This window comes from Homalodisca vitripennis, unplaced genomic scaffold (genome assembly GCF_021130785.1).
Source record: "Homalodisca vitripennis isolate AUS2020 unplaced genomic scaffold, UT_GWSS_2.1 ScUCBcl_313;HRSCAF=2038, whole genome shotgun sequence".
Classification (NCBI taxonomy): Eukaryota; Metazoa; Arthropoda; class Insecta; order Hemiptera; family Cicadellidae; genus Homalodisca; species Homalodisca vitripennis.
Genome location: NW_025776583.1, coordinates 789,400 through 861,488, shown reverse-complemented (window position 1 = coordinate 861,488; position 72,089 = coordinate 789,400).

Below are 72,089 nucleotides of genomic sequence, written 5' to 3'. Positions count from 1 at the left end.
TTTCTGGGAACCTTTCTGCAGAGCCTCACCACTGTATTTCCCGTCTCTCCCAAATCTGACTCACTGGCAAGTCTAGACTGAGTTTCGCATGAATAAATCTCAAATTGGTAGGAGAAACCTTGGTCATCACAAAGAACGTACAGCTTATATCCCCACTTATGTGGTTTGCGAGGGTTATACTGCCTCATGTAGTGGTGGGTTTTTGTTGCACATAATATCTGCTCATCCACAGACAAAGAAGGTCTCATTGGGACTGAAGAAATCTTTTCATTTAGATGTACAATTATGGGTCTCACTTTGAATAGTCGGTCTCGATCGGGGTCATCAAGGGGCCTCATATTTGCATTGTCATTGAAATGCAAAATGGGCCTCATCGACTCAAAATCATTTAGACTCATGCTATTTTTGACAATATCATTCCCGATAAGTAAACTCCACATGTCCCTTACGCTAGTGTAGTTCGCAACTGAGGACATTATAATTATGCCTAAAACTCTTTCTAACTCTGTGGTGGTTAAACTTCTAGTTTTTTCCGGATCTTTCTGCGAAGAGTAAAGTGAAACTTCAAAAGAATTTTTTTCAAGAATACATTCATTAAAGAAATATTAAAAATATTGATAAGGACTCTCTAAGTCTAAAACTCTGTCTGGCATGACTAAGTTTTCGATTTTGAACACTTTTTCATCACTGTCTAGTTGTAAATTCTCATTTTTCCATACATGTTTTTAATTTTTGCTCATGTGGTTATTTTAGCGTTTTTTCTGTGGTTTTTTTTATTGTGCGTTTTTGTAATTTTTTTCTTGAAACTTAGACTTATTTGAAGTTTAAATCTCCACAGTTGAGCATGTCTGTACTATTTCAATTGAGACCTCTTCATCCTGAGGCAATATTACGCTAGTCTCACCTCTTGATATTTTTGCTGAAGTTCATTACAGTCCTCGAGAATCTCATCCAATTGAGCGAAGATCTGGTCATCTGTAAAATTGTTTTCATCAATTACCTCATCACACTCATCATCCTGGGAATGTCGAGAAGGTGAACAATTTTATTATTTCTCAGTGAGGTCGATGGTTGTCGATCTGGATCCTCTTTTATTGTTTCTAAAATAATACCGCGAATATTAAGTTTTTGTTAGGATTTGTTATATTAATTTATAAGATATGATTAACCTTACAAAAAGATATGATTACCTTTTATCTTTATCGTCTTGTCTATATTAGAGTGTATCCTAATTTTAGCTTGCATATTAGCCTATTACACTTTGTGTAAAATGTGACATAACCTCTAAATGCATAATATTGCTTACAAGCAACATGAATAAAACTATCTATATTAGAGTTATTACAAGAAATAGTCCTCGAGAATCTCATCCAATTGAGCGAAGATCTGGTCATCTGTAAAATTGTTTTCATCAATTACCTCATCACACTCATCATCCTGGGAATGTCGAGAAGGTGAACAATTTTATTATTTCTCAGTGAGGTCGATGGTTGTCGATCTGGATCCTCTTTTATTGTTTCTAAAATAATACCGCGAATATTAAGTTTTTGTTAGGATTTGTTATATTAATTTATAAGATATGATTAACCTTACAAAAAGATATGATTACCTTTTATCTTTATCGTCTTGTCTATATTAGAGTGTATCCTAATTTTAGCTTGCATATTAGCCTATTACACTATGTGTAAAATGGGACCAAGCCTTCCTATGATCCACTAAAACTGTACCCACAGGCATTGGGTAAAGCGTAAATTTCACGATTTACAGCAAGAATTCCCAAAACAAGTTGCCTTGCTGTAACACTTTGAGCTATTATATGCCTTGGTGTGGCATTCGTCATTGTGAGATTTCTTGCATTGGATCTGTGCCACCTAATACCCCTACACAAACGTTAGGGTAAATTCGTTCCCAGTTCACAAAAATTGTACCTCCTGGCAAATGTAATTCATTGTAAAAACGTGTCATTACACGATTTACCGCAAGAATGCTCAAAGCAAAGTTCCTTGTTGTAAGACATTGGGCTATGTTACGCCTTGCTGCGGTATTCGTCGATGTAAAATTCCTCGTTATCAGACCAAACCATTTACTACCTCGGCATAAGCGTAAGGTAAAATTCGTCCCCGGTCCACAAAAATTGTACCCCATACTAAAAGAAATTTATTGGTTAACCCATATATGCCCAGAACTTTTTTTTCCTCAGAAATGTACCAATTTAAGATATTATAATATATATATATATATATATATATATATATATATATATATATATACACACACACACACACACACCAATATAAACTATTTTTTAATTTTTTTTTTAACTCCTTACTTGTATTTTTTTGCGTTGGTCGTTTTTGACCCGATGGGCACTTGGGATGTCAAATAAGGAAAAAACAATGTATTTGAATATTTTTTAATGTGACAATGCCATAGTTTTTAAAAACTACCACATAGTTCTTACATTTAAAATACACCTCCTGCTTCTTTAAAAAAACACTATCATACTTCAATAAGTATTTTTGAATACAATTTATTCATTACTATATAGGACTTTTGACACTTTTCTTGTTTTCCTTAGAAGTGAAACTCTTGAAAGCACTTGTCGTGAAGTGGAACTCCACATTTTTTGCAAGCTTTTGTTGTCTTATTCTTGCACACATGGCACTTTCTGCGGCTCTAATGAGTAAGGTTTATGTGCTCATTGTTTTTCAGACGTAAAAAGTCTGGCACGTTTCTTGGCACTACGAATCTTCTGGGGCCAGGAGTGTTTCGCTTCCCCGTATTGCATCAGTAAAGTTGAGGAGGTAAGTTTCATAACCCCACATGTCCATGTTCACTGATTTTTCAGGAAAGCCAAAAAAACTGCCTAACTTATATTTTCTAGACAGAACCTCAACAACAACAATATTTTAAATCTGTGTAGCTTTATTGGCAAAAAATGACTAAAAGTTGTAGAGAAAATAAAATTATATTAATCCCTTCAAATTTAGAAAAGTATTTGTCACAAGTGGGGTTATGCTCGAAACACCCTTCACATGTGGGGTTTTGAAAACAACATACTTGTATATGTGGGGTTTTGTTTCAACCAATTTAACTAATATTAGGTTGGAAACGTTTTGATTAATGCATTATGCTTTTGGGTACTAAACAATAAGATTTAAAAAATAAAAATGTATAAACAAGTGAGAAATTTACACAGTTATATTAATTCTCTTTTTATTACAAGTTTTAGTTAAAAAACTAATGATTGATAAAAATATTTGTTATATCGAAAAAGGTATTAAATTCAGTATGTCTTATTACTAAAATGTTATTTACAAGTGGTCCGCGCATTTTCTTCCAAGCAGTCGCACTCGACTTCTTCATTCTCTGGGCCTGACGGGGAACCAACAATAATATTTTTATACCATATGAGACTTGGATTATCTTTTCAATATTGTTCGAAAAGAATGGTCAAAAGATCACTGATGTCCTTCTTTTTTGCGACACTGATTGGTTGCTGTAGTGGGACCTCTTCAAGAGGACTTTCAAGTATTTTTGTCCAGTTCATGTATTTTTTCAACAGACTATATTTTACAAGATCAGATTGGAAACGGTAAAACTCATTGCCTGTTACCCAGATCTTTATTAATTTATTCTTCTTTACGAGTTTATGGATTACAATATTTTTCATATCGCTGATTGTAGGTAAGTGCTTCAATGCATTATCAAGGGACTTAACATCTTTAAGAGACCAATCACGGCCAAATACCTTTACATTTCCTACGTTTTCATATTCCTCGATGTATTATTCTTTATTAACGAGTGTTGGCTTTTTACGTAAGAGTTATTTGGCTCTTCCAAAAACCCTATCAGCAGGTAAAAATGAATGGCCTCTCACGGGAAATGTAATGGATATTTTCTTCAAGCAACCATTATGTGATGCTAAAAAGTACATGAGGGTATGAAGCATGTGATTGTTTTTATTTTGCCCAGTGCAACCATCACTGAACAATAGCAAATGAGCAACACTTGATAGGTCTACGTTTTTGAGATAGGCTAACAAAGCAGTTGCGACTTCGGTTGACCCACGACCTGCTTGCTCTTCTGTCTAAATACATAAATTTGGTCTCTTGCTCCCTGCAATATCTGTTACACAAACATTATACAGTCCCAGCTGTCTAGCATAAAATGCTTGTTGAATGGGAGTATGTGGTAGAGGTTGAACCTTCTGCATATCGAAACATATCGTTTTTTCTTCTTCGCGAACTTCTTTCATTAGGTCATAAAAGCATTTCGCCCTTTTCTTGTGTATTCTTTTTTCCGCAAAAAGGACCTGTTTCTGTGCAGTTGCAGCGTTTTTTATTTTACTGTCCAGCATCGCACAGTACCCTCAAATATCAGAAGCTGGAGATCTGAAACCTACATTAAATTCCGTACAAAATATTTTCCGGAACATTAAAACATTCACCCTGAGTTGCATATTTTGTTGGGTAGCATTATAAATGCTATGAAGCTTTTTAATTGATAAATCACTATTCAAATATACTCGTTTGGATTTTCTGCGATTATAGTGGCTTTCAGTGCCTTTTAAGTTGCCAATAAACTTACGAACAGCTTCTTTTTTACCTAAATACCTTTGACTGACTCTGTCACCACCTCTGTTGTCTTTTAATCCTTTGTTATTTTTTAGTTTTGAAATGATACTTCGTACGCTTTCAGTTTTAAATTGAAGGGGTCGGACTAACAAAGTGCCAACCATCATTTTGTTAGTTTTTGAGTTATTTCATTTTGAAAGTTTTGGTCAATTCTACAAATCATAATTTTTAAAACTATTTTGAGAAAAATATTATTAAATATAAGCTTATGTAGTTATAAATCATTTTAATAAGAAATATTTTAATTTCTTTTGGTCCAAGTATCAGAAAAAAAATAAAACAAATACAAAAACATGAAAAATGATGGTTGGCACTTTATTGCACCTTAGTAATTACTGAAAAATCTTAATTATTTACAGGATTAATAAAGTGCCAACCACACATTCCACGTTATGTATTAGGCCAAAAAAACGTGTTACGAGGTAAGAAAAAACTAATGTGACACAGGTAGTTGGAATTAAAAACAAAAAATCATTAAAAAATTAAAATACATTGTTTTATTGTTTCTGGTTTTACAATGTGTAACACGATTTATTACAACGAGGTAGAAGGTTTACACACGTGGGATAAGATTATTATAATATTCGTGGAAAATTGGAGGAACAAACTTTAGCAATTGTTTCACGTCATCTAGTTTTTTTCTTCTCAATTTTTATTTGCTTCACTGTACTTCAACTGCAGAACAGGATTTCCTTCTCGTCCTTTTTTTCTTAAGGCTTACAGTATTGAAGGCGGCATTCACCCTATGTTTAATCTTCATTTGAAGATGTCCTCAACCTCAAACTTAAAGCATAGAACCTTAGAAAACAAAACTTTAGACTTATCATTGCAACACACGATCGCTTTGTGTATATTTTCAGAATATTTTTGTTACAATTCAAGATGTCATTCTGTGTCATTGTTGTAACCAAACTCCACCACTATTAACGAAAACATTCCTTCCACTCATCAGGCCACTCAATATATACATTTTGATATTTCCTGGCAATGCTTCTCGATCTTCCGAAGTCAACGGTCAGATGGTAGGTATGTGTGTCCAGGAATGAAAAACCAGTGTTCAAATTTTCTGAAAAAAAAAAATTGTTTTTTACCAAAATAAGACCACAATCCCATATGTTCCAATTCTTATTTTGGCCTCCACAATTAACCAGTGAAAATTAAACTTCTTTGCCTTGACATTAGCTGATGTTACATATTTAAAGGATAACAGCTACCAATTTCATCGATAGCTCCTCTTTTTGCAATGGATTCATCCCACATAAACATAAATCCCTTCCCTGTACCCACAGTTTGTGGATTCCCAACATTGTAAGTCCACAATTTTCTTTATAAAATGCCGGTCCACTCGACAACTTTGGCGTAGGAAGTGTTTGCTGTAAATCAACAGTTATTACGTGGACATCATCAGGTGAATCCTTAGCTTTGGTTGTATAATCTTTCAAAACTTCTCTTACACTTTCGGCATAACGTAAATGAAGTTCGTTTTTAGTTGAAGCAGTTTTTTTTTTCTCTTCTTTCACTAGCATCAGATTGTTGATGATAATTTGGAAACTATCACAAAGTAGCACATGTATCAGACTTTGGAAACTTAAATCCAATGTTGTACTCTTCACAAAATATACGGCGGTATTTGTCCATTGCTTGCTGGTGTTTAAATTTTCTTTCTTTACAATACTCTAACATAAAGTTTGTACAAAATTGAAATATTCAAATCAACTGCCAAGGTACACTTTGTTTGGATTTTGATGTCTACTACAGTGGGATTTTGTATTTAGGAATGGCATCGATATGGTCATGGACACTTTTTTTAAAATATCATCAGGGATGCTGCGTGGCCTATTTGTTGTGTCTTCCACGTTTGTCAGATGGTGGGGGTACTAACGTTGGACTTAATGGCCTTTTAGAACATTATTTATTCTACCCCTTGAATTTTGGAGACCATGCACACTCATGAAAGATTTTTTTGCATAGCCTTACAGAATCTCCGTTGATCTTCACTTTGAACAGGAAACTAATTCTGCTTATAGGATTCATCTGGATTGTTGCTGTATCTTCGTTTAATTGCTATTTTTTTCTATACAACCAAATAGGTATGAATTTTGAATATTAAAATCACCCATGTCCCAAAAATTTCATTAAACAACTTGCTTTTTTGAAAATCATTAACTTTTTCTTCACATTTGAGAGGACACTTACACATTGGTCCTATAGTCCTTGATTCTACAGTTTTTTTTACTTTTTGTAATGTATTCCCCGGCCCTCATTTCGTCTTTTTTTGTTTCTTTCTATCTAAGTAGCATGAGACTTACGTTTGCGTTTCCTTGGGCTTGTAGCAGGAAGACAGAAAGGGTACACGTGAAGAGTCCAGAACTGAGCCTCCTTCCTCTGTATTTTCTTCCATCTCTAAAAGTAGGATCATCTACATCTTCACTTTCGTCCGTTGATAGGAGAATGTTTCTTGGATTGGCTTGTTTATTTCCCATTTGCCCAATCTGGAACCAAAATACATATTTTTAATAATAATGCTTCACAGACCTAAACTAAATAAATATCCACAGTAGCCTATCGAAAATAAAACTAAAGTTGGCTGAAAGAAGAATATTTTGCTGTCGGAACAGCATCTAAAATACCACGTTGATTGTTTAGTTTATTTTTGGTTATCATCCTTTTCAACATAAAAAATTCAAAAGTTTTTCAGTTTTTAACGTCAGTGGTGTTTTTCTAATTTTTTATGGCCTAAGTTAGACAGCCACCATATACTAGAGAAAAAATATGATTTTTTGTAGTAAAGGAAAATAATAATTTACCGTAATAATAATTTAAATGTAGGCCTACCGGTATGTTATTAGTTTTTCACTCATTCAAAACTAATTGGTTTTCTACAAATTAATTAATTTAGGTATAAGAAAGTGCCATCCAGCAAGAAGTAAAAACTAGGCCTAAAACAGTGCCAAGCAACAAAACACTATGTCATAACTTTTACTTCTTATTAAAGTTTTTTGGGTAAATAAACCACAAACAAGTTTAACTAAAGCTTCCTCTGGTAATAAAAATGCATTAAAACTAATTTAAATGAACTAATTATACACTAACACTAAAAGTACATAAATGCTAAACCAACAAGGACATTTCTTTGAGGTTAGGATTAATAAAGTGTCAAGCAACACTTACCTTAAAACTGAAATTTGTCCCTTTTTTTCCGGTGTCCCAGGGATGAAATCTGGATCCAAATCACTATCATCATTAAATAAGGGTGAGTCTGAATCGGAGTCGTCACTAAAATATAACTTTTTACGTATTTTTAGGTATCTTCTCCACCATTTCTATGCCTTCTCCTAAATGCTGTTTTTGGCACTATATTCATCAAAACAATTGTGAATGAACAGCTGAGCTAATAAGAAGCAAACCTGTTTCTAGAGACATCTAGCGGGAATTTAAGAAAACAGATCAGCACTTATTAAAGCTTACTGCAAATGCCCACAGATCGTGCTCATAGTTTTCCATTTGGCTAAAAATGATGGTTGGCACTTTGTTAGGCCGACCCCTTCAATTGCGTAAGGCGCAAAAAAACTGTTTGCATACATTGACACTTCCTTCAGATACAAGAGGAAAGCGGTAGGTTACCAATGTAGAGTTAGGTTTTGATTTAGCTTGAGGTAGGCCTAGGCCTAAGCAAGCCTCTCGAGATCTCCGGCGTTGTACATTTTTAGTTATTATGAACCTACCAATATATTGATCTTGATATAGTTTTTCAGGTTTTGAGTACAACATTTTTCTGAATGTCAAAGCATCTCTAGGACGTACCTCAGAACACTTAAACACGTTACCGTTGTGATTGCAGCCTATGAAAACACAACCACCAGAAGGAGCAGCATATCTCTTTTATTTGAGTAGTTGTCGCTTTGGTGTTTTCTTTTGTCTTTTCTTGAACCAACACTCGAGTCTCTAATAAACACATTATTTTCAATTGAATTCATTCTTGCAAAATTGCAATATTGTGCAACACAGTAACACGATATCTACTTAACCTCAAACAAACATAACATCACAATAAATTCAGTCATCTGAGAGCTGGAAGCAGACACAGGTCATGTGACTCCAATTCCTGCTTCTCATTGGACAAACTGCTGATGTGGGGTTTTGCTATTTCCAGGACAGATTATTTGTGGGGTTATGCTTTTGACAGCAATTTCTTCAGTTGTTTTTAAAATGGATGTATGGGGTTTTGCTAGCTTCAGCACATTAAAATATGTGTAGTTTCTAATTGTAAACAAAGATCAAATACAAACACGAAAAAAAATTGGACTTGTGGGGTTATGAAAATTGCCTCCTCAGTTGTGGCCACAGAGCGTCGAAAATGCAACAAGTCAATATTGGTACATACTATAAAAATACATGCCATAACCAGTAAATTCTGACAGTAATAAAAATTACTCAACATTGTGAATTAAATTCATAATAATGAGGTGATAAACATAAGGTGAAAATAGATTCAAATTCTGAGCCACAAACTCTACGGATCCAACAAGGTCTGTTCTTTGTAAGCCGAAGATGATACTAATGGTCTATTTGTAATAATTTTATATTGAAGAAATTCATGGGGCCTCAAAAATTTCCTTGGGTATCTTGGGGGTCCCTGGTAATATGTTAACAGCCTATTTTGACATTTTTTGTAATCCATGTCACACTCAGACCATTTACTGATTTACCAAGACTGAGGCAGAGATAGTAGCAATTCATGGTCAGAGTGGCAAAATACATGTTTTGCGTTATAAACCTATTGCTATCATCCATCTGTACAAAACCCAATAAAAGGTTTCAAAGGATGGAAATAGCAAATAATGAAATTATGTAACATAAAAAGTGGTAGTAATTTTTTTTGCACAGTGGAATTTCCTTATTCTACATATGTGCTTGGTGTCATGTGGTCTTGTGAAATAAACTGTCCCCTAAGACGCAATAAGCAAAAGAAAGATGTGCCTTGGTGGACAAGATTAGAAACACTTAAAAACAAAACTTCTCAAATGCGCAAGAAGGGCAGATGAATGGTTCCTATATCAAAGGCCCTATATCAGTATAAGAGATTAGAAAAAAAACATATGAAAAACCTTGAAAAAACGTCTTTAAAAACTTTACCTGTTTACCAGAGGCTGCCAGGCTTCAAAAAATTCTCAAAGAATTACCACCCAACCCCTCTGGGCTTAGGCTAATGGCAGCCTACTGGGTATATAAAATATCAATAATGCTGGCATAAAGGAAGTATGAACCAAATAATTTATGTTTTTGTTATTTAGACTTTCTGAGAATAAAAGTTCATATCTGCCTGATACAAGTGCCTTCAGCCATCAGCGTGGACTATATCAGGTAGAGGAAATACCACCCACTAACGAAAAAACATCCCTAGAGGTAGTACCTATCGTTAAAAGATAGATTCTAAAGGGTCATCAGATAAGGAAGGGCAAGTCATCATTGAGGGATTCTTTATAGAATAACTTAAAAGGTTGTTCCTTGACATACCTTAGCCACTGTACATTAAACCAAGAAACTTTATCATTCTGTTCATTCGTATTTCTTATCTATATAGTTATAGATTTTTCCAATGAACTTTTAGAAAACATCTCTGTCTGGTCCATAAAGTTTACCACGTACGGTTTCTTTCTCTTTGATTTTAGAATGGCATTATACCAATCCTCAGGAACATAGATTGTTTTCCCTTTTACAAAACGCTCTACAACACCAAAGTCTGCATCATTTGGGAGGAACGAGTGGCCGCTGACCATATATCTGTGGTTGCAGTCTTTATTGTGCTTTCCGAACTTTGTATGTGTGAACTTTTGTATGTATTGGACGCATTACTGCAAGCGACCTTTTGATGTTGCGATTCTGACTACAACTATCACTAAACATTACAACGTGTTCTATGTGGTTGGCTGACGATCTGTTTCTCAAATGCTCAATGACACATGAAGCAATTTCTTGGGAGCCTCTTGAAGCTGTGACTTCATTCCAAACGTACATGTATCCAGAATTTGTGGATAGATCATGGCAACCTAGATTATAGACATACATATTCCTTTTATAGTATGCTGTTGAACAACTTAGAATCGGAAACGGCAGAGCTTTTTGCAGATCAAAGGAGAATGCCTACATTGTAGGATTTGTCTTGCACTCCTCCTTAGCATCTTTTAATTTTTGCCTTGCAAGATCTGCCTTACGAAGATGCAATTATTCATGTATGGTTTCAAGAGTTTTTTTCTTCTGCGTTCACGCACACTTCTGTTTTCATCTTGTACATATCACACTTTACACAATTATCTTTCCTTGGGTAATGAAAACTTAAATTAAATTCGAAATTGAACACTCGACGGTAAATGGCTTCACTTACTGGTTTAGCATTTATGTTTGAGCAGTGCTCCTTGTACAAAGTATACATTATTTGGGTAATGTTCAGACCTTCTGAAAGGTGTTTCTTGTTGGTATTGTGCGCTCTTGTATAATGAGACTCATTAGAAGGAAAAGAGTCAATATATTTGCAAACAATATCTAATCGAGATTTTTATTTTATTTATTTTTATTATTTCAACAGCATAACCATTTTAACAAGTAAGTTTCAATTTAATCTAGATGCATAATAATTGACCAAAGAAACTAATTAGTAGACAAAAACAAAAACAATAGAATATGCAAACAGTAAACAAAACAATAGATACATAATGAAACAAATAAATATGAATTGTAAGATGCATAACAAGAAAGTATAAATAGATAACAAGTAATGTGTAACAATAAATAGATAATATTATAACAATAACAAAGAAAGATGCTTAACAAGAACGATGCAAAACAAGAAATGAACTATTACGTAGGTAACAGTTTTGAAAAACAATAATAAAATAAAAGACTGAGACACAACACAGGCAGGGTAGGTGTAGAGACGAGCCAATAATAATAACAGCTACAGTGATGCAAGCCGGCTTTTTATTGCAGATTTGGATGCGTTAAAGATGTCGAGGGTGGATGGAATGTTGTTCACTAGCCGCTGAATCCTCAGCATTGGGCCATTTGCTGCATAAGCGGAGGAAGCTGCGACCTTGGTGAAAGAATTCATGGCTCTGGTTCCAAACGATGCCTTGAAGTTGATCTTTTCTAGAAGGTCAGGGCAGTCCAACTCAGCGTTGATCAAACGGTAGAGAAACATCACATCCTGAATACAGCGTCTAGAACTGAGTGATGGTATGTTCAGGAAAGTAGCAATATCTTGTATGGGGACCTCTGTGTATCTATAACCAAGATGAACCCCAACAAGTCGCAAGAAACGTCTCTGTATCTTCTCAATATCATCCACAAGGTAGTGCTGGTGCGGTGACCAAACGACGCTGCAGTACTCGAGATGGGGTCTGACATGTGCATAGTACAAAATCTTCAATGAGTGAATGTCGTTAAAGGACTTGGTGAGTCTCAGTATCAAGCCCAAGTTGCGAGCAGCCTTATTGCATATATTCCTGATGTGAAGTTCCCAAGATAGATTAGATGATAAAGTCACACCAAGATCCTTGACAGATAAGCTTCTATGAAGTGCATGACCTCTGATTGAGTAGGTGTGTAAAACTGGAGACTTATTGCGGTTGAAAGTGATGCAGCTGGACTTGTCAAGGTTGAGATTCTTCAATTTGTTTTTGGAAGGTTGTTTACCTCTTAGATCACTACCTGGATCTTTCCCATCTCGAACTTTTTTTTGAGCTCTAAAAATCCTGCCATCTGAAACTATGAAAGTTTGTTTAAAATACTCTTTGCAGACATTGATGTTTTTTTCTGACAACTGCAGATAATACTTAACAGTCGTACTTTTTATCCCTCGACTGCCGTCTCTAGGTCTATGTGCTTTTGGAGTAGATCGCTGACATAGACCAGTAAAGTAAGCATTTTGAGCTTAAAAAATTTCCCATCGCATAAAACCTTTCGAACATACCTTGTCTTTGCTCTTCAGTAATTGTATCACTACATTTTAATTTACATGTGCAAGGTATGTTTGAAAATGTCTTCTTTTCTACTTTTTTACCTGTAGAAGTAAAATATTCCTTACCTGAGTTTCGTTTCAATTTACGAAGTGTTTTCGTATTTACATTTCTCTTACGTTTACGAGATTTATTTTGATTGGCATACAAAGGTTCTGGTTCTTCATCCGAGGTCCCATCAGTACTGTGGTTTCTCTGTACCTCATCAACTGCATTACCAGGATCTGGATCTGAAACAATAACAAACAAATTATATAGGCTAAATAGTAAAACTCTCTCAACAAAATTGTAGGTCTAGAAGTAAAATTTGGACTCAGTATAATAAGCATAGCCTACTATAAAACTGTAGCAATTTATTGTAGTAGAACTGGTTGTTAGTAGGTCTAATTACAATCCTCAGTAAATACCGTTAGGCATACTCAAATTTAACTTGAATGTAAAAGTAAAGTCACTGTAGTCATAGGCTATCCATTTTGATACACAGTAGGTTGTTGAAATACTCTTCCAAAATTATTAGACGTAGATTTTTTTCACTTTACATCTAAAAACCCCTTATCTTATGTTAATAATGTTAATTGGTCTGTTTAGTATTCAACTTTTTACAATAATACAGTATGTAGAATAGGGTATTATGAGATAATTATTGAAGGTTATGATTTCAACACTTACCTTGATATTCCTCTTCTGAAGGCACATATTCAGAGTCTCTTAACAATGATGGTACGCTGTCAGAATCACTTATTTCTTCCATTTAAATAAAATAAACCTCTGCATATACAAATAAAACTTTAAAAAGTATCAAAACATAACATTCACTTGTTCAACACAACTACCAAATTTTTCAGTAGTGCAAGGAAAAGTGAAGTAAGTCAGACTTAAGCCATTACTGCCTGAGAGGAATCAGCTGATTCATTTCTTACTTTTTTTTCACTGCCATCTGTATTAAGAATAGTCAGTGGTTTGACTTGCTTCGTTTTTCCTTGAAAGAGAATGAATGTTAAGGAATCTAAAACAGTGATTAGTTCAAAATTGAAAAAAATGACTTAAGCCACTTTTCCTTTCAGACTTTCATATGGAAGAGCTTTCTCTATATCAATCATTTTGTTTAGTTTTAATGGTGCTCCCAACTCCGAATACAGCAAACTTGTTGGTTTAATTCTTTCGTGAAGTCGCTAGGACGAACTTGTTCAGGTCCAACTATGGTATACTCTAATTCTGCACTTTCAAATCGTTGAGAATGTTCGTAATCCTTTATCGAATGTGTAAAATACTGGTCAAATACAACATCAACTCTTGACGCTTATCCATGATGACAGTTTCGTTGTGGAGGTTTGTTGGTTTGCAGTGCAGAATTGTGTCTTGTGCGGTACGAGGCAGACAGCGCAGGTATCCACTTGACGCACAGCTCGGAGCGAGGCACCTTTGAGCACTGCTCTAAAACCGACAAGTACACACCTCGCCTCACATTGTGCGACGCGAACGCGTCATAGCGAGCAACCCTGGTATCCACAGTCCGAGGCAAAGCCGAGCATTCGCCACGAGGCATTCCAAGCGAGCAGCCTCGCACTGTCGATACCGGCCTTTAGACTAGTAAACAAGCATGCTCCTGACACCTAGCGGATTTTTCATAGAAACTCTTGACATCTATTTGTAATATTAGGATTTCACGTTTATATTCGGATGCCGCGTTTGAAGGGTTAAAGCTTTCACTTGGTAGGTTATTGGATCATTTGTATACTCTCTCCAAAACGTCACTCCATACAACTGGAATAAGAATTATTTCCAAATTCTGCAACAGCTTCAAGGTTTTGTCTGTATAGTGTATAGGCAGGTTTTAAACTTGGGTTCATAGATACCACTCTCTAACATTCTCTCAGAATCTTCGCCGTATCTTCTACTACATGATTTTATACAAGTAACTTAAAAATCTACGCTGCAAAAAAATCCGATGGGCCATTACAGATTGATAAATCAGTAAAGAGTGCTGCTGAGTGATTTATACAGCCTAATTATGGGTCGGGATGCAATGAATGAATTCACATTTGGCTTTGTTCACGAGCACTATGTAATGAGCTTTTACAGAATCGCATACTCTAGTTGGCAGCGTATGAAAAAACCAAAAAGGAAACTCCTCCTATTTTTCTTGACATAAAAGAAAACCAGAGACCAGTAGGATCTTTCACGTTGGAGTTCAATGAAAACCACTATAAGTTCATATAAAGCCACAAAGAGCAAGGATGCTGTGTTATTTTCGTCGATACATAGTGAATATACTACAGATCTGAATGCCGACTCCTCCACTTTTGTAAAACCAGATTGTTCGGATTTTACAACTCTTGCAAAGGATATGTTGATACAATGGACAGATATTAAAAAACTTCTCTATCTCAAGAACAAGTAACAGGTCAATTCCAGTCTTCTATTCTCTACTCAACATTGGAGGTTTAAACAGTTTCATTATTTTGAAGAAATGTAGGTGATGAAAGAAGATAATGTGATTCATACGAGAATTGTCAAAGGAGTTAAGCAAAGACACATAATCTTACATATAAACATAACAAGCACGCCATCATGGATAAAATGCATATATGTTAATGATTTTATGTTCCGAGCTAAGCATCACAACCACCGGCAGAAGACGTTTCACCAGGCAGATGTTATTTTTATGATAGGGAAAAATCACTCATCTAAGACCACTTGTGCTACTTGCCAGTTTTTCATCTGTCGGCCGTGCTTATACTGAACCAATTGGCCATAGTGAAGCTTCTAACTGAAAAATGAAACGGTCAAGTAATTTCTTTAACAAAGAACTCTGCAAGTGGTTGATTTTTACTTCAGTTTCAGCTTTTTTTACCAATATATAGAATTCCAATTAACATGTGTTTAGTAATTGTATCATAGGTGATAACTATTTTTATTCCATATTTGAAAGGCTTGTTTGGGATGTACATCCTGAATCCCAATAACTGCTCGTTAATAGTTACGTACGAGCCTGCTTTATACTGCTTCTGACAGTTTATAACAGTCATCCCATAAATCTGGTGTAGGCGCCATAGGATCGTTTCGTTTAAGCTTTAAATGCGTTTCTCTGTTGTCGAAACGAAGACAGATCAAAATTAACTAAAAACATTGACTGTTCATAGCAACATTGTATCGACAACCACTCCAATCATCACCAAAGAGTTTTCTTGTTGCTAAGTGGTTATCTTCGTATGCTTCCGAGTTTCTAAACTTTCAAGAAACACCCACAATTCATTAGTTGTCAAGAGGGGTTGTTTAGCGGTCAGATTCGCATAATTTACTCTTACACGAGTTATTTGGTTGTTTGTGTGAAGAATAATAGTTCATTCCCTATCAAAGGACCAAAATAAAAAAATACAATTTTCACCCATTAAAAAAATAGTTTTAATGATTTATCACATATAACAAAATTAAAATGTGGAATTTTTCTAATTCAGTTTTCTCCAAATGTTATTCTAAAGTAAAAAAATGTTTTTGTGCATATATGGATTTACGTTCTATTGAACATCTGTCTAGAATCGCCATAGAAAGGTAAAATAAAAACCATTCCGTACAAAATTAAGTTAGTTTTTATTTTATGTACCATGACAGTAAATATTTATTATTTTTAACTCCCAAACTCAAAATTGTTAAACGTGAATTCCAAAAAATGCATATGTTACGTACGAAATTTCAATTTGGGATCACATTAAAATACAGTGAATTAATAAGTTTGCAATGGAAATGGACACCTCACAGCATCCGAACCACCGGCCTCTGAAACCAGTTGATGGTGGTTTATATTTGAATGAGTGAGTTGAAAAAGGGTAATATTCCAAAAACTAGAATTTTGGCAAATCAAAAAGACTTTATAGCTTTTTGGTTTTAAATATTGAAATAAACACTCAACAGTAAAGTTGTAGCACATATTATGGTGAGTTAATTTATTATTGTATTACAAAATATGTTAAAAAATTGTTAATACAAATTTAATTTTATATTTTTGAAATACTTCCCTTTTTCAACTCAATTAAATTTGAGTTGGGTTTTTCTTAATGGTAATCTTAACCTAAACAGAAAAAAACACCAAAATTCTGTCATAAAACATATTTTATTGTTACTTATGTCAAAAACATATGGAAATGACAACTAAAACATCGCTGAAATCAAGTTAATTAAGTTTTGAAATTATTTAGTCATCCAAATCATCTGGATGCAGAGATTATTTTGTCATCATTGCTGGTGGGCCAGGCCAAGCGCTCCGTATAGAATCGCCTATATTCATCTGGAATATAGTTCAGGACTGAAGAAACATCATTAATTTTCGTTTTCTTTATTGGAACTTTTCCACTGTATACATGTGTAGTAGGAAGTTGAACAACATCTGTATTATTCATCTTGAATGATACAAAAACTGTTCCATCTATGAACTCAGAAGTCTGTACATAGCCTCTTTGCTTACTACTATAAACAATATGCCTGTATTTGCTGATGGTAAAGGCCTGTTTGTTACTGTCAGTACTGATGGAGGTTTTCTTAAAATAATGGGGCCACCACTCTTTAAAATTTAAAATATCTTCATTTTGGACATCAACAACTTCATAACCAGGATACTTGTTTTTTGCTTTGCATATGATCACTTTGTAGTGCTCTGGTGAGTATATACGATCATGCTTCTTTACTGCTTTTTTTCAGAACACCAAATGTTCTGTCACAGGGCATAAAGCTATGCCCTCGAATAGGGTAGTACCGGTTGATGGTTTCAAAGCGATCAGACATAGTCAAGGTCAGCAGGAGTCTGCTAAGCGTGTGGTTGCGGTTTTGCTCGCCACACGCGTCACTAAATACGTACAAATGTTTTACATTTGATAGTATGTAATGGTCAATGTAATTAAGTATAAAAGAACAGACCTCATCTGGCCCTTTCTTTACTGTGCCTTCTGTGTATGTATAGAAAACACAATGTTCACCTTTTAGATCACTAATATTAAACACATAATATCATTCCGAAGGTAAAACATTTCTTGAATTGGCATGTAGGGCAGTGGGAGATTTTACATGAAATCAAAAACAATAGCTGTTGTGTCATCCCTAGTCATGGACAGTTCAGTCACCTCTTGTAGTTTAGAGTAAAACTTATTGGCTCGGCGCTTGTGCACCAGTAGCTCAGCTACAACAGCACGTTTAGCCGTTTCATTAAGTGTAGAAGATTTTATTTTTATGTTTAAATCTTCACAGGTAGAGCAAACATCTACTTGTGGCCTACCAAATGAATAGGAAAAGTTTTCTTTAAAGTGTTTCAAATAATATTCATACTTAACAGAGTTTTTTAGGTTTGGATGTTTTTTAATAAATAGCTCATACATTTTCGTCATCGTCAACTTAGAATCCAAATAATGAACTGGCATAGGTGTATAGTGTGTTACTTTGGTAGGGAACGAGGAAATATATTCATGGATACATGTCAAAACAGTTAGTGACTTTACATTAGCCCTGTTGAAATGCTTTCCCCTCCCATCTTCCGGTGTTTTGTTGGATTCCTTGTGTTAGACGAGAGACTGCTTTGTTAGAAATAGCATGAATACTAATAAAAGCCTTACGGCAAACAGGAAATCGCTCATTGTCTTTCATTGCAAAATATCTTAAGGATGAACTGGCCTGTTTAGAGTTTTCAGTTTTCGGTCGATGTCTTACTACATCAATATATCAATCCAATTAAATAAGTATCCTGTTCGTTTTTGGGACGGCCATTGTAGAGACTATTTAAAATAGATTCCCTGTGTTCAATTGAAAAATTTGCCATACATACCATACGGCAGTCACAATCTGGTCCTGTTTTTTTAGCTTCCACCAATAAACCTTCTTTGGTTACAAATTCTTCACCTCTCCTCCTGCCTAGTTTCTCCATTTCTCTGCAGTGCAAATGTTTGTTAACCCTGCAACCATACACCTCAATTTTTGTCACAGTAACCGTACACCGGGGTGCCCCAAAAATTAAAAAATCATTATTTGATATTAAGTAAATTTTTTATTAAAAACACATTTTATTGCTTTACAGGTTTTCCAACAATGAAACAAAAATATATTGACACACTTTTAAGTATTGAGCCGGGGCTCAACTTGGATAATATTGTCATTTTTTTCCACCTCGGCCACTTTTGTCAGTCTGTTGGGGGGGGGGGGTGATTCCGTTACCGTATTAATTATTTTCTGCCTGGATGGACTGATTGGTCGAGGTCAGGTGGTTGACCTTGACTGATTATCGACCAGCTGATTACCGGCAGCTGCTACGGGTTAGAGCGGTCGGACACGTTCGGCAGAGGCGACTTTGTTTCCTCGTGTTTTGAGTTGCGTGCAAAAATTGGGTGGCAACATTTATGATTTCTATTTTATTGTTTAACATTAATTGCTTTATAGTAGCGTGAACTGCTTAGTTTTGGATTATAATTTAATTATTGTTATTTGGGAAATAATGTACTGTTATTATTTGTAAATTACATAGTATACATTACAATTAATATTACAGAATGAATAAAATACAGTGAATTATTTTGACGTGACAACGTCTTAAATTAGGTTGCGGCTCGGAGTCACTCATGAAAAAGTGTAACGCCCGGTAACGTTACGATGCCCGTCCAGTGGGTCCGCCACACGGGATCCGCACGGGATAAAGCAGATAACTGTGGGTCCGCCGCACGGGATAAAGCAGATAACTATGTTTATTCGTGAAAATGTGGAGTGCTTAGATTCGTCATTAACAACAACTACAACAATAAAGGTAAATAATTGTACACTGATATTTCATTATCGTAAACTATGATTGATTGATTAATTGTTAGATTGACACAAAAGTTGAGAAACTGAGTTTATAGGTTATGTCATACAATTGACAAATGTTGATAGTGTTAAGTAAATTATTAGTTTAAATCACTCTGCAATCAATCGTAATTCAGTCGATTGAGAAGAAACAGCGCGTATTGCTAGTCAAACATTTAAAATAACAAATTATAACCTCTAACCTGTCATAACAGTGCGACCAAACAAACGAACTAAACCGACCAATCACCACGCGCGGAGTTAGAATTTAACTGTGTTTAGCAAGAATTTCAAATTCCAATTTTAGTAAATGTTTTATTCAACTTTACCATTTACAATAACAAATTTTAATTAATTTCAAATTATGTACAATGTTTTAGTAAACAAAATATATTTCTATAGTTAAAATTTGTGCAATTCTTATTTTCATTCAATTCCTTGTTCCTATTGTGCAATTTAATAATATTCATATCAATAAATATTCTACCGAGAAAAAGACGTTGTCACGTAAAATCTTCGCCTGTAAAACCGACTTTACAGGCAACCATAATTTTTTTACAAGTAAATGTTACCAAGCTGAATAATTTAGTATGGCTGTCCTAGCCTATAAGTAAATGTTTAAATATTAGAAAATTTGTTTTGTATGTAATATTTAAAATTGTCACCAAGTAGTGTATTTATACTTTGTGTCTTGAGTTATTTTCGGGAAACAGTTTTTCGATACTTAAAAGGTACTGTTAGCTACAGATTGTTATTTTTAATTGTAAAATTTAAATATTTTATATATACTTTGTGCCAAACATAATTGTTTTTATTATTTCTCGGGTTATAGTGAAACTTTTCTGAATATCTACTAGTTATGTTGGGATTCAATAGGGTCCCCGTGAATGCCGTCAACATGACTGGTGCGGCGAGTCTGCCCAATGGAAACAACACTGGTAAACCAAAATTGAATGCCCGCGCCCTGCCAGCACTACTGTACCGTCCTCCAACTGGACTGTCTCTGTGCTTCAGTTCATCTTGAACAAGGTTGGAGCTAAAAAATCCTTCTTCTTTTACCTGACTTCTCCATCGGGTTTTATGGAGCGCTGCCAGATATTATATCTGGAGGAGGGCCAGTGTTAAGTTACCAAAGTATTTATTTAGTTTAGTGACATGAACTGTAGGGGAGGATTTCATCTTTAATTCAGATTCGTGGAGGCAACTAAGCCCCCGCCTCCTCCGAAAATCGGCTTTAAATTTTTTTTTAATATTGGCTACAAACTTGAAACAAAATTACTTTTTAAAAATAGTGGGCCTAGAAATTCGACAACCTTTTCCCTCCCCTCAGTTCATAATAATTACCAGTTTAAAATGTTATATTTATTACATGCCGTACCTGAAACTATGTTATTTATATATGTCACATTTCTATTTATTATGTAACTGTCAATATTGGAATTCTATTTATTTTTGTTATTTAGTTTATAAGTTACTTGGTGCACCGTGGTGCTGCAGTTAAAATATTTAATTTACTTCATTTGCAAGGGTATTTATTTTATTGTATTTTGTGTGAGAATGTTTGCCATCGGATTAATTATACTATGTACTGGAAATTTTGTTTCTCTTCCCACTAGTGGCATGTTGTTGTTTTTTTATGCTTTGCTCCGAGTTTGGGAGGGGCGCGCTTCCGAGACCTCCTGTTGCGGTTGAGGAGACTTCCGGTGAAGTCTAGTTTCGCTAACTCGGGACAGTATATTCAAGGCTGTAAAACATACATACGAGAAAAACTTACATTTGTATAAAGGTTTAGTTTAGAGCCTGAATTTTTAAGTTTTTTTTTAGTTTTCACTCCTGCAATCAACACAAACAGAAGCAGAATGTGTTTTGTAAGTAAACTGCTTACACTTATCACGTAAGTTGGTGGTTTTTGTGTCTTTGCTCCGGGGACAAATGCTGCACTTCCGGCCTTCCGGTTGACAGGTACTGACTTGACTGGCACTTGCACACCAAGTTGTTCCGCAATGGAAAGCCTAATCCCTCTTCGAATTGATGTGTTTTGCAGCCGCTGTACCATCCAAGGCCTCATAAGGTCTTCTGCCAGAGTAAACAAGAATGTAAGTCTAGACATTGAGGTCTGGTTTGACATCATATAGGTATTGTCTTTGTAAATAATGTAGGAGTTCAAACCAATACTATTTAACATTCCATAAAATATGCACAGAGGCCATCTCCTCGTTTTCCTGCTGCATGAGTACTGAGCAGACATTTGATCCAGTACATCACCCCCTCCTTTCGTACAGTTATAAAAGTGAATTATTTCTGGCAAAGTTGTACCTTTCTGCAAGCTGGAACCTTGGTGCATGTTAGGTAGGAGAAGCACGATTTTTTTTCTTTGCTGCATAAGACACCATTGTTAGGTTTTTGTCAAACAAAAACAGTGAAGTTTCCGCTGGTCTGTTTTTCAACATTTCTTGTGGAATGTGTGGTTTATGCTTTCGTAAAGTTCCAACCATTGTAATGTTATGCTTTTCGAGCATCTCGTTGAAAAGCGGTACCGAAGAAAACCAATTATCGACGGTTATATTTAGGTTACTACCTTTAATGGGATGCGACAACTTTACCACGAAAAAATGTTGCTTGGGGTTTTCCTTCAGTGTCAATTTTTCCCCAATATAAGAAATGGCATTAATCAAATACCCATTAGTATTACATAACATTACAATTTTTATACCATATTTGTCAGGCTTATTTGAGATATATATCCCAAATTGACAGTTACCCGTGAAGGCTAGCAACTGTTTATCAATTGTGCAATACGCTTCAGGAGTGTAGAGCTCTTTGCAGTGCTGGATAAATATATCCCAAACTTCTCGGATTGCAGCAAAAGGATCCAAATCTTTTCTCGCATCTCGAGTAGTCTTTTTATCGAACCTCAAACAATTGATTAAGAATTCAAATCTATGAAGAGGCATGACAGTTTTGGTTATACGAAGTCATCTTGATTCATGCCAAAGAATTTCGATTGGAGTATGGTTTTGTTTTTGAGCACCAAAATAAATCACAAGTCCTAATAAGGTTCTTATCTCGACTGGGGACATTTCTCCTGTACAGCATTGATTGATGAATTAAAATTGGTTATCTTTTATCTCCTGGTTAGTATGATAAACTATCTTATTTATAATAGTTTTATCCAAAAATAGGTCAAATACCTGTGTAGGATTTGTGACTCCCCTAGCAGCTCCTTCTGGACGAGATTTAAATAAAATTATATTTCTTCTTGGCGTTCTCCTAACTCTTGTAGATGGTTTTGTAGACCAGCAATGTTTAATTTTTTTCCCAAAAGTCGTTATTTTTTAGTTGGATTACATTTTGTTGCTGATCATCAAATCAAATCAATTTTTTATTGCCAGGACATTATCACATGTATAGCAATAGTCAAGACTAAATATCTAAAATTTAAAGCTTTCATTTCGCCTCAAACCACATTCAAACACACAAATCTTCAGCCACTCCACATTCATCCAGCCAACATTCCCATTTCCAGCGCCGGTAGTCAGTTTGCTAATTGTGCGGTCACCCAGTCGAATGCCATAAACTCGTGATCACTATAAAATTCTTGCGACACTAAAAAGCGTCTTAAACGAGTTTTTAACACCTTAGGCGTTGGGGCATTTCTTATCTGATCTGGCAACTTGTTGATGAACCGAACACCTGCCTGGGAGGGCAAGTGTTCGTAAATCCCCGTCCTGTGTCTTCCAGTTCGGTAGGCATCTCTGCCTCTTGTCTCATACTCGTGTATGTCACGGCCCCGGGTTAATGCACATTTGGACAAACAAAATGAGCTTGTCTCAAGAATGTAGAGACAAGGCAGAGTCAACAGTTGCAACGTTTTGAAGGCTTCTTTGCTTGCTTCTGAATTTTGAATGCTCGGAAGAAATGGTTGTTTGCGCTGGCTCCCCATAACACCAGATCGTAAGAGAAATGGGGGTAGATCAAGCCATAATATCATGAGAACTGTTACCTCTTATGTCTGCGTCATCTTCATCATCTTCTGACAGAACCTGTGCTGAAGTTGTGGGTACTTCGTCTCGTTATAATCCATTTTTACTTCATTATAAAACATATACACCAAAAATATAAGTATAAAATATTACCACCCAAACTGAAAAATTTATCACGGTTCAAGTCGCATGGCGCACAAATGACCGCACAAAGAGTTACACTGTTGGTCGCGTGGAGTACAAAAGACCGCGCTACTCACAAATAGACGCGCACGATGCCACAACCTTGAGCAAACTTGCGAAATGGTTGACTAGTGAGTGGAGGGGGAAGTGGGGAAGGATATGCGAAGTGGAGGGGGTTGCAGGGGTAAAAATAAATTTTCTACAAACCAAAATAAATTTCTTGCGGAGCTTTGTACACCACGCGACCTATGAAGGTTTAAGACCAATAATATATTTTAAGTTTGATGTAAGATGTAAAATATTTAAACTTTAATGTGGTACAAAGTTACCATTAAAGTTACTTACTCTGGGGGTTACTTTAGACCATTGCTCAAAATTTGCACTTAAAACAACAATATTCTATTTCCTAAAATAATGGGGCAACTTTTGACCATTTATAATTGACCAGAATTATATATTCATAATCTCTTTATTGCGTGTTTGACAATATGTAACATTGTATTGCAATAGTCAAATGCATCATAAAATATATCCTAACTACACATTCACTCACAGTCATACTTACATCTCAGCATTCTCACGACACAATCACACAGACTTCGGATCCATGATTTTCAATCATCCCAACGGCTCGTCATGAATTCATCAATCGAGTAAAACGCTTTAGACACCAACAGGCGTCTGAGACGAGTTTTGAATTGATTGAGGTTGTTGGAGTTTTTTATATCCTCAGGGAGCTTGTTGATTAGTCTGACACCCACCTGCTGAGGGAGGTGTTGCGATAATGTCAGTCTGCGTTGATGAGTTCGCAAGTTGTCCCTGCCTCTAGTTTCATATTGGTGAACGTCCCTGCCACTTATCAAGGCACATCTCGATCTGCAGTACACGATCACCTCAAAAACGTAAAGGCAGGGCAATGTCATCAATCCCAGCTCCCCGAAAGATGCCCTGCACGACTCTCTATAATTCAGTTTTAAAATTATCCTGACTGCTTTTTTTTGGAGCCTGAAAACCCGCTCCATTTTGTTTTTGGCACATCCTCCCCAGAGTCTTAATCCATACACAAGATGTGGATGGATTAGGCCGTAATAGGCCGTTTTTAGAACCTCTAGGGTACAGAACCTTGCTAGGTGCCGTAGGGCAAATATGCCTGTGGTAACTCTAGCACAGATGCTATCAACATGATCATTCCAGGTCAGTCCTCTGTCAAGGAACATCCCCAGAAACTTTGTGGAATCTGTATCCTCTAAAAGGGCATCATCCGCAAAAACAGAAGGTCGCATCGCATGATCATGCTGACGAAGACAAAAATTGATGACACTTGATTTTGACTGGTTTGTTGTCAAGTTCAATTCTGTGAAATATTGAATGCATGCGTTCAATCCCTCAAAAGATTTTATTTCCAGGTCTTGTTTTGAATTGCTTTTGAAACAGAGAGTCGTGTCGTCAGCATATTGAACCAGTGCCCCAAGTTGGATCACTGAGTTCAATCTACAGACATAAATCAGGAAAAGGAGAGGTCCAAGGATAGATCCCTGAGGGACACCATGAGCCATTTTTATTTTGCTGGAAACGACGCTCGAGATCATCACACGCTGATCTCGATCTTTTAGATAAGACGTGAGCCATAAATGTGGGAGACCCCGGACGCCACATTTTTCTAACTGTTGCAGCAGTGTCCCGTGATGCACACAGTCAAAGGCTTTGGAAAGATCGAGGAATATGCTTAGCACATGTTCACGACCTTCCAGTCCATCGACAACATGGTCCAGAAGGCTATTCACCGCGTCAATTGAACCGTTTATTTCAGAAACCCGTCAACAGACATTTTTAACAAAAGCCATTTTATTACAGATTCTCATTTCCATTCTGTAAACACACATTTTAGTGCAGAAACACGTCAAGCGATATGCCCCCTTACTGTGTTTGATTTCAAAATTAATATTGCGTTTAGTGCAGAAACCCGTCAAGCGTGGTCACTTGACAGGTTTCTGCAGTAAATTTCATTTTCATGGTGTCGGCAGCACTGGGACACGTCACTCCTCTCACCCTCTGTTTATTGTTTACTTCTACAAACAGTGGCATTCAGTCTTCAGTGGTTGTTCAACTTGATGTTTTGTTAGAGTTAATGTTTTGTTTTATTAGTTTTTAAAAGATTTTGTGAGTTTTATTTCGTACTGTGTTTTGTAGGCTATTAATAGGTCTTATTAAATAGTGGGACTTTAAAAATGCAAAGTGAAAGTTCTGATGATGAAACCTGTGGTTAAAAGGAAAACGTGGTGTTGTCAATGAAGACAAGTATAAACGTAATGTTATACGGAAAGCAAGAACAAAAGGCGATTGTTACAACAAATTACAAAGGTAACGTTGTACCAGACAAATCTATTCCTGTAGAACTTATTTGCAAATGCCCACGAAAGTGTATTTCTTTTATTGATGCTGAAATAAAAAAGTCAGGTTTGGGAATGTTTTTATTCTCTGAGTACTAAAAATGAACAAGACGTGTACTTACAAACACTAATAGAAGCTAAGGAAGTAAAGCGTAGAGTAAAAAAACAAAACTAATCCAAATTGTTCCAATGCTGATTTAGAAGGAACTCCAGACTCACACACTAAAAATAAATCTTTTGTATATAATATCAAAATCAATGGTATTATAACACCAGTTTGTAAAAATATTTTTTTACAAATACACGGAGTTTCTCGTGATCGAGTAGCAAGGCTAACTAACCTGTTAGTTAAAAATGAAATACCAATCGATTTGAGAGGCAAAAATCGTAGTAGTGAAACGCAATCGATGGCAAAATTGTGTGTTGCTATCCATGAACACATTTCTCTATTTGAGGTCAGGGAAACTCACTATGGAACCAAGAAAAAGCAATATTTGGATGCAACGTTAAATGTGTCTAAAAATGTATGAAATGTTTCAGACCACTCATCCAGATCTTAAGGATTCAGTTAAATATAGTTTTTATTACAAATATTTTAAAGAAAACTTTAACTTGTCATTTGGGCGGCCACAGGTCGATGTCTGTAGCCAGTGTGAAAACTACAAAGCAAAACTTCGAGATCAAGAGCTGAGGCGACAATGTCAAGCGCAGCGTGATTGCAGAACAAATTGTTCATAAGCGCAGGGCAAAAAAAGTTTTTCTTAAAACAACAGGAAATGTCGCAAAATAAGGACGATGATACAGTTGTCATTTGCATAGATTACATGCAGAACCTTCCTCTCCCTCATTTTACCAGTTCAAGAGGTTTTCTATATGCGACAGCTGTGGGTTAATGTTTTCTGCGTTCACGACATGAAAACAAATAGAGCAAAAATGTATATGTACCATGAGGGGGAGGCTAATAAGTCGCCTGATGAGGTGTGTTCAATGTTTACTACACTACCTTCAAATGGAAGTATTTCCACTTGGAAAGAAAAAATATTGTCCTTTTTAGCGATGGCCCCTCAGGTCAAAATAAAAACCACTGTGTGGTGCGGTTTTTTAATGAACCTGTGTGATCAGGGACTGGTTGAGACGATTTCACACTATTTTCCTGTGAGAGGCCACTCATTTTTAGCCTGTGATCGGGACTTTGGTAAACATAAAACGGGTTGTGCGTAGAGCTGACCGAGTATACACGCCCGACCAATATGCTGAGATGATCCTTAAAGCAAGCAAAACTGGCCGTTTTGATGTTATCCAAGTAAGAAGTGACATGATCTTTTCTTTTTAGCAGTTGGTGGCCAAAAACATTACAAAAAGACTGTTAGCTCTGACGAAACAAGTGGAAGAGGTGTCCAAGAAATGAAAAAAATACCTTTTAAGGTGTCTACATACAAAGAATTCAACTACAACAAGCGGAACGAGGGAAAGGTTGTGGTCAAGGAGTTCATTGATGGCTTTACCTCCTCAACATTTACCTTCAAGAAGTACAACACTGTTCCCGAACTCCCAACGGAGCAAGCATATCCATTTGGAAAGGTACCCATTAACATAAAAAAAATCAATGACATTGTTAAACTGAGAAAGTACACATCTGGGTACGAAGCCTTTTACAACAGTATCGTACAGTGGCTACATCAGAAGCTGAATGCAACGTAGATAGAGAGTATGACGATTAGATTAAATACATGTACTTTACACTATGTAAATAAATGTAGTTGATTGATGTGATTTATCTTCTTTCTATTACCATTCTGACTAAAAACCCCTTTTTAAAATAAAAAACAAAAAACTTTATTGCAGAAACCCGTCAAGTGAAAAAATTTTATAATTTTTTAAAAATGTTATTACAAAATTTAAAACTTTACTAAAAACTGTATTTGTTTTAGAAAGGTATGAAGTATTATTTAAAAAAATGTGAAGCATATATCTATGATATTAGGCGAGATAAAAAGTTTTTCTTCGTTTACCGAAAATCCTAAAAACTGCACTTGACGGGTTTCTGAAATAAACGGTTCAAATTGTGGATTTGTTTTTTCGGAATCCAAATTGTTCTGGATTCAGAATTTTGTTTTTTTCTAGAAAGCTTTCCAGTCTTTCATAGAATAATTTTTCAAAAATTTTGCTGAACACAGGAAGAATTGAGATTGGACGATAGTTGCTTGCGAGGCAAGGATCGTCTTTTTTGAAAATCGGAATGACTTTGGCAGTCTTTAAAGAAGATGGAAAATTTCCAGTTTCAAATGAGAAATTGATCAATTTTGTGAGCGGTCTCAAAATGTGCTTATAGCAACGTTTGAGTAGCCATACTGACATCCCATTGGCGTCACTGGTTTTTTTTTTGTGTTCAGCCTCTGTATGACATTTGCTACCTCCCCCTCCCACACAGGGGCCAGGGCCATGGATGCAACCGGATCACTGACTTCTCTTCCGGGTGACTGAGATTCTTTAAATGACGAGTTCATTGTAGCCACGGTAGAGAAGTATTTATTGAATTGGTTAGCCACTTGAAATTGATCTTCGTAAATTTTGTTTTCAATTTTGATTGCAATCGGTTGGGAAGACTTTTTTGAATTTGTATCTCGAGAAAGGTTGTTAATAATTTTCCAAGCAGTTTTTGAGAAATTTTCACAATTACCTAAGGCTCTATTGACGTCATAGGCTTTGGCGGCTCGTATGACTTTTCTATAGATCCTGCGGTATGTTCTAAAGAAAGTTTTGAAATCTTTGTTTTGGGTTCGAATAAAAATGTTGTGGTAGAATTTAAGCTTGTCTCGAGATATAAGAATTCCTTTAGTCAACCAGCCATTTTTCCGTGGTTTTTGATTTTGTTTAGTTTTTTTAAACGGACAAGCAACATCCAAATAATAATTGAAACTATTACTGAAAGCTTGAAACCTGTCCTCAACATTCTCAAACTCATTTAAAAATGCCCAAGACTCGCGCTCCAGCAATTTATTCAGTCGGCAAATGTTTTGAAAATTGACAGATCTTGCAATTTTATATTTTGGGTTTTGATTTTCCAGCTTGCATCCACGAACCAGGACCTCCTGCGCAAAGTGGTCAGAGATCGCAGTGTTTAAAACAGAGACCGTGGTGCCATGAATGTTGGTGATCACATTGTCGATGGCTGTGCTCGTCGTAGCGGTCACTCGTGTTGGTGAATTCACAGACCAATTTAGGTTGAAGGAGTTCAGAATATCGCGCAGCCGCTGGGTGAGGGGGTCGGTGAGGTCCATTACATTAATGTTGAGGTCGCCGATTATGAGAAACTTCATTGAGTTTGAAAAAATAAAATTCAAGAGCTGTTCTAGTTTTTCAAAAAAGGAGTTAATACAGCCATTGGGGGATCTGTACATCCCAATGACTGTTATTTTACCGAAATAATTGGAATTGATTTTGATGCCATCGGCTTCAAAATCCATGTCAGCACTGCAGTTAATTTTGAAAGGTTCAAATTTGGAAAATTCTTTCAAAAAGATTGCCACACCACCCCCTTTGAAGCTTGTTCGACAGAAATATTTTGCCAAAAAATAATTTGGAATTTTGAAAAGGTGGATTGTTTCAGGGGAAAATCCGTGCTCAGAGACTATAAACACATCTGGTGTTTGCTCTTCGCACATTAAAGCCAATTCATCAATTTTGTTTGTTGCAATCTGAGCGTTTTGGTGAACTAATTTAATTTTTTGGGTTGAATTTGAATTTTGAATTTTTTGAGGTTTTTGAAAATTTTTATTTCGGTAATTTTTTTGCTGCAAGACTGGATCCGAAGTCATGCCTAGGTCTGCTTCGTACTGTGTGACATTGTCAAGTTTTTTGAAGCCGGAGAGCGTCCCTTTTGCACATCACTGCCCAACGTGGGCGATCCCCTAGCTGCTTCCGCGTAGGTGATATGCTGATGGTTCAGTCTCTGTTGAGGGGCGACAGCCGACTCTCCATTGGTCGCAGCAGACATGGGGATGGCAGCGGGCGGAGCGGAGGTGGCTGGGCCAGTCATATGGTCAGGCGGCGGCGCAGGCATCCTGGATGTTGTCCGAGCGGGTTTCTGCGATGCGAGGCTCTTCACAATCAACCCCGCCAGTAGTCGCTTGCCCCGCATTGATAGATGTTGACCGTGCTTCGTGAAGTGCCTACGGCCGATCTCATTGAAGTTAATCACTCGGGCGTTGTACCGAGCCGCCAGTTCTTCCATGTAGGCATTCACGAGCACGGTCTCATCGTGGATGGGGTGGTCAGCTTGCAGGTCATGTCTGTACGGCAGAGTGACAAGGGCCAGCTCAGTGTTGGCTGGTCTGGCAGTGATGTAAGCTTCCAGGTGGCGGTAAATGTTATGTAGCTCTCCCACTGCCAAGTCGTTGGTTCCAGCAATTAGCACCTGGCAGTGGGGACCAGGCCGATGTGGTGTTTGATTCACGATGTCAAGCAGCCCCGCGCCGGGCATGCATATGCCACTGACCGAGGTTGAGGAGCCGGTTATATTTTTTACCAGTCCTGCAATAAAACGGGCATGGCTGTCACCCATTATACCAACAGACTCGAAGTGGGAAATTTTGGTCAGAGGAGATCTTAGGTTTTTTGGGAAGTTATGGGTTTCATCACGACGGGGTGAGGTTTTCAATTTATAATTATTTTTCCTTTTTGGTTTGTGTGGGAGCTTGTTTTTGGCTGCTGGGGGTATTTTATTTTCGCTTGAGTGTTTTTTTTTGTGTAGCAGGAAAAAGTCTATGTTTAGTTTTTATTTCTGTCCATGGATTTGAGTTCGTTTCTGGACACTCACACGATGACAGCTGCGATGTTATGCACTGAATTTCTGCCTCTAGGACTTCAATCGTCGTTTTCTGGCTGTTAACGAGAAGGATGTTATCAGCACATCTTGTGCACTCAGAAGGCAACAGATCACACTGCGCACTGAAGTCCGTAGTTTGGGACTTGAGGTTTTCCAGTGGACTGAGGGACAGCCCACATTGGACACCGCAGTCCACTGTCGCGGAAGCGCGGGCGGTCTGGTCGACGCGGGATGTGCTCACGGGAAAAATTTGGTCCGTAAATTGGAGCAACCGTGAGTCAGACTCGATGGTATGGTCCAGGAGCTTCTGAAACTCACTATTCAGGCGCTCAATCTCCAATTTGAGACGGGAAATCTCCGCTGCCGGGTCTTCAGGCGTACTACAGGAGGCGATGTGGGTTGGTGCCCCGAGGCCAGGTGTGGAGGCGAGCAGTGCAGGCTCAGAGGCAGTTGTGGAGGCGGGTGTGAAGCAAGCAGGCGCTTGCACTTACAAGTTGTTCAATTACCAGCTCGCTACCTTGGTTTGACAAGGTTGTAACTGACATTTTTTTGCGAAAATGGGGTTATTGTTGCTTTTGATTCCCCTCTTTCTTATGTACATGAAGAACTGACTCTTGCTCTTATATGTTAATAAATAACCAGACTGCTAATTTGACAAGGTTCTAACTGAAGGAGTTTGGTTTACTCACTGCAGTTTGACAAGGTTGTATCTCGCACTGATACTCTGTGGCAATCAGCTGGGCTGCTAACTACCACGTGACTGCTAGGCTGCTATGAGAGGTTATGTTGTTCCTGACCACATGTTGTTGTTGTTACTACTTTTTTGTGTTAGTGTTTTGTTATATTAACCTATTTATGGTAGTACTTTTGAAATAATCATGGAAATGATGGAAGACAATTCGCTACCTTGGTTTGACAAGGTTCTATCTGGTCCAACCAAACTTTTAGAGGAAAAGAGTTTGAAAATTCAAAATGCTAGAATTTTGTTCTCTGTTACAAAACGTTGTTTTGTACTCTGAATGGGGGAAAATTTCAGGTGTGTAAATTGTTTTTCCTCGGAACTCTAGCAATCTCCCAGAAACCTATCTATACCGCTCACAAAACCACACAGCGCGAAAATGTCGTTACTAATACACCGACTTTGGACAAAAGAGAAAGGTCAGAAAACAGCCGTAGGCTACCCTAGAGGCGATCCTTCTTTAGTGAGGGATCATATTAAATCTTTCCACACAGTTGAGTCCCACTACTGCAGGGCTAAGACAAACAGGAAATACTTAGGAGCTCATCTCTCGATTGCAAAAATGTACGATCTTTATGTACAAAAATGTGCATCAGAAAATATGACTCCAGTCAGAAAATCGTTATATTACAAAATCTTTACCACAGAGTTCAATCTGGGATTTCACTGTCCAAAGAGTGACAGGTGCGATACATGCGAAAAGTTTATTGTGGCAAGAAAAACTGAAACTCTTACTGAAACGTTGCAGAAAGAATATGTAATATAGTTTGCGAAAATTCAATGCGTGATGTGAGGAAGAAAGAAAAGGATAATGACACACCAGTTTTATTGTTTGATCTTGAGAACGTCATTACAGTCCCCCACGCTGATATAAGTTCGTTATTTTACTTAAGAAAGCTTAACATCTTCAACTTGACAGCCTACTATACCGTTACGAAGCAAGTGTACTGCGCCATTTGGCCTGAAACTATGTCAGGTCGTGCGGGAAATGACATTGCTTCTGCCGTTAGAAGAATCCTCGATGTAGTGGTAGACGAAAATGATATCAGTGATTTAACAACTTGGTCTGACTCTTGTGTGCCCCAAAATACAAATAGCATTATGTCAAATGCAGTGTTGGACTTTTTAAGGGATAACCCGAGTGTTAGCTCAGTTACAATGCAGTATTCATTGCCTGGCCATTCATATTGTGTACAGGAAGTCGACATTTCACACAGCTGCATAGAGAGAGAGATGAAAAAAACTCGAATTTTACTCTCCCTTTGGACATGTCAGAATATTAAAACAAGTAAGTCGCCACCAACCGTACCGAATTATTCAAATGCAGCCTGCTGACTTCAAGAATTTTACAGAAACTTCCAAAGCTTCTGAATTACAAAGAAGTTCCGTTTACAAGTGTTTCAAGGTTGAGGTTTACAAGAACTCTCCATACAATTTTCATAAAGTCATCACATGATCCACTTGAGCCTGAAAACTGCAAATACATCAAGTTTAGCGAACCACCCTAGAGAAAGTGTAAGAAACAGACTTTATCAGCCAGCAAGCAACCCTCAAGCTCTTCTAGTCAAGTTAATGTTCTCGCAGTAAAACCGAAAATCCAAAAACAGTGTATAGATATTTCAGAAGCAAAGAAAAAAGACATAAAGGCTGATTTTCAGTTTATGCCATTGCAAGACTACACTGCCGTTTTAAAAATCTAGTTAAACGTGCATTGTTGTAGAATGCAAAAAGATGTTTAATAAGGAGTATCTAAGTGATACTAAACTTGATCTCTAAAATTAGTGTTATTAAGAGAAGAACATTTTGTGTAGAACAATAATATGGCTAAGTATGCCTAATTATTTACAATTTTTCTAATTTAACTTGTTTTATACACAATCATGAACCAAAACATTCAAGTTGTGATACCTCAACACTTTAAAAATACTACTGTTTATTGTTTTGTAAATATCTCATGGTTAAGTTACAACCTTGTTTGATGTTTGTAATTTTAGAAAAATAAATATGTTGGTTTGAAAAAGTTGTATTTGCACTTACACCCTTGTCACTTTAATTTTTGCTCATTTCGTCTATGACAAGGTTCTAACTGCATTTAGGCATATTTTATATAAAATCGACAGTAAAAAATTTTTTCATAAAAACAAAATTAAATGTTGCACTATAACTATATTAGACACTGAGTAAAATTTTGTATAATGAACAAAATTATAGCATTTTGAATTTTCAAACTCGTTTCCTCTAAAATTTTGGTTGGACCAGAGAGAACCTTGTCAAACCAAGGTAGCAAGCTGTTTTTGCTTATGGTTTTTTTGAGAAAAAGGTACTTTTCAGGGATTTAGGTTAAACTTTGTACTAGTTGTTTCAAGTGAAAAATGCTTAAGGCTCTCTCAAAACACAATATCAATTCATTAGAACTTAACCAAGAAAGGTTAGAATAAAATAAATAAACATAAGGAACAAATTTTTATTTGTACACAAATTTATTGTTAGACAATACAGGAACCCAAACTACTCTATGAAAATATAAAACTAGATAAGAAATACAAAAATTTATTTTCAACTTAAAGTGTATTCTTACATATTTCAGGCTATTTTATTTTATTTCAATACATTTCAAATTCTTCTTCAGAACACAAAATTCTTTCTTTTACTTTAAACATAACTTTTTTATTCACTAAAACTATGGCACTTTCATAAATTTTCTTGATTAAGTCTTCTCTTTCATAAAATAGTTCATCAATTTTCTCAGGCTATGCCCAGTAACTCCCCTTTTTAATCATGCAGCTAACTTTATATGTGTTTGGTGAATCAGTATTTAAATTGATCTCAGTGACTTTCCCTGGGAAAAGTTGGTCAAAAGGTTGTCTGCCCCAGGATTAGTATTGAGTAATTTGGGTTTAAAGTTTGTAACTACTTTGCTGGATGTGTTTTATAACTTACTGTTTCTATATTTGAATCGGTATTTGTTAAAAGGGCATCAGTCACTTTTTTTCACAATTCCACTTTTTGGTGGATTTGGATTCTTTATTTCTAGGTATACATTCTGTGTTAATAGGGCATCAGTCAGTCAAGTAATAAGCCCACAGCACAAGGTTGAATATTGTGTAATTTGTTAAAAAGGCATCAGTCTATGACTCATGCCCTTTTAACTAAAAATGTTGGCTGTACTTTTGTTTAGCTACAGCTGTTAACATGGAAACAGCTGTGTAGCAGCTTGAATATTGTGAGCAGGTTTTAAGGTTATAGTTTTCAGATTCTTTGGTTAATTCAACAGAGTAAACGAGTAGAAAAATATGATAGAAAATATGGAAAGTGTTAATCTCTTAAAAGGAAGTTTACAGATCCTAGTGAGTACAAAAGGAATCAAATAAGGAAAGCCATTATCAAAGGGGAGAAATATGTGAACCATAAAGGCAATGAAACTCCAGCTAAGAAGCCTTCATTTACTTGTGGGTAAGTAATAATTTAAATGAGGTTATCAACATAAACTCATAAACAACATAAACAATATAATTGGTGTGTGTCTTTTTAAATAACTTATATAATAAAATCCTCAGAGCTACATCAAGTAACAAGTCTGAGCCCTAAGTAGGCTATTACTGAAATAATTGGTTTACATTAGCCTAAAACTCTCTTTTTGTTACAGATGCAAGAGAAATTGCTTGGGAGAGTTTCCAGAGGACAACGTGACTGAGATTTTTGCTAGGTTTCACGACCTCGGTACGAAAAATGAACAAGACATGTTACTATATGGACTTATTGATGTGGAGGAAGTGGACGTAGACCAAGAAATGAAAATCCAAGAATAAACAGTGCTAGTTTCAAATATCACCTTTTGATTGGAACTTCAAGACATATAGTATGTTTGAATGCTTTTGTCAATGCTTTTGGTGTTACAACTAAAAGAGTCCGGCGAATCAGAGAACTCAAGAAGGCCTGCAAAACTCCCGAAGATAAAAGAGGAAAGGTAGTGTCTTTTTCCATGTCCGATGAAATAAAAAGCTTGGTTAGAGAACATATTAGTTCATTTCCTATGAAGGAATCCCACTATTTGGGAGGAACCAAATTTTACCTGAATGCGGAATTAAATTTAAAAATAATGTATAACTTGTTTTGTGAGAAGTACCCTGAAAAGAAGGTGAGTTATAGTTTTTACTACACGTTTTTTAAAGATAATTTTAATCTCAGATTTGGTCGGTCTCAAGTCGACACATGTTGCACATGTGAAGAGCTTAAGCTAAAAATTAAATCTCCGCACTTGAATGAAGCTGCAAAACGGAGTGCTGTGGCCGAGCTTCTTGTATATAAGCGACGAAGCCAAAAGTTTTATTCTGCGCTAAAGTATGAGGCCTCAGAAGATGCTAAGGAAGAAAACAATATTCTTTCAATTGCATTTGATTACATGCAAAACATTTCCATCATGAAAGAGAAGGTCACAAGGGGCCTAACGAAGTTTGCTCCTTTTTGGATGACTAGGGGAGACCGGGGCACTATTGGACTGGGGCACTATTGGACAATGCCTTTTATAGCTAGAGGGAAATTTTTGTCTCCCTTCAATTTCCCATTTTGGTATGCCTGAGACGGTCACATTTCACTGTGGAAAGTTTGGTTATTGTGGCACATCTTCTTAGAAATTGAGTTCATATTTTTATGTTTTTTACCCAAAATGAAGTGGATTTTGCATATTCACAAACTTATCTCTTTCACAGTAAGTATTATCCTGAAACAATTGTGTCTATTATTTTGAAATTGTTAGTTTAACTGACTATGCAATGAATTCATTCATTTTGAGGTTATGTCACTTCCTTTCTGTAATCTTCAATTTTTATATCTTAACCTACCTCGGGGCAGTTTTGGACAAAAGTATGGGGCACAATTGGACAAAACATTATTTTATGTTTTGTCATTGCTACATACTGTTTTTTTTGTTTTTTTCCAGGTTAAAGATGGTTAGGAAGTATATAAAGAAAACAGACAGGGCTAATATTTCTGAAGAATCTATAGTAGCGGCATTAAATGACTATAGAAATGGTAACTACCGATCCATTAGAGAAGCTGCGAAGCCCATGGGCTTAAAAAGTCGACCCTACATTTCAGACTCAACAAAGTAAAGCAAAAGGAAGTCAACAATGAGAATAGTCTTATAGCTAATGAGCCTAACAATGGTAATGGAGTTTGATGAGCTTTAACAATGAGGATCATGTCAATGAGCCTGTGGGCAATGAAAATGTAACTTTATTTCAAGAGGTTGAAGATGAGCACCAGCCAGTAAAAGAGGTTACTATAGAAGATATGGCCCCTGTTTCATAACACTAAATACTCTCAAAGACAAGTATTTACACCTGAACAAGAACAAAAAATTGCAGACTATTGCATTGAAAGGTCCAGAATGAACTATGGCCTAACTTACATGATGGCCAGGGAATTAGCCTTCAAATATGCCTTGGCTTTGAATCTCGATCAACGCATACCTGCTAAATGGCGTACTACAGGCTTATCAGGAGAAGAATGGCTAAACCATTTTATGAAGAGACATCAAGGACTTTCAACTTCGCCAAGCAGAAAAGACTAGTCTGTCCAGGAACACTAGCTTTAATAAACACAACGTGGGAACGTATTTTGACAACCTAGAAGCTTTGTTCGCAAAAGTAGAAGTTCCTCCGTCAAGAATTTTAAATTTAGACGAGAGTGGAATAAGTACTGTGCTGGAGGCGCCAAAAGTGATTGCAGCAAGGGGAACAAAACAGGTGGGCCAAGTCGTATCAGGAGAGAGGGGGGAGCAAATAACTTTCTGTGCCGTCATATGCGCCGATGGGACTTACTTGCCACCAATTTACATTTTCCCCAGAAAACGCCCCAAACTTTGCCTACATGATTGGGGCACCTGAAGGAAGCAAAGCTCTTTTATTCTGATTCTGGTTGGATGACATCAGCTCTCTTTTTAGAGACGCTTAAACATATCCAAAAGGCCACAAAATGTTCTAAAGAAAACCCCGTGGTTTTAACCCTGGATAATCATGAGTCCCACATTGGCTTGGATGTGGTGATGTACAGCAGAGATCATTGGCATACATATGATCACTAGCCATCCACACACAACGCACAAAAGTCAGCCGCTGGGATGTAGCAGTTTTTAGTCCGTTTAAAAGCGCTTACGTTCTGAATTCAATCTCTGGCTATCTCAACATCCTGGTCATACGATTACAATTCGAGAAATTTGCTCAGCTTACTGCTAAACCATTTGTTGAATCTTTCACTGCATCTAACATCAAAAGTGGATTTCGTAAAGCTGGAATCTATCCACTCAGCCGCAGTGTGTTCACTGACAATGATTTCAAGGGTGCCAGTGTGACTGACCGTTTATGTCATCGCAAGTAGAAGAAACCAACAACCATAATCCAGTGCCTGGTACGTCATGTGACTTTCCGTTGATGGAAAATAGCCAAAGCTCTGACGACCCACAAGGCTCACAATCATCAAACAAGCCAACTATTGACCCGAATGTACCTGGCCCATCAACGCCACAACCAGTAAATGTTAAAAGACCTACTACATTGACGCTTACTCCAGAGGATGTCATGCCTTACCCCAAATACGTTCCTAAGGGAAAGGAAAGGCGAGAGGCCGAAAAAAAGGTCGTTCGCGAATTCTGACTGATACTCCAGAGAAAGATGCTCTTGTAGCAGAGTTAAAAGAAAAAGAACATAAGAAAATGTTGGTGGAAAAAAGAAAACAAGAGAGGGCAGTAAAAAAAGGAAAGTAAGAAGAAAAAAACTGAGGGGGCCTGTAGAAAGCTGTATCAAGATGACTCATCTAGCAACGAAGATGAGATACAAATAAAACTAGACGATGGAGGCCTTAGTCCTGAAGACTTTTCTGAGGATGAAGAAGAACTGTTTGATTACCTTCCTGATAAAAACTATGCCACAAATGACTTCATTCTGACAAAGTTTGCTTCTAAGAAGGCCATCTACCACTTTATTGGCCAAATAGAGGAACATGTGACTGATGGTTTCAGTGTGAAATTTCTCAAAAAGAACCAAAACTCTTACAAGTTTTACTTCCCAGAAAATGTTGAAGTCAGCTTTGTCGAAACCAAAGACATCGAGTTCAAGCTGCGACAACCAGATATTAATTGGTGGGACATCCAGAGCAGCAAACTGCTTTGTTTTCAAGGAAAATTTTGCGACGATGTTCGAAAACTGAAATTTGGAAAGGACTGGGTCCTAAATAATAAACGAGGTCGTGAAACGTTGATTGGGAAGGTAGGCATACGATATTAACACCAAAACACCGTGCCGGTTCGTAGAGGGAGCGGCAGCCAGCTTTGATTTTGTAACTCCGACCACAGAAAACTCCAAGATGTCCTTGCCCTATGGAAGGTCAGAAGAGAAGAGCACAAGAAACCTAATTCCCGATATCTAGAAAACCTGAAAATACTAGAACCAATCAAAAAGCCAGAAAGCCACAGAAACATCTAGAAAGAGGAACAACCATCTGGTAAAACAGATGGCTCGAACCAGCTGTAAGGAAACAGCTCCCGGTCCGTCCAAAGACCAACAAAATAAAGTGGCAAACGCCACATCCTCCCCTCTACCCCGGGAGAGAAACAAAAAAAAACTCAAAAGGATAAGGTAGGAAGACAAGGACGGAAAGATTAGAGACTACAACTGGTACTGCTGTCGTTAGCAAACAGCTAGAAATAGCTTCTAGTATGGATATCCTGCACGCTCGCGAGGCGCTCCCAAAAGCGTAAACGGCTAGAATCCATTCCGACTGACCACACTACTCAAGATTAAATCTTTTTAGTTTAAAGAGGCTTGAGGAAAAGCCTAGTAGTAGTAAAAAAAAACTTGAACAAAATTAACTACTTTCTGTGGTAGCTACCAATAAATAAAGGTCTGAAGTGTTGACACAAGGATGGGTTTTTTCGTTTTGTTTCTACATCACTAATACGCTTGGTGGTCAAAAGGCTACAAGAGGGTGTTCCAGTAAGGTTGGGAAGGAAATTAAATAAGTGTACACTTATTAGCCAAAGCTTATTAGCCAAAGCACTTCCTAAAGTCTCCACCCTCCGGGTATCTCCACCCCGGAACCCAAGGGCCACTTAAGCACCCGAATGGAAACCCCGAACGGCTGGCGGAACTCCTTGGACCACCGGTGAGAGTATTACTCCAGACATAAGGTCTGTATTTTTTTTCTTCAAAGATGGGAGGAACAGAAGGGATGAAGAGACCATTCCAAAGCGAAAATTAAAAAATATGAGAAAATTACACCCATCATAATATCAACAGACCCAAGTTCGTGTTGTAAAGGCTAATTAGGTAAAAACCTGGTACTGGCAAAATTTAGCAAAAGTGGGCCAGTACTCTCCTCCCCTACGGGACGGCTGAGGAAAAAAAATTGGTGGCCAGTGGGAAAAGACAAAATAAAGTTTTATTTTTCCATACTAGTTTTTTAAAATTTAGAGACTTGGAGCAAATAAATTCAGGCTCTTAAAAGGCGTGAAAGAAAAACTGTAGAGCTACGGGAAGAGCTTAACGGAGTAAGGAAATCATTTGGTCGTGGTAAAGTGGTTTAATTAGGAACTTTAAAAACAAAAAAAACAACTAGTTTCTAAGTGTTGGCCAGGAAAGGCAAAAAAAAACCCTGAAACCTACGGAAAAGAGACCCAAAAAAAACTAACTGGGCCAAAAACCCAACAAAATTAGGTTAACAATCAATAAACCTCTAAAACAATAACAATAAAAAAAGCCTTCAAAAGGATAACAGTAACAACAGTAAAAAAAAACACTTCCAATATAAACACTAAACAGCAAAATAAATAAGATAGCTGCTGGAACATTTAGCAGCTTCAGAGACAAAATTATAAAGTCTTAAAGACACAAAGAGATAACACAACAACAACTAACTACAAAAAATATATATAGACAAACTACAATCTTCAACAATATTTTCAACAATAAAAACTAAACCTATCCATCGCTGCTTAGTTAGCTGAATAACAAAGAATTCCACCTACTGCCAAAAGACTGACCCTACTAAGCAAGAGAAAGACAAAGAAAAGGAAAAGGGAAAGAAAAAGTAAGCTTGTGTTGTAAAATGTAATGGGTTGGCCGAACCAAGGATAGCATGCTGCGCGACTGCATTAGGGAATGTTAAAAATAAATAAACATAAAATTCACTCCCAATGTACAGCCTAGAAAAATTGCCGAAGCAAAAAAAATTCTCTAAACAGCCAATGCTAATCCTGATCCCCCCGTGTATATGTACTGTAAAAGAAGAGGAGTAAAAGTATCAGAGTGTTAATGTGGTGTAAGGAAGAGAAGAAGAAGAAGAAGGAGGAGGGAAAAACTAAACTAACATCACTATGCCCTAAACCATTCCCTATAAACGTCCCGGCAGCGGTGCTTTGGTCTTAGATAGGCCCAAAATATTTCTTTAGGTGGGAAACATGGGCCGACCTAATAAGTTTCCCTGACTTGGGACACCTCAAAAGTCACAGCAAAAAGTATTCAGAAAATCATTAGAGCAATTTTACTGTGGTGTGTGCAAAAAGTACAAGTTAAAAAAAAAACTATTATAAAATTATAGTATTACAAATAAATAAAAGCATATAGTACATTTCCTTATTATTACCATGAAACCAACTTCCAGTATCACTAACAGGTGTAGGCAGAAAATACAACAAGTTTGGCTTTCAGAACAAAAAAAAGTCGGTTGCCATCAGTCGGGGGTAGACTCAATTTGTTTCCTCTCAAAAGGTTGAGAAAGTTCAAAGTATTCAAAAAAAAACTAACAACACCTTTCAAAACCTAAAAGAAAAAGAGAGGGAAACAAAGTAAACAAAAAATTAATCAAAAAGCAAGAGCAACTGTACCGTAGAAGAGCAAAAAAAAATTATATATATGGAGCGAGTCGTAAAGTAGCGCTACCGGTAACTACTACATAAAGTTCAACAAGGCCCAAGTGAACAAGACACAAAGCCTAAATAGTAAACTCTCCCTTAAAACTGTAAATAATTTAGAACACCCCCAAAAAAAAAATCTCTTTTGAGGCCAAGAATCCAAAAAAAAACCCCAGTGAAAAATTAAAAATTAAGAAATTAAAGACCAAAGGAAAAAAAAAAATTATTTAACCACTTAAGGCTTAAATTAGGCTAAACTGAAATTTAGGTAAGTTAAACACCCCGAAGCTGAATCAAGCAAGCTGACATATCAATCCAATCCAAAGAGTCCACTAGGGTTAGGTATATTATAAAATAGTGAACCCTCAAGGTGGCAAACTATAGTTTTAAAGTTTGTAAAAGAAAGGATGTTTCAACATTTTGGAAAGAAAGTTTAGTTTTGTAAGTAATTAAATCACTTATATGTATGTCAGCACGTCAAATCCAACCCCAAGCTGCAACTTCATAAAAATTACAAAACAAGCCTAGGCCTATGTTACTTTCAATACTAGTTGAAACTAAAGGTGTACTCCATATTAACTTTAACCGTTTTAAATTTAAACAGGCACTAGTCAAAAGAATCAAAGGGCTTTTAATAATAGACTATGAAAGAATTATTATTTTTACAATAACATTAAAGTTTTGAAGAAGGTTTTTAGAAAAAAAAATTGCAAAACTGTTAGACTAAATCAACCCCTTAAGCTTGAACTGCCCCGAACAATCAAATAGCATAGGCCTACACAAAAGTTTGACATGTTTCTAAGTAGAAAAAATATCAGATAAATTTAACAGTAACACTTCACTTACCTTGTGTAAAGACTAAGATTAATTAACAAAATTGTGTAAGACTCGAATAAATTCAACGCAGTAGACAAATCATCAAATTAGAGCTATTAAAAATTTAAACTCATTATCAACTTAAAACATGTACAAGTGGAGTAAATCCGCTGGAAGAATAAATAAATAACTAAATAATTAATTAAATCCTAGAATAACAACAATTAATTGCATTTGGAACTAAGGGTAGGTGTGGAAAGGTTAAAAATTTTTAAATAAATCAGAAGTAGAGATGAAATATCAGAAGGAAAAGCAAGTTATATAAAAAAGAACACTTTTAATTATAAAGCCAACCCAAAGTAAATAATCTGTGAAACTGAATGGGGGTTTCAAATATTAACCAGAAAGCTAAGAACTTTAAAAACAAAAGGTAGGCTATACATAGGCGGCAGTACAATACGCAGTCACCAACAGCATCTAAGAAATCCTTCGACTTAACTTGCACAGATCTGAGCCAAAGTTTAAATTAAAACACTAAAAGGTGCTAATTAAAGTTTAGAAAGCACAAGTAATTAAGTACCAGGTATGTTTAAGGCAACAGGCTTACACTGTAGGTGAAAGTAAAAGTTAGGTTAAGAGTTAACTTGGTGAGAGAAAAAAAAATTTATTAAAATTGGTTTAAAGTAAAATTTTAAGCTAGAAAAAAAATCAACCAAATACCTATGCCTAAATAATTTAGTGAGAATAAGTTACTAAAGTTTAAGAAATACTGCCACTCACATGTTCAATTATTACACAACTAGGCTTAGGTAGCAGTTGGTTGCAAGAACTGCTTGGCTCAGACCTGCACATTAAAAACAAGCTACTTCGAAAAAGTTAAACATTTTGAGTAAAAAAGGCAGTGGATAAGGAAAATTTAGAAAAACTAAAAAAAATTTAGAAAAACGTCTACCCCTTTAAAAAAACTTAAAAACTAGGACTTAGCTCTCATAGCTGTGTAGAATTCCTCCGCTCCCACCGGGCAAGCCTACCTTCCATTTCTAACCACGATCTGCTACCAATATGCGACGATGTTCGAAAAACTGAAATTTGGAAAGACTGGGTCCTAAATAATAAACGAGGTTCGTGAAACGTTGATTGGAAGGTAGGCATACGATATTAACACCAAAACACCGTGCCGGTTCGTAGAGGGAGCGGGCAGCCAGCTTTGATTTTGTAACTCCGACCACAGAAAACTCCAAGATGTCCTTGCCCTATGGAAGTCAGAAGAGAAGAGCACAAGAAACCTAATTCCCGATATCTAGAAAACCTGAAAATACTAGAACCAATCAAAAAGCCAGAAAGCCACAGAACATCTAGGAAAGAGAACAACCATCTGGTAAAACAGATGGCTCGACCAGCTGTAAGGAAACAGCTCCCGGTCCGTCCAAAGACCAACAAAATAAAGTGGCAAACGCCACAATTTGACTACTTTTAATTTCAAATAGTTTTTTTACGTGTGTCTTCTGTTTTTTTCAGTTATAAAGTTTGTAATATATGTTTACTTAAATATAGATGATGTTTGAAACCTATAAATGAGTTATTTTTTATGTCCAATTAAAACCAATTTTTAGCACTGTCCAATTGTGCCCCAATAAAAAATCATTTTGTCCAAAACTGCCCCGACGGGGCAAATTTGGACAAAATGTAGAGGTTTATAAAAAAAAAATAATCCACATAAAAGGGTGCTCAAATTATCTAGAAAATTTGTTGTGGGGTTCTAGAAGACCAACTAAAACACAAGGCAAAAAAAACTAAAATTTTTTAACTAACAGTTTTCATAATTAGAAAAATGCATAAAGTGAAACATGAAATTACGTCCAATAGTGCCCCGGTCTCCCCTACCTTAAACATGTTCCGGAAAGTGTGACAGAGCTCCGTATTTTTTCGGACAATTGCGCTGGTCAAAATAAGAACCAGACATTGACTAGGTTTTTCTTATTTTTAACTGACAGTAAAAGGTTCTTAAAAATTCAGCACTTTTATCCTGTCAGAGGTCACAGTTTCCTTCCTTGTGACAGAGAGTTCGGCTTAATCAAAAGGATGCTTAATAAGCATGACAGAATATTCAGTATGTATGAAATCATTGAGGTAATAATAAAAAGTGCCAAACCTGGAAAGTTTCTTGTGAAGGAGGTGAGAGCTTCAGAGATTTCTAACTTCAAATCTTGGTGGATAAAGTATTACAAAAATACTCCAGTTTCAGAGGAAACAAAAAAGAAACCAAGCAAAGAAAAAGTCAAATTTGGGATCAGTAAGCTGTTTCATTTTGTATTTGAATCTACTTTAAAAGGCTACATAAAGGCATACACCACCATTAATGGTCTCCATTGCCATACCTTTTTCATGTCTTTAACAAACAGGGATTACTGGTCCCAGCGAACTTGCTTACCCAGAAGGTAAAGTGCCTATAAAAAAATGAAAACTCCAAGATTTAAGAAAAGTCATTCAGTATGTACCTCATGAGAACAGACAATTTTATAATGATATTTTAGAATGGCCTGTAATGGAAAATATTAATATGCAAGAAGAAGATGAGTGATAAGTATCAACAAAAACCTACAATAGGGCACAAATTTAGTTTCTTTTCAATGATAAGGAGTTTAAAAAAATTGTTTAAGTAACATAATTTAAGCTTAGGCCTATACCAATAATTCTGTACTCATTGTATCTTTAAAAATAAATATTTTTTTATAAATTATGAGTGTTAACACTATTTTTTTCATGTGAAATATTGAAAATTTGTTAAAAGGGCATAAGTCACACATTTTTAAAAATTCATAAAAATTTGAAATTTTGATAAAAATTTGAAATCTTTATATTGGGATGTTAAAAATAAGGCAGAAAATGCAATGCATATTTATTTAGGAATTTTATATTTGCTATATAATATTTAATCGGTTTTATCAAGTTTTCCGAAAGTTTACTTTTCATGACTGATGCCCTTTTAAAATTACCGATTCATTTGTATTTTAAGTTCATACACATGAAAGGAATGTAATTCACATGTTTTAATTTTAAAATAACCACACTTTCAATTATTTTGAAAAATAAAAAAATGTAGTTAGAACTGTGTCATCTTTAAAATGTTGAAATTTGAAGATGACAAAGTTCTAACTGCACATACGACCTTTTCAAACTGAAATAGTATCTAAATAAGTTACACATGGTTGCTATAAGGTTCTAAGTGAAACACAACATTATTTTAAAAACATGTTTTAATAATTCTTAAGCAAATTAAAACATAATTGAATGGGTCAAGTCAAGAACTGCCTATGTAACAAAACTTAAATTTTTGGAGAATGACAAAAAACCTTCTTAATTAGTTATTATTTTTCGGAAATTTTTAATTTTTTTCTCAGTTTTTCCTTTGTATGCTGGTAACACATTGGTGTATTTATTTCTCAAAAAAATGTAAGGTAAAAAAAAAGTTATGTACTTGGTCAGTTCTTGACTTGAGCTTGTTACTTGGTTACTTCTTCCCTTACGTTTCGATTTTACTTATTGTAGACTTAGTTTACTTGAATCCAGTAAGTTATTGTGAGTTCTAAGTTATTTTTATTGATAAGATTTGTTGTTCCAGGACAATTATTTTGGAAAAAAATGGAGAAAATTCTAAATATTTTTTCTTTTAAACAACGCCAAAGGAAAATTATTTTACTAGCTAAAAACTACTACAGTAGGAATAAGTAAAAAATCAAGTTAAGACTCAAAATTAAGTTTATTTATATAAATAAATATAAATATTTAGACATCATTAAATCCAAACAAAACATTTCATTTTATATAAGAACACTTAAAGAGTTTACATCTCTGAAGTTTAACAATGTTGTAGGCATTGTTGTCTACTGACATTCATCTCCAGAAATTCCTGCTTCTTGTTCTGCAGCTGGTTCAAGTCCTTTTTCTTTGATGTTGTTGTAGTACTGAATTTCATCTGGTCTTAAATAACTGTACAGTTTTTTTATGTCATTCGATTTATCACTCTTAATAGGGACTGAAAAGATGTCATTGTACATTCCAGTTGAAGGCATATCCGGTTTAACCATGCCATCTTCCTTGAAAGAATATCCAGCTTTAAGTAAATTAAAATCAGTCCATACATTGCTAACAGATGTTTGAGAAACTTGTACACTATTCCTTCCCTTTGTGTAAAGAATCCTCTTGTATTTGGTAACAGCAAAGCTTTCACCTCTTGGTTTAACATTTTTCTTTAAAAAAGATTCAAAATTTTTTGAATAGTTAAACAACTGTATTGACGGGAAGGTAGTTATGTCACTGTTTTCCCCAAGATATGATATCCATTCCCTAGGAACTCCTACTCTCTCCTTATTCCCTTTCAACCTACCAAGTTTGGCAAAATCTCTATCGCATGGAAGGAATGAGTGGCCTCGAGTTGGGAAACAGTGTTGAACCATTTTAAATCTAGAAGTATTAACGAGTGTCATGAGATATCGAACCATGGCATAGTTTCTGTTCTGTCCGGTGCAAGCATCACTGAACAGCTCAAGTTTTGTACACTGTGCACCAACCCTATTTTGAATAACATGATTTAATGTTGAAATGACCTCATTGGCTCCATGTCCTGCGTCACACTCTGCCCACATATAATAATAGGCTTTATCACCACCTTCGTAAAAATGATGTACTCCAAAAGTGTACAACCATAGTTGCCTTAGATAAAATATTTCATCAACTGGTAAATGAGGTACCGGTAGGTGCTGCATAAAATCAAAGACCAAACACTCAACTATTGGATCTTTTTTACAGCTTCTTGGGCTTTTTTTAGGTTACCATAAAAGGTATTCGCCATACATTTGTGTACTTTAAGGCGATTCTCAATATTTTTTGTTTCTTGCGGGGTCATTTTGGTTTTAAGTTTACATTTAAGTTCCTCACAAAGATTGCAAACATCAGTCTTAGGCCTACCAAATTTGAAATTAAAATTTTCAATGTAATAGTTTCTATATACATGTAGAAGAACACAACAAACCTTATCTTGGTCGGTACCATGTTTGACTTGTTCATAACAGCATGGAAAATGTTTTTCTGAAAAGAGACGGTGCATTTTTGCAACACTGAGCTCAGAGGAAAGATAGTACTTATAGTAGAACTGTAATGGGTCTGGTGAGTAGAAAAACTTTTAATGTGACCATGAATTAACCCTTTAAGTAGTAGTAGTCTGGCACTTTGAAAAATGAGCCAATTTCTTTATAGGATGGTTCTAATGTTACCAAATATGACTTAAAATATAATTTCAAAACAATTTTATTTGTTTTTGTGTTGTTTTTTGGGTGGGAAATTAATATCCCAGCGAAACATAAGCAACCTGCATTTATCCATGTGTGGTGTATGATTTACTGGGATATATATTTCCCACTTTTTGGAGGAATTGAATGAAATAATTTAGTCATATGCATAATATTTTAATAATAACAGCAAATATTAATTATAATAATATAATTACAAACATTATTACTAAAGATAAAAAACACTTTGAAACACAATAACGTATTGCGGGGCTCGTTTTGTAGCCTTTTCATCTAGTTTTGGTGGAATGGAGTGAAACAATCCTTGCAGAGAGCAACGTTACAAGTCGGGCAGACCATTTTGCTCCTCTTCTCCTTGGCCCTTTTAGAACAATGTGCGCACCTTCTATACTTCTCATTTTTTTGGGATAGATGTGCACCTACATTTGAGTGCCGAACAGCATTTTGAACAGTCGCTCGTCCTTTTGTACTATTCCTTTTTCTTGTTCTTCCGAAATGTCTAAGTGAAGAAGACTGAGAATATACTTCTCATCTATTGAGTCCATGTTATCTGAAAACAATGATTAACTGATTAGAAGAGTTGAGTAACAGTTTTGTACAGAGTAGGCCCTAGTAATACATTTATCATTAAATTTTTTTTATATAGTCTACAAGTGGGAGACAATATTTGACAAAAAGAGATTCTAATTAGTGTTAAAATTGTCAGGAAGTGAATACATTTTATGCAATTATAAGCTGTAACAAAAATGCTAGGCATAAAATGATATAGGCCTCAACCTTGTAAAACATTCCTGTCTAAGTATGCAGGCTTACAGTGACAGCTAAATATTAACTTTGCCAAATGTGCTTGGACTAAAGTGGTAATGCCCTTTTGAAAACTATAATTTGCTGAATAGATTGATGTATAATACTGTGTTATCTAACCCTTCCAAGTGTGTAAGAAAATATTACAAACTCCATCCAAAAACATAACCTGTAAATCTAGCCTAGTGTCTTGCAATACAACAGTTTTCACTCCAATCATAATACATGAGAAAATGTATACATTATATCATTAAAATAATCCTAATTGATCATAGATATGTTTACTAACCTTCAAAATCTGAAATGTTACATCAGTCATCTATTATCTTGATATAAAAAACAAAGATCCAAGAAGAATCTGTAGGTTAGTTGTCCCAGAGTGCCAGTGGGATAATAATTTCCCACTTTTGAATAAACAGCTGACTGGCTTTACTGTTTTTTGTCAGCTGAAAGAAACCTACTTCTCCATAGAGATATGTTTATTTATTGAAGGATTCCAAAGTGGGAAATTATTATCCCAGTGATTTTTTGAGCTGTAACAAATAATCCAAAGCAAAACCTGGTGGGAAATAATTCACCCACTATCACTTAAAGGGAAATGGAGTTTTTCTTCACTGTATGCATTAGGCCTATTGTGATGTTTGCCTCGGCCATCAGTTGGTACAGCATCCTTAGATTTTATACTTGCTAAGCGTTTAATTCTTCCTTCTTTTTCACCGTGTAGACTACAGTACGCTTTTCGGCAAACACGTACCTCTTCTTGTCCTTTCCAAATGAAATAGTAATATGATGTTGTCTTATGGTTAACAGCATTTTGGCGCCTCCTCTTGATGGGTAATGTACGTATTCCACTTTGAAGATGAACATCTTGAGCCAACTTACATCCCAAACGATTAAATTTCTTGAGTATGGCTTGCTTTTTTCTCAAAACAATGGAAGGATTGTATGGAAAATTTCTCAAAACAATCCTTTTTGCACCTAAAACAATACGGCCATTAATAGTTTTCAAATAAATCAGATAGGTTTACTAACCTAAACACATTTTTTAGTAATAAGGCAAAGTTTATTGCGAGTAGGATTAATATTGAGGAAGTACTCATGAGCTGACAAAGGCCATCTAACATTGATACTCTTCATGTTTACAAACTGTAGTAAGAACACAATCATATGAACAAAAAGGGTACTTTGGGATTATAAGGATGCCACTACGAAACAGCATGCTGTGGTTGTTAAGTTAGGTAATGATAAGTACATTATACCTAACCTAGCCTAACATAACCTAGCCTAACAATCTCTCACCCTAATGGTATCTGTATAATACCAAAGTACCGGAAACAGTAATAAACGTTATGAGCGTAGGACTGAGCTCAGTACCGACATTTTTCAAACCAGAACTTGGCCTCTATAACTTAACCTATTTCGGTAAATAAGTAGGACAAAGGTAGCTACTTTTAACAAGTCTGCATGAAAGAGATGTAGGCCTATTTTGGGCAATACTACAGCTTGAAAGTTTACTGAGCATAGGACAAAGCTAAACAACATAAAACACAAACATAGTTAGGCTATCTCCAAAAATAATCATCGGTACTTGATAGCCATACATGGTTTTTAATAAATGAAAAGATAAATTGACAAATAACTTATCCACAATCAGGCCCTGTTGTTCTTTTAGGAACTAACTGTCCTTTCCATCCAACATGCTCTTCTCCTTTAGCCTTTTTAGCTGGCATTTTGTTTCTCTTCCACTCTTCTGTATTTCTCTTTCTTCTTTTATTTGCAGGATTATTATTTACTTCCACATCTGAACTTTCACTACTCATTTTAATAAGGGAAGTAGTTCGATTTAAACAGACATAGGTTATGGTTATAAACTGCAGTATTTAGAAATAAAACAACAGAATCAACAAAAATTTGCTGGCTTCCAGCTGAGAAATGCAAGGCTGCCAATCTGATGGGAAGAAATGGCCACGTACACTGTACTTGGATAGTTACTGACTTGAGGCAGATTTTCTTCCTAATTTAAAACCAGTTAAATATTTGGTTATTGGGTTGTTTTTGCCTTAAAGATATCCACTATCAGTTAGAGAAAAAAATGGCGGTCTTAACTCAATTTCGAAAAAATGTTACTAAGGCAGTTCTTGACTTGACTCGGTCAATTGTTGTGATTACAATGTTTTTCCAAAATGATTGCCTATTTAATATATTAAGTCTAATTGTTCAGTTCATGAAACAGAACCAAATAAAACTGTCTGTCTTGAAGAGGCATGAAGGGGAAGGCTGATTTCAAGTCTTTTCTTTTTTGTTTGGAGATCTCTCCTGTACCTTTCATTACTTTCGGTTTGATTTCCATTACATTTTTACTGTTCCTTGACAAAGGTGATTTGGTTTTGCTCCTTCTGGATGGTGTAAGAGCATAATTAATGTTAGCCCAGTTGAACGGTTCATAAGGGTCATGAGTATTTTTAAAAATTATGACATGAAGTGTTTGAGAAAATCAAGATAAGCTACTTTGGTGTAAGGTATCACCTTATAGTTCAGAAGTTTAGCTGTACTAGCATAATCTTTAAAATCACCAGCCTTCATCTGAATTACCCGGTAAGGATTATGTAAACTTATTTGCTTCAGTATTGTAAGGTTTGTAAGGTTAATTTTATTTAGATTAAGACTGTGAAATATTATAATGTATCGTGAGCAAGGGCTGCTGTGAGAGGATTTAATCATAGGTTAGATTGGCAATACAACACCCTCAAATGAACCAACAAATATTTGTGACAGCATCCCATTAAATTGATTAAAATTTTAATTAACTATTGATAACGTCAACCGACATATTGAGCACAAATGTTAATACCTTAATACTTTGAACACATGTTTAATATTAAATTATTCATTACAATTTATTTTTAATTTAATTCACTATAACATTTACTAGTAATTGTTGTAGTGTTTCAATAAATATTAGTTCATGGACTAACGTGAGAAAACTTTCTTTTAAAATATCTAAACAATTACATAAATTTACATGATTAAAACAAATGAGTGACTTTTCGACATTTAAATAAAATATATGAAACAAGAAAATATGAATTTTAATGTTAAACTATTCATTTGAATTCTACACATTATAATCTTTTCTTTTAATTACTTTAGGTACAGGTTCCTTGGAATTGTAAATGATTAATGAACCCTGATATATAATACTACGTTCCTAGAATTAAATACAAAATTTTCTTAACTTACATTTTATTGCACGTGACACTTATTACGCCTAAAAGATATTTCCCCGCACACGAACACAAGCAATGACACTCCCGAACCTCGCTTTTCGAATCCCATCCTCGACTTCCTCTCCTCCTTGTTCTTCATTTTTGATGTTGTTCTCCCGCCAGCTCATGGCCACGCCTCTGCCAAATCTCTCCATCATAATTGGTGAGTACCAATGTTTCATATCAGCGTGGTTGTCCCTTACATCGTCGCATGATTTTTAGAAATAAGCATTTCCGCTGCTTAACAAGCATTTCCTGTTTGTTCATCATCGGTGTCTGGGCGGATGTGCGTATTCACTTACATCCGGAGGATGTTTGTATCGAATTGTAATACAAGACTTCCTAGCCAGCAACTATCTGTACATTGATTCTATGAATTTTGTTATACTAATAATTATGTATGTCTTACAATTGGTGAGTAAAATTCTGTTTTCGACATGGCCCTTTCAATGCAACTATGTACACTATCAACCTCTTGCACGCAGGAATGACCCGGAACTCAAGAATCAGACCATACTGTTAACTCAGTTATATCATTCTCTTCAACAACACAGTCTAGTATTCTTCGAAATGCACTAGCTATATCATTTGCCAGATCGGCCAGCACAACTTTCGTACCAAATAGCACAATATACTTTTTTGTTACAGAAAAGTATGTGGTTAGGTTGTACACATTTAATTTTCTCAGATAGAATAACGTGCTGATTTCAGCATGAGGAGTAAAAATTACATTTTGCAAGTCGAACAGGAGGACTGGTCTACTTTTGTCTTCTGTTTCTTTCTTCCGAGAATTTCTCATTTCTCTTTTTCAATACCTGATGTCTTTTGTATTCTTCATTTAACCCTTGCGTTAATGTATATTTCTGACAGGCTACTTTGAACTTTTCACAAAGATCACACCGATCTGATTTGGGAATATGAAATCCTAAATTAAATTCTGTTGCAAAAATTTTATAATATAAGGACTTTTTAATTGGTACTATACAACTTGTCTCACACTTTTCGACATACAAGTTGTACATTTTTGTAACACTCAAGTGGGCTCCCAAATACAATCTCTTTGTATTTGCCCTACAATAGTGGGATTCAACAGCATGGAATGATTTTTGGAATGATACGTTGCCTGCATGGAACATATGTTGCCTGGCAAAAGCCATATCTCCTTCGAGCTTTCGGCGACTATTAATGTTTTTGCCACGAAGATCTGGTGTAGCAGTATTTGTTGTGACATATTTTGTACTATGGGCTGTGTATACAGGTTTTTGAGGTATTCCTAATGTAGATAGATACAATTCTTTTCACACTTGTATTTTTTCTCCTTTGATGGTAAAAAAATATTTAAAGGAATATTGCCTTCTTGATGATGCTTGTTCTTGGTTTTGCTCAAGATCATTTCGGCTGAATCTGTATTTTCAGGATTTGCTAATTGTAAAACCTTTCTTTTTGGTTTCGCAGTCATAAATCGTTCACTTGTACTAAGAATAAAATGTCTTTTTTCTGTTGAAGAAGACAAAGAATAAAAAGTGCTATAGATCGATGAACGCTCATCATCTGCAACTTTGTTCATGCATTTATACTTACATTTAAGCTTACAATCTTTGACAGATTTAACCAGCTTGGATTCTAAATTCTTCCCTCTTCGGCTTTATGTAAGTTTTACCTGACTATTGTGCATTCTTCCTTATATTCGCCTTCCAAGTTTTCGGATTTCGAATCATCTTGCGAACATTCTTTTTTGGCGTGGTTTCTGCTAACCTGAAACCCCCAAACGAATGAGCTTGTTTTAACAAAAGAGTAATAAGACTTCTTCTTATATGTATGTAAAATTAATAAAATTACAAAAAAATAGGCCTATCGGTTGAACAAAATAGGGTTAATAATTTAAAATAACAAACTCTTCCTAATAACAAATTGTGTGTGTATGAAGAATACATACACACACAATATATTACTACTTACGAGAGTATAGACATGCTTTACTTTCTTGAACGAGCATTTCATGGGTAAAGCTGTCACGTTATATGACAGGGTTACATTGCTATACATGTGGTATATTTTATCCAATACATATTAGATCTTATATAGGCCTACATATATGAAAACCCAGGATGCTACAGTATGCAGGAATGTCCACATTATCAGTTGTAGGCTTTACAATATTCAGCTTCCACATAGGCTAACATCAGAATGAAGAAAACAAAGATGTATCAAGTTATTGCTTACTCAATACACACAAATTTATTTTATAATTGCGTAAAAACTGTGGTTTTGAAGCTAGTTTGTTATCAATAAACTTACAGAGCTAGTTTGTTATCAATAAACTTACAGATTATTACTATCTGTGGCAGTCTCAACTGGCTCATCGGCTTGTTCTTCTGCGGGTCTATTTGGTAGCTCTTCATCTGGTTGTTCTTCTGTGGGTCTACTTGGTAGCTCTTCATCTGGTCGTTCTTCTGTGGGTCTACTTGGTAGCTCTTCATCTGGTTGTTCTTCTGTGGGTCTACTGGGTAGCTCTTCGTCTGGTTGTTCTTCTGTGGGTCTACTTGGTAGCTCTTCGTCTGGTTGTTCTTCTGTGGGTCTACTTGGTAGCTCTTCGTCTGGTTGTTCTTCTGCGGGTCTACTTGGTAGCTCTTCGTCTGGTTGTTCTTCTGTGGGTCTACTTGGTAGCTCTTCGTCTGGTTGTTCTTCTGTGGGTCTACTTGGTAGCTCTTCGTCTGGTTGTTCTTCTGTGGGTCTACTTGGTAGCTCTTCGTCTGGTTGTTCTTCTGTGGGTCTACTTGGTAGCTCTTCGTCTGGTTGTTCTTCTGTGGGTCTACTTGGTAGCTCTTCGTCTGGTTGTTCTTCTGTGGGTCTACTTGGTAGCTCTTCGTCTGGTTGTTCTTCTGCGGGTCCATTTGGAAGGTCATCTGGTTGTTCCAAGACATTCAATCCCTTCTAAGATGTTCAGTGTTGATGGTGCAGCACTTGTTGTGTTCCTTTTGCAAACTGATTTATGTGATTTCCTCTTCTTCCTGTAAAAAAATAAATATTTAATAACATAACATTTAGACACAGTTTTTAAGTTTCCACACTAGACCTATATTGTTTTGTTAATCTCATTCATTACTCATGACTATTATCAAAGTGTAAATTAAAATAATACTGGTATTGTTATATGCCTACCTGATTTTGGAAATGTTAAACTTTTTAGAATAATTCAGGAAACCTGGGATGATGTCATTTTAATTTATTTTTGGTGCCTAAAATACATTCATCAACTTTGTTGTAACATGTAGGCCTAGGCAACTATATAGAAATATCTTCACGTGGATTACGAAACTCTGTAATTGATACATAGGCAGTTATTTTGTGTTGATGATAAGAATAATTCATAATACCAGTGTTGCTTTGATAGTTAGATAACGATTCATGGCATGAAATGAATAGAAAATTAGTTTTTGATAATCAAAATAGATTATTATAACACTAGTAAATTAATACTACTTTGTACGTTTAGATTACCCCTTTTTTGTTATAAATAGCCTTTTAACCGTTTTTTCTGCACCCTTGTTTTTGAGATTTCAATAACACAAAAAAAGCAGATCTTAACCTCAATAGTGTTGTGCATGGTTGTAAAGCTTATAAGATGGCGCAGTTTTTAAAATATTGAGCTACCTTCTTGTATACAGGGTGTAGAAAAATACTATAGACCAATGTTTCTTTATTTTTAACAGATACTTAAATATTAAACTTTGGAACTCTTAACAATGAAGTTTTTATTATTGATCCTTTAAAATTTTCACTTATTCCTATTTAAAATTTAATGTAGAATACGAAAATTACGTCATTTACTCAAATCCGTTTACAGGTAGTTGAGAAATTGCTGTAATATGTTTAAAAACATGTTTATTTCAGAAAAAATTAAAATAATTCTTTTTGAAGCCAACTTTTTTGACTTGGAACCTCTTACATGCATCATTACACTTCATTTACTTTGTAATTTCACCCAAAAACCTTTGAAACACTGATGACCAGCCACCCTGTATACGTATTTCTTAGCTCTAACAATTATATAAATATGACATATTAGATATCAAATTAAACTGCACACAACACACAATGTAACAATGATAAAATAATTTACTTACCTTGGTTTAGTTGAAAAACCAAAATATTTTGTTAAAAACAGCTAAAATAAGCTATTCTTGCTTGATAGCAGTTTTGTTCTAAATTTAATTTTAATTTGAAAAACACACAGTTTGAATGAACTAAAAAAAATACACTAACACTAATTACATAAAAACAACTATTTACACCAGTTTTTATGACGTTTTAGTCTGTATCTGAGCCATCTTCTTTCTTCCAGGCCTTAGAGGTCTCCAATAATGTTCCAAGTAGGGAAAGCACTCTCTGTGAACTCCACAGTTGCAGGCTGGACACCAAAAGTAGCTTTTGCCTCTTTTTTTGTGGGTCCACATACAGCACATAGTCTTTCTTTGCGTCCAGGTAAGTGCGCAATCTGATGTGCAAGGTCTCCACTTGGTCTAGAAGATGGGTCAGGATTGGGATACCCTGTTGGCATTCAACCAGAGAATTTACAATATCAGACGTATATTCCTTTCTGGCCATAGGTTTGTCAGTGTTTTTTGAATAAATTACATAAGAATTCAGGAGGCACATTTAATGTCGGTTAACAAGTCGGTTGGCTTTAATTGTTTACCATTTACATTAGGAGAAAGTGAGTTGTTTTGGGACTCTGGAATCATTATAGGCGTCTCCCAAGACACAGAGGGAGTTGCATTGATTTGGTTGAATTGGCTTAAGGCAAAGCCCACGTCTTCTGAATCCTCCTCGGGTTTTCGGTCCTGAACGCAACATTTGGGTGCGGGCTAATCTTGCTTGCTGTTGTTCTTCCTTCATTTTTAGCTGTTCTTCTTTTTCTCTTGCTTTTAGTTCCTTAAAAAATTCTAAACTTCTTCGGCTGAAACGGTTCAACAGGAAGTTTTAATATTTTGTACTACTCGTAACTTTAGGTCTTGTTCTCTTATACCTTTTATGTAGTTCATGAACTCATTACTTACTCTCTGTACTGTTTCTTCCTCTTCTGTTCTCCTAGCATACTTGGGTAGACAATCTACAACTCTTTGGCAATTTAGCGGATATATTCCGGCCTTCTCAAAACCATTTTTTACGATATGGTCAACATTTTCGGATCCTCTGTTCAAGGTTTCTTTTACCAGACCCACAAATGTACCTTTAGGAAGGGCTATTTTTGTCTTACCCTTTGCTGTTTTTCTCCATTTATTCAAACTGATCTCCAGTGTGTTTTCAGTGATGCAAAATAAGTGAGATCTAAAGGTTGCATCAGATGGGTGGCATTAGGGGGGAAGCATAAGAAAGTGATATTGTTTGCCTCACAAACGCAAAGCCTTCATTGTAATATGAGATGACAAATTATCACATAGCAAAACTATCCTTCCAGATAACTTTTTTGTTTTTATCCAAGACAAGAAAAGGTGTTTTGGCCAATCCTCAAAAACACCTTGGTCTATCCAGCCACTGTCTGAGACGTTCATACGTGCTCCTGTGGGCGCATTTATCAGCCAGTCCCCCCGCTTTTGTTTTCCATTAAAAATGAAATATGGAGGTAAAAGTTGTCCCTCGGCATTTCCACAAAATACCGTTGTGCAACAAGTTTTAGTTTGGTTTAGTATTTTTTCAGGATGCCGGTATCCTGGAAAAAAGAAGCTTTTTTGATGATGGATTATCGTGAAAACCAGTTTCATCAAAATTGAAAACATTTGATGGTGGTACATCAACAACTTCGTTTTCAAAGTTTTTGAAAACATGTTCTTATTTCTTCTTCACTAACTGCAGCTCGTTTTTGGTTTATATTTTTAGCTAAACATTCTTTAAGTTCTGCTTTGTGCCTTTTTATGAAGCTTTTTCCCCATTATAGCCGAGCATGTTGTTTTTGAAACATGAAACAGATTTTTTAGATGAATCCATATAATTTTTAATAATATACCGCAAGTCAATCATTGCTAGAGGAATACCCATTTCTCCACAATGCAATGCTGAACAAATGATATTTCTTCGTCAGTAGAAAATATCATTGGCCTCTCCACATTTAGGCCATGCTTATTATTCAGTTTGTTAATTAAGGTTTGCCGAGGAATGTTGTAAAGCTTTGCTGCTTCTCTCTCGCCAATTTTACCTGACTTAATATGTTCTAAAATAGTGTACAAAGTCGTTGTGGTGTACCTAGTTCGGTCCCCATAACCTCTGGTACCAGGCAGCCTCGTACGAGTTCGGGGCATGATTTCTGGAACAAAAGAAAAAATTTAGACACTAAAATATGAAGTACATAAAACTGTTATCAATTTAAGCAAACACCATTAATTCATGCATTCAAAAACTTGTATACATCTAGATTGTTATCCTTAACTTTTTTGGTCTAGTTAAATAAAACAAAACAAAATGATTGCATATAAACATGACACTATAGTATTCATTAAATATTTGTACTTATTACAAAGAAGTATACTTACTTTCCTCGTTCATTGATCTGGCAACTTCATCACAGGCTTTGTCCTTCAACAGATTATTCCGGTAGTCTGCCAAAGAACTATCCCACAGTACAGGATGCTCACAAACCAATTCAATTAAAACTTCCATTCCAAGGAAATAAACAAGCACGTGGTGGTGTCTACTAAGAGTAGGCAGTGGCAAGAGACGAGCTCCTCATACAGTAGAAGAATGGGGCGATCAAGCAAGTGGAGAGAAAGAGTGGGGATGGAGGGGCCCCTCCTGCCAACTACAGATAGCCCGTGTACTCTAATAGTGGAATGGGCAGTCCGCGCGTTCTCGCTCTGTACTCCTCTGAATTTAATTTAGTTCAGTACCTGGCAAACCTATTAAAATGTATCACTGTATTTTCAAACCCCCTTTCCGTAGTTTAGTACAGCATACATATACTTAAATTACATTTTCAAAGCTGGATGTTGCTGGATGCAGCACAATTAAATTGCAGGCAATTAATCTGACAAACCTCTTAAAATGTACCACTGTTTGATGTACATTACAACGTATAACATGTAACATTAAAAAAATATTCTGACACATATACAGTTTTATATTTATTATGTTCCGCAAAAATTTATTACAATTGGGTTCAAATTTTATTCATATTTCAGCAAAATAACAGTGTAGCCTACAAACTAAGAAATTAAATGTGCCGACCCGATCGGTCGGCAAAATATCGTCAATTATCCGACAGTATTTATGTAGAATTCAAATTTTTTATTTAAAAAACTTGTATTCTATAACATTTATAATATTATTTTCTTATAGTATGACTCTTAAAATAGTCGCTAACGACCACTGATAAACGTCACAGATCGATTTACTAAAGTCCTGTAAAATCCCGCCGCCGACCCGATCGGGTCGGCCGATGTTTCTGCCGCGGCAAACTGTGCCGACCCGATCGGGTCGGCGTGGCAGCTAACGTGTTAAATAACACTACCATCGAAGTTCAAGAAGAAGGGCAACTCATGCATCAAGATCCAAATTGTAATATAAAAAAGAGACGAAGAGGCGATGATGTTAACAAAAATGACTGGGCAAGAAATTCTAATGCTATAAAACGTCAGAGGGGTAAAAAGTACGTTGGTATTAAAAAACAAAATGATGGAAACTGTCAATGAAAGAAAAGAGAGGTCCATCAAACCTCGATGTCAATAAAAGGGACTGAAAAGGGCTACAAAATGTGAAGAAGTAAGTGAATATATCAGACAAATTTAGTTTGACAATTTTTGGAAGAGTGTACATGGATGTGAAGCTAAAAAGGCAAAAATAGTAGGGTAGAGTCGGGACAGACGCCACACTTTTTTTGATAATTTTTTTTATTGAAAGACACTTATAAAAAGGAAACCAGCTGAAATAACAATTAATATGAATCTTTTGGTGTTTAAATTTAGTATAAAACGTTAGAAATATTTGTTTATAAAGTGTAAATAATTTAAATATTTAGACACAATATTTTTACTACTTTTTTAGAGGTGGGTCAGATGCCGCAGAAGGGGGGGGGGACAGATGGCTTATGGTGAAATAATATAGAAACTGGTGTGAGACAAACAACGTATCTATTACAACCTTTTTAAAACACCAAACAGAAGAGTAAACTTGAATTAAATATGAAAAATCAAACTTGGTATGAATCTGCAATAGATATTTTGTTGAGATAAAGTCTCAAAACAAAACAAAATTAGAGTAGCATAATTTTTTATGTTTTAAAATTTATCTTTTTTAATTTTCTCCAGTCTTACTTCTCTTCGTCCACAATCGCCACACTTGCCATTGAACGAATAAATGGAACAAGTCTCATGCAGCCAACGACTGCATTTCACGCACTTGATCCAGTCTGCTGTAGACTTGGTTTCTTCATATTTTTCTAGGCACTCGGCACAATGGGAATCATCAACAAATTCGTCAATTGTCATACTGTCATCAGAGTCTATCAGTACGAGACTTCCCTCACTTTCGGACGACGAATCATCGTATTTGAGTTTCTTTTTGGGCTGGATCTTTTGCAAGAGACTCTTCTTCATTTTCAAAGTAGGATCTTTCTTATTAGTTCTTTTCTTTTTGTCTTGCTTTCCAATCTCTTGCTTCTTCAGTTTTTTTTTCTTGAGATTCTATTTTCCTTTTGATGAATTCAGGGCTTGTGAGATTTTCAGCTCTTTGTTTCCTGGAATTTACGTTTTTAGGCCTCTTAACTTGTGGAATTGGTGATATCTTGGTTTTTGTGTAAGGGTCTCGTTTTTGTGTGGCTTCAGTGCAACCTTTAGGTTGAGTAGGTGCAGGCATGAAGTATGTTTGAAGAAGATTGGGGTACTGAGTTGAAGTTCCTAACAAAGGGTCCTCTTCATTTTGAGATTGAGTTGATACATTCGCTATGTTTGATACTTCCAAGGGCTCATTTTCGGCTCCAACTTCTTGAGTTTTGCCTTCAGTCATGAAAGCATAGTCGGGGATAGCCTTCTTATCCAACGGCACGACACCTGATGCCTTAAGGGGACCTGTCAGTGCCTATCTCGCCCATGTTTACACATATTGTGGTACACTTTTCTCAGCAACTAATGCATAAAACCTCATGAAATTTTAACCTGATGTCGTATAGTTCTTTAAAAATAATAATAAGGAATATAAATAGTTTTGGTAGCATGGGTTTTTTTTAATGTCATGTATTTTATATCAAATAAATAAATCAATACAATTAAATTGAAAACTCTTATAAAAACTTCATATTTATTCAAATCTTCTAGAAAAAGCTTATTATTGTTGCTAATAATACTATAAATAACTTGTGAAAGTTTCATAAAAAACCAATAAATACTTTAGGAAATATTGGTACCTAAGTAATAAAATACACAACTTTCGGAAATTCAAAAATAAAAAAAATTATTGATTATAACTCACAATAATCGCACTTATATCCACTAATGAGCACCATATCCATAGTCTGGATCATCGGATACTTGTTCATTGTCTTGAAGTCTTCTTTTTACATTTAGTCTTGCCGCACGAGCCCTTTTTTCAATTTCTTTCATAGCCTGTTCAGCTTCGTAGACCCGTTTCAAATCTTGACGTTTTAGTCCCACAATACAGTTTGCACCAGATTTTCCACATACCTTTTCCATAACTTTTGCCTTTCCTAAAACTCCCTCATTATAACATATAACAGCATCATACACTCCATTTTTCAATGTTTCTAATCCAACAAAATTATTTTTTGAAACTCGCGTCCAAATCATATTATTGAATGATTCATTCTGATTTTGTGTTTTTCCATGGACACATTTTTTTAGCAAGGTAGGATTAGCTAAGTCTTGATAGATGGGCTTGATTACTTCCATGATTGTAGATGGTATATTGTTCTTTGGTAATGGTGGTTCAACATTCAATTCTTTACTTCGATTATACTTACACCACGAAGTTGTGCCTGCTGGGCATAGGCCGTGCTGAGGTTTGTCTGCAGTAGACAACTTATGAAAAAAAGTAGCCCATACTGCTTGTTTCATCTTATCTACATCATCACAGTTCTGTCTAATGGCTGTTCCATAATAAGTTTGTAGCTCTGTTATTATATTATCAGTCAACCTTCCTTTTCCTGATAAAGGCTTGCCATCGGGTAATGTTACACCCTTGTACTTTTCCTTCAGTCTTCGGAGCCTACCACCCATACGTTTCTGGATATGTCCAATACATTCAAGTTTCTGTATTGTAATATCAGGTCCATACGGTTTACTATTGTTTACAACCTCAAAGGCTTTACTGTCTCCGTCGCCTAAGTAATTCACATAACGTGTAGGAATATTACCTTTGTCAGAGCGCTCATATATTTTGACAACACCATTTATTTCCATCCCTCCACTGGTTCCTCTATAATTAGCAAGACATCCTTCATGGCTAAGAACTTGCTTACCCTTACAAATATTGCAATACTTAGACATACACTCAACATCAAGTACCTTACTCGTATCTACACTTGTCACGGTGACCACACCATTCAATGATGAGTGACCTCTCTTCTGCCAGGTTCCGTCGAATATTACGCTAAGATCACTGTTATCGTCATTTTCATTTACAGCTTCTCTTTTTGCAATTTGCATGCTTTCTTTAGCTACTTCAGAAATACATTTACTCAGTTCTTTATTGTAACTATCAAATCTCAAGGGGGGGTTGGGGTAAGTTCATTACCGAACAAAATGTCTGTGCCGCTGAACGTCCTTTGCCGATACTTCTCATCGCATACACTAACCTAATGTTGTTTTCAAAACAACCACTTTCAGTTTTTTCAGAAGTCATAAAATCTACATTAGGATCACAGTTATTGCATATGAGTGATAATCTAGACACTATTCCTTTCCGTTTTTCTGGATATTCAAACAGTTCTAATGAAAGTTCAGAGAAACACTGATTACAAACCGCAAATTTTGACAGTTGTTTGTTTAGTATTGAAATATTTACTAAAACATTACCATCCTTGAAATTATGTCCATAATACTCAGGCTCTTCTGCACATAGTTTTATATTCTTGAGCTTCTTTGCTGAAGAACTTGGTATACTAGGCCTACCTTCATTGACAGGCATAGGCCTATTGCTATGAAAAGATTCACTGCTAGTAGAGCTACTTACATTATTTGAAGAAGAACAACTATTTACACTATTATTTACAACACTACTATTTACACTATTATTTACAACACTACTATTTGTTTTAGTTTTTGAAATATTACGCCTTTTTCCAACTTTTTTAGTCTAGCCATCTCTCAAAAACACTAAGACAATAAACAGTAAATATTATTCAAAACAACAATTTGACTTACAATTTTGAGGTTATGTTTGCTAACTGGATTGTAGCTGAAATAAAAACAGCTGATTGCAATGATCCAAAAAATGCTTTATGTAGATTTCATCCATAACACTGTATACTATATGAAGTGGCCAACATATGTCATTTTCGGCTTCGTGTACTCTTAGTAATAAAACTAATTTTTAATGTGAATAAGTGCACAGAATAACATGTTTTTGGTATCAATGTATTCAGGAAGAGCTACTGAATTAAAATAAGTAAAAAAAAAATTTTTGTTTTAAATTTGTTTTTTCACTGACAGGTCCCCTTAAGTCTAGACAGTACAATTTTCTCTATGATTTTTGAAATTGAAGGAAGTAGAGAGATTGGGCGGTAGTTAGCGACCTGGGATGGGTCTCCTTTTTTTTAGTTTCGGATAGACTTTTGCCAGTTATAGTTTTGATGGAAAAAATTCCTTCTGCAAATGAGTTGTTGATTATGGGTTTAATAGGGGCTTCACTGCAAGTTTTTAATAATCTTGTAGAAATGTTATCAAAGCCAGCTGAGTTTTTCGTTTTCAATGTTCTTATAGTCGTCTTACCTTCCTTTTGAGATGTTGGCGAAAGAATAAGAGAGTCATTTACTTGAAGTCTGTAATCTGGAGTAACAGGATTCCCATCGTAGACAGCTTGTGCTAGTGTTTCGTTGGCAATGTTTACAAAGTATTCATTTAGGTGTGTTGCTACATCCAGGGGAGCCGATATTAGTGTGTCATTAGATTTAAGATGTATTGGATGGAAAGAAGAATACGTTCTTTCTCAACTCCTCTTGGTTTGGCAGCTCAAGATATGCTCGTTGGTGACTTACAACCGCCTCTCGCGTTCTGTCAACGCTTTAATGCTGAAGTAAAAGTTTTCTGGAGAGTAAGACGTCTGTTTTTAATGAACATCTTAGGAAATGTCTAGTAGATCACACTTGCTCGCTCAAGGTATGAGGGTGACCAGAACTTTATTGAGAGGAGCAGAATTGTCTAACTGGATTTATATTTTACATTGGATCATTCTGTTAAATCCAGATTTGCTGATGTGGAATGAACTGAGCAAGTTCATACCTATGTTAGTAGCTGCTAGTTTAAAATATGCAGAACTAGGAGAGCTAGCACCTTGGTGTAAGTTGATTCTTCCCATAGAGGAGTTGACTGAGTTCAGAGCCGATAACTTGAATGTACCATATGCTGTAGCTCAGGGAATAGCTTCTGAGTTTGGTACAGGATCTAACAGGAATTTTTAGTTGGGGCAGAAAAAGATCCTCATATTAAGAACGTTGTAAAGCATGCCATTTACATAGTGAAAGTAGCAGGAGGAGCTAAAACTGTAGATGTGATGGCCCTCAGACAATGGAGATACAATGGATACCAAAATCCAAGACTTGAGTCTGCTTTAAATACTGGAGCAGAAAACGAGACTGTAGATGAGATGCAAGAAGAAGTAGCTCGAGGAGGTGCTGAAGAAATGCTGGATTGTAGCTGAAATAAAAAACAGCTGATTGCAATGATCCAAAAAATGCTTTATGTAGATTTCATCCATAACACTGTATACTATATGAAGTGGCCAACATATGTCATTTTCGGCTTCGTGTACTCTTAGTAATAAAACTAATTTTTAATGTGAATAAGTGCACAGAATAACATGTTTTTGGTATCAATGTATTCAGGAAGAGCTACTGAATTAAAATAAGTAAAAAAAAAATTTTTGTTTTAAATTTGTTTTTTCACTGACAGGTCCCCTTAAGTCTAGACAGTACAATTTTCTCTATGATTTTTTGAAATTGAAGGAAGTAGAGAGATTGGCGGTAGTTAGCGACCTGGGATGGGTCTCCTTTTTTTAGTTTCGGATAGACTTTTGCCAGTTATAGTTTTGATGGAAAAATTCCTTCTGCAAATGAGTTGTTGATTATGGGTTTTAATAGGGGCCTCACTGCAAGTTTTTAATAATCTTGTAGAAATGTTATCAAAGCCAGCTGAGTTTTTCGTTTTCAATGTTCTTATAGTCGTCTTACCTTCCTTTTGAGATGTTGGCGAAAGAATAAGAGAGTCATTTACTTGAAGTCTGTAATCTGGAGTAACAGGATTCCCATCGTAGACAGCTTGTGCTAGTGTTTCGTTTGGCAATGTTTACAAAAAGTATTCATTTAGGTGTGTTTGCTACATCCAGGGGAGCCGATATTAGTGTGTCATTAGATTTAAGATGTATTGGATTGGAAAGAAGAATACGTTCTTTCTCAACTCCTCTTGGTTTGGCAGCTCAAGATATGCTCGTTGGTGACTTACAACCGCCCTCTCGCGTTCTGTCAACGCTTTTAATGCTGAAGTAAAAGTTTTCTGGAGAGTAAGACGTCTGTTTTTTTATGAACATCCTTAGGAATGTCTAGTAGATCACACTTGCTCGCTCAAGGTATGAGGGTGACCAGAACTTTATTGAGAGGAGCAGAATTGTCTAACTGGATTTATATTTTACATTGGATCATTCTGTTAAATCCAGATTTGCTGATGTGGAATGAACTGAGCAAGTTCATACCTATGTTAGTAGCTGCTAGTTTAAAATATGCAGAACTAGGAGAGCTAGCACCTTGTGTGTAAGTTGATTCTTCCCATAGAGGAGTTTGACTGAGTTCAGAGCCGATAACTTGAATGTACCATATGCTGTAGCTCAGGGAATAGCTTCTGAGTTTGGTACAGGATCTAACAGGAATTTAGTTGGGGCAGAAAAAGATCCTCATATTAAGAACGTTGTAAAGCATGCCATTTACATAGTGAAAGTAGCAGGGAGGAGCTAAAACTGTAGATGTGATGGCCCTCAGACAATGGAGATACAATGGATACCAAAATCCAAGACTTGAGTCTGCTTTAAATACTGGAGCAGAAAACGAGGACTGTAGATGAGATGCAAGAAGAAGTAGCTCGAGGAGGTGCTGAAGAAATGCTGGATTGTAGCTGAAATAAAAACAGCTGATTGCAATGATCCAAAAAATGCTTTTATGTAGATTTCATCCATAACACTGTATACTATATGAAGTGGCCAACATATGTCATTTTCGGCTTCGTGTACTCTTAGTAATAAAACTAATTTTTAATGTGAATAAGTGCACAGAATAACATGTTTTTGGTATCAATGTATTCAGGAAGAGCTACTGAATTAAAATAAGTAAAAAAAAAATTTTTGTTTTAAATTTGTTTTTTCACTGACAGGTCCCCTTAAGTCTAGACAGTACAATTTTCTCTATGATTTTTGAAATTGAAGGAAGTAGAGAGATTGGGCGGTAGTTAGCGACCTGGGATGGGTCTCCTTTTTTTAGTTTCGGATAGACTTTTGCCAGTTATAGTTTTGATGGAAAAATTCCTTCTGCAAATGAGTTGTTGATTATGGGTTTAATAGGGGCTCACTGCAAGTTTTTAATAATCTTGTAGAAATGTTATCAAAGCCAGCTGAGTTTTTCGTTTTCAATGTTCTTATAGTCGTCTTACCTTCCTTTTGAGATGTTGGCGAAAGAATAAGAGAGTCATTTACTTGAAGTCTGTAATCTGGAGTAACAGGATTCCCATCGTAGACAGCTTGTGCTAGTGTTTCGTTGGCAATGTTTACAAAGTATTCATTTAGGTGTGTTGCTACATCCAGGGGAGCCGATATTAGTGTGTCATTAGATTTAAGATGTATTGGATGGAAAGAAGAATACGTTCTTTCTCAACTCCTCTTGGTTTGGCAGCTCAAGATATGCTCGTTGGTGACTTACAACCGCCTCTCGCGTTCTGTCAACGCTTTAATGCTGAAGTAAAAGTTTTCTGGAGAGTAAGACGTCTGTTTTTTATGAACATCTTAGGAATGTCTAGTAGATCACACTTGCTCGCTCAAGGTATGAGGGTGACCAGAACTTTATTGAGAGGAGCAGAATTGTCTAACTGGATTTATATTTTACATTGGATCATTCTGTTAAATCCAGATTTGCTGATGTGGAATGAACTGAGCAAGTTCATACCTATGTTAGTAGCTGCTAGTTTAAAATATGCAGAACTAGGAGAGCTAGCACCTTGGTGTAAGTTGATTCTTCCCATAGAGGAGTTGACTGAGTTCAGAGCCGATAACTTGAATGTACCATATGCTGTAGCTCAGGGAATAGCTTCTGAGTTTGGTACAGGATCTAACAGGAATTTAGTTGGGGCAGAAAAAGATCCTCATATTAAGAACGTTGTAAAGCATGCCATTTACATAGTGAAAGTAGCAGGAGGAGCTAAAACTGTAGATGTGATGGCCCTCAGACAATGGAGATACAATGGATACCAAAATCCAAGACTTGAGTCTGCTTTAAATACTGGAGCAGAAAACGAGACTGTAGATGAGATGCAAGAAGAAGTAGCTCGAGGAGGTGCTGAAGAAATGCTGGATTGTAGCTGAAATAAAAACAGCTGATTGCAATGATCCAAAAAATGCTTTATGTAGATTTCATCCATAACACTGTATACTATATGAAGTGGCCAACATATGTCATTTTCGGCTTCGTGTACTCTTAGTAATAAAACTAATTTTTAATGTGAATAAGTGCACAGAATAACATGTTTTTGGTATCAATGTATTCAGGAAGAGCTACTGAATTAAAATAAGTAAAAAAAAATTTTTGTTTTAAATTTGTTTTTTCACTGACAGGTCCCCTTAAGTCTAGACAGTACAATTTTCTCTATGATTTTTGAAATTGAAGGAAGTAGAGAGATTGGGCGGTAGTTAGCGACCTGGGATGGGTCTCCTTTTTTTAGTTTCGGATAGACTTTTGCCAGTTATAGTTTTGATGGAAAAATTCCTTCTGCAAATGAGTTGTTGATTATGGGTTTAATAGGGGCTCACTGCAAGTTTTTAATAATCTTGTAGAAATGTTATCAAAGCCAGCTGAGTTTTTCGTTTTCAATGTTCTTATAGTCGTCTTACCTTCCTTTTGAGATGTTGGCGAAAGAATAAGAGAGTCATTTACTTGAAGTCTGTAATCTGGAGTAACAGGATTCCCATCGTAGACAGCTTGTGCTAGTGTTTCGTTGGCAATGTTTACAAAGTATTCATTTAGGTGTGTTGCTACATCCAGGGGAGCCGATATTAGTGTGTCATTAGATTTAAGATGTATTGGATGGAAAGAAGAATACGTTCTTTCTCAACTCCTCTTGGTTTGGCAGCTCAAGATATGCTCGTTGGTGACTTACAACCGCCTCTCGCGTTCTGTCAACGCTTTAATGCTGAAGTAAAAGTTTTCTGGAGAGTAAGACGTCTGTTTTTTATGAACATCTTAGGAATGTCTAGTAGATCACACTTGCTCGCTCAAGGTATGAGGGTGACCAGAACTTTATTGAGAGGAGCAGAATTGTCTAACTGGATTTATATTTTACATTGGATCATTCTGTTAAATCCAGATTTGCTGATGTGGAATGAACTGAGCAAGTTCATACCTATGTTAGTAGCTGCTAGTTTAAAATATGCAGAACTAGGAGAGCTAGCACCTTGGTGTAAGTTGATTCTTCCCATAGAGGAGTTGACTGAGTTCAGAGCCGATAACTTGAATGTACCATATGCTGTAGCTCAGGGAATAGCTTCTGAGTTTGGTACAGGATCTAACAGGAATTTAGTTGGGGCAGAAAAAGATCCTCATATTAAGAACGTTGTAAAGCATGCCATTTACATAGTGAAAGTAGCAGGAGGAGCTAAAACTGTAGATGTGATGGCCCTCAGACAATGGAGATACAATGGATACCAAAATCCAAGACTTGAGTCTGCTTTAAATACTGGAGCAGAAAACGAGACTGTAGATGAGATGCAAGAAGAAGTAGCTCGAGGAGGTGCTGAAGAAATGCTGGATTGTAGCTGAAATAAAAACAGCTGATTGCAATGATCCAAAAAATGCTTTATGTAGATTTCATCCATAACACTGTATACTATATGAAGTGGCCAACATATGTCATTTTCGGCTTCGTGTACTCTTAGTAATAAAACTAATTTTTAATGTGAATAAGTGCACAGAATAACATGTTTTTGGTATCAATGTATTCAGGAAGAGCTACTGAATTAAAATAAGTAAAAAAAAATTTTTGTTTTAAATTTGTTTTTTCACTGACAGGTCCCCTTAAGTCTAGACAGTACAATTTTCTCTATGATTTTTGAAATTGAAGGAAGTAGAGAGATTGGGCGGTAGTTAGCGACCTGGGATGGGTCTCCTTTTTTTAGTTTCGGATAGACTTTTGCCAGTTATAGTTTTGATGGAAAAATTCCTTCTGCAAATGAGTTGTTGATTATGGGTTTAATAGGGGCTCACTGCAAGTTTTTAATAATCTTGTAGAAATGTTATCAAAGCCAGCTGAGTTTTTCGTTTTCAATGTTCTTATAGTCGTCTTACCTTCCTTTTGAGATGTTGGCGAAAGAATAAGAGAGTCATTTACTTGAAGTCTGTAATCTGGAGTAACAGGATTCCCATCGTAGACAGCTTGTGCTAGTGTTTCGTTGGCAATGTTTACAAAGTATTCATTTAGGTGTGTTGCTACATCCAGGGGAGCCGATATTAGTGTGTCATTAGATTTAAGATGTATTGGATGGAAAGAAGAATACGTTCTTTCTCAACTCCTCTTGGTTTGGCAGCTCAAGATATGCTCGTTGGTGACTTACAACCGCCTCTCGCGTTCTGTCAACGCTTTAATGCTGAAGTAAAAGTTTTCTGGAGAGTAAGACGTCTGTTTTTTATGAACATCTTAGGAATGTCTAGTAGATCACACTTGCTCGCTCAAGGTATGAGGGTGACCAGAACTTTATTGAGAGGAGCAGAATTGTCTAACTGGATTTATATTTTACATTGGATCATTCTGTTAAATCCAGATTTGCTGATGTGGAATGAACTGAGCAAGTTCATACCTATGTTAGTAGCTGCTAGTTTAAAATATGCAGAACTAGGAGAGCTAGCACCTTGGTGTAAGTTGATTCTTCCCATAGAGGAGTTGACTGAGTTCAGAGCCGATAACTTGAATGTACCATATGCTGTAGCTCAGGGAATAGCTTCTGAGTTTGGTACAGGATCTAACAGGAATTTAGTTGGGGCAGAAAAAGATCCTCATATTAAGAACGTTGTAAAGCATGCCATTTACATAGTGAAAGTAGCAGGAGGAGCTAAAACTGTAGATGTGATGGCCCTCAGACAATGGAGATACAATGGATACCAAAATCCAAGACTTGAGTCTGCTTTAAATACTGGAGCAGAAAACGAGACTGTAGATGAGATGCAAGAAGAAGTAGCTCGAGGAGGTGCTGAAGAAATGCTGGATTGTAGCTGAAATAAAAACAGCTGATTGCAATGATCCAAAAAATGCTTTATGTAGATTTCATCCATAACACTGTATACTATATGAAGTGGCCAACATATGTCATTTTCGGCTTCGTGTACTCTTAGTAATAAAACTAATTTTTAATGTGAATAAGTGCACAGAATAACATGTTTTTGGTATCAATGTATTCAGGAAGAGCTACTGAATTAAAATAAGTAAAAAAAAATTTTTGTTTTAAATTTGTTTTTTCACTGACAGGTCCCCTTAAGTCTAGACAGTACAATTTTCTCTATGATTTTTGAAATTGAAGGAAGTAGAGAGATTGGGCGGTAGTTAGCGACCTGGGATGGGTCTCCTTTTTTTAGTTTCGGATAGACTTTTGCCAGTTATAGTTTTTGATGGAAAAATTCCTTCTGCAAATGAGTTGTTGATTATGGGTTTAATAGGGGCTCACTGCAAGTTTTTAATAATCTTGTAGAAATGTTATCAAAGCCAGCTGAGTTTTTCGTTTTCAATGTTCTTATAGTCGTCTTACCTTCCTTTTGAGATGTTGGCGAAAGAATAAGAGAGTCATTTACTTGAAGTCTGTAATCTGGAGTAACAGGATTCCCATCGTAGACAGCTTGTGCTAGTGTTTCGTTGGCAATGTTTACAAAGTATTCATTTAGGTGTGTTGCTACATCCAGGGGAGCCGATATTAGTGTGTCATTAGATTTAAGATGTATTGGATGGAAAGAAGAATACGTTCTTTCTCAACTCCTCTTGGTTTGGCAGCTCAAGATATGCTCGTTGGTGACTTACAACCGCCTCTCGCGTTCTGTCAACGCTTTAATGCTGAAGTAAAAGTTTTCTGGAGAGTAAGACGTCTGTTTTTTATGAACATCTTAGGAATGTCTAGTAGATCACACTTGCTCGCTCAAGGTATGAGGGTGACCAGAACTTTATTGAGAGGAGCAGAATTGTCTAACTGGATTTATATTTTACATTGGATCATTCTGTTAAATCCAGATTTGCTGATGTGGAATGAACTGAGCAAGTTCATACCTATGTTAGTAGCTGCTAGTTTAAAATATGCAGAACTAGGAGAGCTAGCACCTTGGTGTAAGTTGATTCTTCCCATAGAGGAGTTGACTGAGTTCAGAGCCGATAACTTGAATGTACCATATGCTGTAGCTCAGGGAATAGCTTCTGAGTTTGGTACAGGATCTAACAGGAATTTAGTTGGGGCAGAAAAAGATCCTCATATTAAGAACGTTGTAAAGCATGCCATTTACATAGTGAAAGTAGCAGGAGGAGCTAAAACTGTAGATGTGATGGCCCTCAGACAATGGAGATACAATGGATACCAAAATCCAAGACTTGAGTCTGCTTTAAATACTGGAGCAGAAAACGAGACTGTAGATGAGATGCAAGAAGAAGTAGCTCGAGGAGGTGCTGAAGAAATGCTGGATTGTAGCTGAAATAAAAACAGCTGATTGCAATGATCCAAAAAATGCTTTATGTAGATTTCATCCATAACACTGTATACTATATGAAGTGGCCAACATATGTCATTTTCGGCTTCGTGTACTCTTAGTAATAAAACTAATTTTTAATGTGAATAAGTGCACAGAATAACATGTTTTTGGTATCAATGTATTCAGGAAGAGCTACTGAATTAAAATAAGTAAAAAAAAATTTTTGTTTTAAATTTGTTTTTTCACTGACAGGTCCCCTTAAGTC